The sequence below is a fragment of the Blennius ocellaris genome (genome assembly GCF_963422515.1).
Source record: "Blennius ocellaris genome assembly, chromosome: 15".
Lineage (NCBI taxonomy): Eukaryota > Metazoa > Chordata > Actinopteri > Blenniiformes > Blenniidae > Blennius > Blennius ocellaris.
In genome coordinates this window covers 22097880-22162234 of record NC_137664.1, presented here as the reverse complement: position 1 = coordinate 22162234, position 64355 = coordinate 22097880, and the positions used below count along the sequence as shown (strand labels likewise).

General features: G+C 43.0%; 1 protein-coding gene across 1 annotated transcript; it reads right to left on the bottom strand.

The window, feature by feature from the left end:
- Nucleotides 1–10259: 10259 nt before the first annotated feature.
- st8sia3 (ST8 alpha-N-acetyl-neuraminide alpha-2,8-sialyltransferase 3) lies at nt 10260–27323 on the bottom strand (the record flags this gene model as incomplete). Its single annotated transcript, XM_080510453.1, has 4 exons — nt 10260–10542; nt 13331–13888; nt 17526–17645; nt 27160–27323. 4 exons carry the CDS (start codon nt 27321–27323, stop codon nt 10260–10262), a joined length of 1125 nt encoding a protein of 374 aa, XP_080366579.1.
- Between the last annotated feature and the right edge of the window lie 37032 nt (nt 27324–64355).

The following is a 64355-nucleotide window of genomic DNA, read 5'->3' as shown; positions in this document are numbered from 1 at the left end:
CTTCATGATCACATGCAGAAACTTTAGCTACAAATTGAATATGTATTTTATTTTATTCTTTTTTTTTTTTTTTTTAGAAACTTTATGTGTAGCTATTGATCTGTACATGCTGTGTTCCTTCCTTTTTTAAAGAAAATATTTTGGTTAATTATAGGTTAACAACAATAACAACAATCATAATAATACCACCATATTTTGGACCTTCTTACCTCCTATTCTCTGCTCCCTCTATTCCTCCTCCTCCTCCTCCTCCTCCTCCTCCTCCTCCTCCTCCTCTTCTTTTTAAACTTTTTTGTTGAAACTGCTGCCTCCTTTGTTGCGGCTCTGTTGGCCATGAAATCAGTTCCTAATGGTTGACAATAGAAGCGTGCGGAGGTGACCCGCTGTATTCAAATATGGCCGCCCGCTGCCGTCTCTGCATTCGCTGCTCTAAACAAACACTCATTTAACTGCCTTTCATCTCAAACACACTATGAATTGTGTGAGTGTCGACCAAACCACTTGTTTAAAGCTCCTCACACTGTCACGAACACTGTATTTAACACATTCAGTACAATCTCATTTTATTTTATTAGCACAGCACTTTTTGCTGACGGAGGCTTCATGTTGCGTTCAAGAGACCTCAGTTTCTTTCTTTTTTAAAAATATTTATTTGGTGAAATACACACAAGCCTCATTATTTCCTTGTTCTTGTTACATATTATTGGGGTTTGTAGAGATGGTCGCCAAAGTCTTGTGACACTGCAGCCTTTCTTTCTTTCTTTCTTTCTTTCTTTCTTTCTTACTTGATCAAACATTTCTTACTGAAATTTAATCTGCTCATCTTATCATTTTAATCATAATGAGTTTCAGTTTCATTCTTTCATTCCTCTCTTTTGTTGCTGTCACAGACTTTTTTTTCTTCCACTTTGCCATTTCAGTTTGTCCGTTTTCACTCTTTACAGTTTATTGAATATAATTCTCTGTGTCTCTCAGTTATTTTGTATTATTGATTTTGAAATGTATTTCTTTTATATATATATATATATATATATATATATATATATATATATATATATATATATATATATATATATATATACACACATATATATAAATATAAATATAAATAATATATATATATATATAAATTAATATATATTTATATACTTCTTTTTTCAATGTTTCTGTGATTATCTTTTGTTGGTATTTTATCTGCTGAATTGATCTGCTGTTTGGCCTCAATAACATTCAATATATTTAAGAAAAACAAACAAACCAAAAAAAACCAGTGGGTTCAATTTCTCTTTATTCGTGTTTGTGACTGTTTTAAGTCCTTTGATTTTTATGTCCCACAGAGATCAATAATGTGCCACCTAGTATTTTTTTTAACGTAAATTACAGTTTTGATCACTTGTTTATTTTCATGCAGATGCAGCGTCACAACAAAATTAAAACGTTTTGACATTTCAATAGTGAAACCTGTAACTTTAGACATAATTTGAATCCCATGAGAGAAAACACTGACCTGCCTGTTCCAGTCCGCTTGTTTCTGTCGGTGGCAGCAGGACGACTGAGACGGTCAGAGGTCAAAGGTCAGCCACCCCTGGCGCACGTCATCTGACCCTGCTCATATACATACATGCTGAGTCATGACATTCAGACCGCGCTCACTCCTCTCGCCATGTTCTCTGTCACAGAAAACTAAATTAAACTGGAAAAAAAAATAATGTGTTGCTGAGGCTCATTAATACTGAATTATTTTCTAAAAAAATTAATCTGAGCTTCTGCTGGACATCATTCAGAGGCTCTCATCTATTAAGCTTTATTCAGGTTTATTCAGGTTAATTAACATTTATTAAATGTGTATTAAAGATTTATTAATATTGGTTAAGTTTTATTTATTAAGATTTATTAAAAGAAATGGTTCATTATGATTTATTCATTGTTATTCATATGTATAATGCTTTATTAATATCTATTCATATTTATAAAGATGTATTAATGTTCATTAATATTTATTTAAGTTTACAGAGTTTTATTAAGACATATTGGCCTTGATCATCAGACTGTACATCTCATAAGTGACCTATCTATTTATCTATCTATCTATCTATCTATCTATCTATCTATCTATCTATCTATCTATCTATCTATCTATCTATCTATCTATCTATCTATCTATCTATCTATCTATCTATCTATCACTTTATTTAAGATTTAATGAGGCTTATTTAAGGTTCATTAAGATTTATTGCAATTAATTTGATAAATTAAGATTAGTTAAAGTTCATTGCAATTTATTAAGCTCTGGTACACGATGTGCTACTTTGCATGTAAAGAGGCATCAAACACGGTAGATTGTTGAGCTTTACAACTTGTTTACAGGAGCATAAAGTGCTGACAACATTATCAGTTTTGACAGAAAAAGAATACAAATGTTTAATCTGGGAAGCCTTTTATTTTTATTGATAAAGTCTTCTAACAACAGGTGATGGGATTTGATTATTACAGTTCTGCTAGAAAATATACATTCATATTAGATTTAGTTTTTCATATAAATACATATATGCATGTACTGTATGTTCAGCTTCAGTCTTGTTTTCAGTAGGATGTCGGGCACTAAGTTTTAAAGTGAAATGTTGTTTTTACCATGGCACAACTTCCATAGTCTTCCGAGACTGACGGATTCCAACAATCCTGTAAAGGACACTGATGAATTTGCATAACCTCACACTTTTTAAAAAAATGTAACTTTAGACCAGAAGCTTCGGAGAAATTTCCGGGACTTCAGATAATTGTTTCATGAAGACGGCGGAAGGTGACTGTTAATAACACGCAGTGCAAGCACTTTTAATGGAGATGTAGTTGAATTTTCAATATGGATAGAAAGCATTTCTGTTGCTATTACAAAGAGAAATGGAGAAATAGAAATGCTTGATCCCCCGCTTTACTGTGAATTGTCTCTCGCGGTCCGGATATTGAACTGTTCGTGTGACAATACACAGACTCTATATTATTCGCAAATCTGCCCCCAAAAACAAAAGATTCCACGCATTGGAATCTGAAGGGCTGTTCAGTGGAGTCAAATGCTTTATGAAAGTTGAGAAATAGAATAAAACAAGCATGTTGTCGAGAGGAACAAGGATTTTATCCAGATATGTCCTGTGGAGATTTTCTTTCAGCCTCCTGATTGTGAGGTTCCATCTACGTTTGTAACATTCAAGTTGTGAGACTGTAGCTTCCTGCCCAGCGTTGTCCTCCTTCAATACAAACACGTCTTCAGTCACGTTCTGCAGCTGCTTGTTACACTATTTGATTCCTGCCATGGTGACGTTTTGTTGAATCTGTGAGCCGAGTGATTCCACCGTATCTGCTCACGTGCTTGTTGCTTCAAGGACAACTTGAATACCATCGTTACCTTCTTCATTATTCAGATCCTTCCTTTTCGTCTCTGGTAAGTTCTTAGATGGCGAGAAAGGGAGTTTTCTTTTGGCTCCTTTGGTGGAAATCTCTTTCTTTGAGGCTTGGTCATGGACCTTGTTAGCTGCGCTGTGGCGAGTTGAAACTGGTCTTTTTCAACAATATCGTGCAAATTCTGACACCATGTTTTGGCATTTGAAGGTTTAGAGTTGCACACAAAGGTTGAAAAGTGTTCCCGAGTAAGGGTTGGATGGGTAAACCAAGCACTTCAGACAAATAGAGCTGAGATTGAGAGATCTACCCAGAAGTCCCCTCGTACATAAAGGCAGCACTCAGCCAGCAGCACCATGGACAGCAGCTTCCCCCTCACTCACTTCACAGCATTGCTATGCTACATATGGCAGGTCGGGCTACTTGGAGCTACAGTGGCAAGTTCCGACATCAATAACACTTTAATGAAATGTCATCAACACACATGACGCCTCTTTCCCATCAGCTTGAGTTTGGGAACAAGCTGCAATCTTTGGAGCAGCAGAAACCACATTCTCCAGGACCCGTCTGCAGATTACACACCGTGATGAGTGAAAAACACGACTGGTATTTAGTGCAGTGTCACCATAATCACTGCAGCCTTCACCTGATCGAACTACGACAGTGAGACACAACCCTCACCCACAGGAGAGAAAACAACACTGGACACTATCTGGCAGGGCCTGCGACCATGTGATCAGCATCTGGGAAACTTAGCCTGCGCTAATGTAAACAATCCAGCATTGACACGTGAGACAGAAAGCCTGTTTAAAGTCCACAGCTGTCATGAGATCCTCCAACCTGTTTTAAAGTATAAGGAGAACAAACTGCTGGAGAACCAGAGAACGGATGTGAAGAAATGAAGATGGCCGAGGTGGGTTCTCCTCTTTGAGCTTCTCACACGATGTCTGATGGTCTGGGTTCAGGAGGTTCACCACTCAGCCCAGCAGCTGGCACCTGTACACCCAGCACACGGATTCTATTTCTCCCAGATGTGCCTTCTCGGTCTCCATGCCGACCATCCAGATGCTTCACTTTGCACAGTTAGCGTGACAATGCGCCATAGTGCCCTCTCACATATCTTTAGACATTAATCTTGATGTTTGGAGCAAACATTTATCTTATTAAAGGCACATGTTGAGGAAAGGGATGTCCATCAGATTAAAAAACATTCTCTGGTGAATCTCTTCATTCTTATCCAGTGTCGCTTAAAGTCAAGTCAAACTCTTCAGCAAAGATGCTGCCGATGTTACAGTGAAATGATTTTCCTCAGCTTGGCCCTTTACAACTTTGATCTGTGCACTTTATCATCAGATATGTTTAGTGTTGTTTACTTTCTCAGCTCTTAGGTCTGAGCTTTGATTTTGTGACATCATCCCACACTTTCTGCTTTATTCTCTAGTTTTCAGCCAAATTCTGAACAATTTGCTGCAACATTCCCACGTTTGATAGCTTCTAACAACCGATCCTAAAGCGTCTGTTATTCTTATGGTGGTCAAATATTGTTTTAAATCCATGTAATGACTGAATTCATACTTCATATTCCAAATATCCATTGTGGTGATGGTCACTTTATAGCAGCTGCAGTTTCACCAGCTTGTGACAGAAAAGGGTTAAAGCTCCTGTGCGGACTCACCTGCAGCCATAAATAAAAACACCAGCCGTTTGTCAAATTGATCATTTCATTTATTTAATGACTAAATCATGAAATAAATATGGAGTAAATATAGTTTTTTTTTCCAAGTACTGGTTGAAGAATATGTTGATGTAACTCTACAGCGGAGTGTGGATGTTCTGGAGATGTGGTGCGACTTTCTACTACGACTCGGGATTTTCTCTTATGGAGGTAACTTCAGGGCTGAGCCTGGGGGGTTTTTGTACCGCGATGCTGGTCCACGTCTTGCATCACCATGGCAACTTACTCTGAACCTATAACCTGCTCTGGATGTTGACTACCGGCTCACCCATCCACATTTTTCCACTTCTGATCTGATACCTGAATTTGGATATCGGCCGATACCGATACTACACCGATACCGGCATTAATACTGTTATTATCATTATTGTTGATTTTATATGTGGCTGTAATAAACTCCTCTCTACAGGCAAGTATGAAATGTAGGCATATATGCATGTATTCTCTCAAAAGACAACTTGAGGTAAGTGTATGGTAATGAAAGTGTTGCCTTTAGCCTGGTGGATGTGTTTGAATTCTTCATATTTTCCGAGAATAATTGCTCCTCCATTATGGAGGCTGCTCTGCAGGGCGTCTCCGTGTTAGCGATTGGTCAGATGCTGCAAACTCCGCCCCTTTCATGTGCATTTGCACTGACCTTGCTTGGAAAACCCTGGGTTGAATTAATGAGTTGATAAGCGGCTTCATTGTCAGCGCCATTCAGGAAAACCAATGTTTGGGTGAGTTAAGCAGGTTAAGAGTGACATCCTGGGTATGTTTATCCCGGGTCGTAGGAGAAAACTCTTGTAGATGATGGAGTTGACTGCTGTTTCATTCATGGCGCGAAAAATACATTCGGGATAAATTGTAACCTGATACGCATGAGATCCACTTTAAAATCACAAAAAGAAAAAAACATTAATGAAGGAACATAAAATAAATATAATTATATTCCCAGCCACATGTTGTGTGTGCTTGAGTTCTCCATAAGCCTTGACGTCCATCAAGTTTCTCCTCGAGCCGACAATCTTTTTGTCATAGTTCAGAAAATGTTTCATTTCCAGTCATTGATACTATAAACACTCCAATAAAAGGCCAAAACAAACACAAACAAGGCAAACAGCGCAGTTGAAACTGCTGCGGATTACAAAAATAGTCCCACTTCTCTTCTTTGCGTCGCCTCGCCAGCGTACCGCGGCAAATACAAACAAAAGCAAACAGTTGAAGTCAACATTTGAGATGCCTGAAAACGATTGTGTCTGCTCATGGGAGAGACTCAAACAGCGAACAAGCACCAAAGGAGCACATGGAAATGAGAAACACTAACATAGAAGGAAGCAGGAACAAAAGCAGTAATAACAATAACAGGACTCAGTCACAAGCAAATTTCCCTCCAAAGTCTTATTCGCCATAACAATCGCCAACGATGAAGCCAAGGTGGGTTTCATTGCCCCACTTTAACTCATTCATAGCTTCTTCACCAAAAACTTTTCAGATGATGAGTGAATATCAACCAGTTCATGAAAATCCCAAATAACACATTAGAAGCGAGCATGATGGTGATATGCTTCCGTTTGTGTTCGTGTTTCTGCGGCAGACGACGGCAGAAAACGCTCACAGTGTCGTGTGAACACTGTAAACTGGGAAATTCCCAGTTCCCAGTTGCATGAATGCACAATAATGGAAATAAACTGGATTTAATGTTCCTTTATTAAGATGCAAGGGCCTGATCTTATAAAGTTTAGTGCATATAATAAAAACCTGATGTATTAAATATTGTGCACGCACATACACACACACGCGCACGCACATACACACACACACACGCACACACACTGGGAGAAGTTCATGCTGTTTTTGAAAATGAGGCATGAGTTGGCTCTGCTCATGTCATTGTGCTGAACTTTACCTCCACCAGCGACTCATGTCCCATATCGTTCTTTTTTTCGTTTTCATATTGATATATTTAATATGTTTGATCTGATAACTTCCTCACCACACACGTCTCACTTCATGTTGTCGCCGTCCATTTTGTGCTCGTTTGTCTCAGCGCTCCATCTCGTCACTTCACGATGAATTCAAGCAAACAAACACAAAAACGAGACCAGTTGTAGCACATGATTCCTGTCTAAACAGTCTAAAGGACACAGAACTGTCATTTTAGTCCTCCTGTGTTCAACCAAACCAAAAGTTCAATCTATTCGTAAGTGTCCAATTCAGGACAGGAGCTGTATGAACAGATCTTTCCAGTCAGGTTTTAGAGCTCATCATAGCTGGTCAACGTTACGTTATGATCTTCTCATGGCCTTTGCTCTTGATACTATAGATCAGAACATCCTGTTACAGAGGCTAGAACATCATCGGCTTAAAGGTACGGCACTAAACTGGTTCTGACCGTATTCATCAGACAGGTTCCACTTCGTTCATGTTCACGATAACTCCTCAGTCCAGACTGAGGTTAAACATGGAGTTCCACAGGGTTCTGTCTTAGGTCCTATACTTTTTACTTTATACATGCTTCCTGTAGGGAGTATCATTAAAAAAACACTCCACCAACTTCCATTGTTATGCAGATGACACACAAATCTATTTATCTATGACACCTGACGATAATAACCAACTTTCTAAACTAGAAGCTCCTCTTGAAGATATAAAAGATTGGATGAGTCGTAATTTCCTGCTCCTGAACGCAGATAATACTGAAATTATTATGTTTGGGCCAAAATAGCTGAGAGACAACTTATCTAAAGATATAGTCACACTGGCTGGTACTACTTTGACCTCCAGTACCACTGTGAGGAACCTGGGAGTTATTTTTAACCAGGATTCATCCTTTAACTCACATTAAACAAATCTGCAGGGCTGCCTTTTTTTCACTTACGCAATATTTCTAAAATTAGAAACATGCTGACTCAGAGTGATGCTGAAAAACGAATCCACGCATTTATTACTTGGAGAGTAGACTATTGTTACTCCCCATTATCAGGGTGTCCAAATAACTGCTTAAAAAGTCTTCAATTAATTCAAAATGCTGCAGCGAGAGTCCTGACAAGCACCAGCCTCAGAGATCACATCACTCCAATACTAACCTCTCTTAATTGGCTCCCTGTTAAATCTAGAATAGAATTTAAAATCCTTCTTCTAACCTGTAAAGCTCTGAACAACCAGAAGAACACTTGGTTTTCAGAGTGCTGCTTACTGGAGGTTCCTAGGTTTTCTAAAAGTAGAACGGAGGCGGAGCTTTCATTTCTCAAGCTCCGGTTTTGTGGAACCAGATCCCAGTTTCAGTTCGGGAGGCTGAAACAGTCTCTACAGGCCAGACTCAAAACTTTTCTATTCACCAAAGCTTACAGTTAGTGCTGCTACTTTTCTCTCTTACAAGCACCTAGAAATGGCTGTGTTGTATTTGCTGCTATACAAATAAAGTTGAATTGAATTAAACCAGTTCAATGGTCTACATCCATCCATCCATTCATTCCATCCGTTTGAAGTTACTCCACCAGAACAAACCTGTGGGGATGGGTTTCTGGGAAATCAAAGATGGTGTTGCGGCCGCTCATGCAAAAATATCAACATTTGGCCGATTCAACTTGGGGGAAAGAAAGCCAGACTTTTTCAAAGAAAGTATTGAAACCACAAGAATAGTCTTAAATGTTGTGAAATAGATTAGAGATCATATTTCCAGCTGCAAACCGAGATCTCGAGAGATCGTCTACAAACGGGATCTTATGACACAAAGCCTCGGGAAACTTTGAGAGTTTACGTGGCGCCAAATTGTCAACAAACCCGGGGATGATTCGCAAAATGCAAATGCTGGAAATACATTTTTGGCTGTGTCATGATGAATTTGCTTCAGAACGGTATTGACAATGTGTTGAGATGTACATCAACAACTAAAACTGGGAGGTATATATTTTCATTTTTCCCCTGTGGATTCTGGGAGAGGAAGTTTAAACCTCTTAAATGACATTAAGAGCTCAAAAAAAAAAAAACCAAAAAAAAAAAAAAACTGTATAAGTTTGAAGTGGATTTTAAGTATTGTAGTTGTTTTGGTTCTTTGACTTTTTTAAATGATTAAAACTGTTTTGGCAAATCTTAGTCATTGTCACTGTTAGTTTATTAATTATTCTTAAAGAGACTGTTTTGCTGTACATACAAATGACGACCTTAATTTGCATTGCTATGCATGTTGAGACATTATTTTGCAGTTTTACCTTTATGTAGCCATTTTATCCATTTCAGCTATTTTAACCATTTTGGCTTTTACTACCTGTAAAACTGTTCTGGTTGTTTTAGCAGTTTGAGACATTTTTTTAGCCGTTGCAGCAATTTGTCTTTACCTGTTTTCCTCCTTTTAAGCAATGAGATGAGAGCTGATTCACTGAGGACGCCGCGACACCTTCATCCTACCAAAACCTGCTGGAGGCACTGGAGTTGAAGCTGAACTCAAAGACAGAGCACTCTTACCAACAGGATGGGGAAAATGTTGGAAGACATGAAGAGCAATGAGGCGTTAAAGTGAGATCTGGTGTGTCTTGCGGCTGAGTATTGGTACGATCGAACGACTCAAACAGAAACATTCACCCCATTACTTGTGTCGCCAAACACTGGACATATTTTGGCTCTACAATGAAGCGGAGAAGAAGCAGCGCAGTGTGTTGGATGTGTTGATCCAGGCACTGAAACACACTCAAGTCAACTAAAAAAACAACAACAAAAAATCCCTTAATTCTTGGCCTTTCAGCTTCAGTCCCCTCAGAAGCGCCTTCAGGAGCTGGAGGACTTTGCGTGGACACGGCGAGTGAAAGGAACAGGAAGGAGTGAGGGATCTATGGTGGTTTAATGGCAGCGCCGGACTCAGGACGGCTTTTAAAGAGTCAACTCTGCTGATTTGTGGAGAGATAAGCGATTAAGACACCATTAAAACAATTGCAGCCTGTGTAATTCTTGTCAGACGCTCCGTGGCGCTCGGCAGCGGCAGTCCGGTTCACCTTGTGCAACAGGAAGTGTTTCTCATGTTAGTCTCCTGCGTAGGTTTGTGGGCTTTGATGACGGAACTTAACACTTTATTGCAGCGACTGGGCCTTTTGCAGTCTTTTCTGGAGCTGTGGCCTGTGGAAGTACTGCAGAGGAGCTGGGGGTGGCTCCACGCCTACGCGCAGTGTGACAGCGACAGCTTCAGCAGCCCCTCCGTGTGCATCTTGTACAGCAGCTTGAACTCGGCGGGCAGCTGGTGCGACTCCTGCCACTTGGTGGTGAACTTTGTGCCCTTCTTGTCGTAGTAGTGGTACGGCAGCTCCTTGCCCGTGTTGGGGTCCCAGCCGAAGGGCCAGAAGCCGTACAGGTGGATCTGGTCGCACATGGAAGAGGCCAGCGTGTACATCAGGATGCCGGTGCTCAGGCGCTTCGGGGACAGCTGCTTGGTTTTCCAGTAGCTGTGAACGACAAGTCGGAAGATGAATAAATACAATCATGAAGGTTTTCCCCAGGAAAGGGCAGCGGGAGAGCCAGAGGTGCAATGTGGCGGCCTAGTGATGGGTCACTCAGTGAAGAAATGTCCCCAAGGGGGTTAATAAAGTACAATCCTTCTCCTGCTCTTACACGTTGGCGGTGAATTGCCAATGGAGGAAGACACACCATCGGACTGCCACACAAGGCAGTCCGTCCACTGAGAGACACGGCGGCATAAAGGGAAACGAACCTGCAACCTCCCGACCGAGGCGACCAGCTGAGCCACAGCTGCCCCATAAGAGAGCAGTGAGAGGCAATGTGCTCTGCTTCACCATGAGGTTTGGGTAAATTCCAGACCAGGAAGGAGCTCCACGGGGTTTCTTAAAGGTGATTTACAGGTCCAGGAACTCTGCTTCAGATTAGGACGTTAACCTTTTAAACCAGGGGTGTCAAACACAAGGCCCATGACGCAGAGCCGACTTGGAAGAGGCTCCAGTCTGGATAAAATGGTAAAAATTTAGAGGAAATTTCTTTTGACTTTTTTTTTTTTTTTTTACAACAATGAGACCTGATGACCCGATTTATTGCCAGGTAATAGTTTTCCCAATACAAGGAATTTGTTTTGGTGGGATTGAGAGAAAATGGTAAAACAGTAAATGAGTGGAAACAAGAAAGAGAGAAATTTGCCACAAGACATCGATGCTGCTGCCGTGAAAGCTCCTTACGACGTTTAAAAGCTTTTCTTGTGATGTAATCAATGGATCATTGCTATAGCACCATTCTCTATGGATTCACTGAAAAAGATACCAGATTGAAGAAAAATACTTTTTAAAATACTTTGAAGAAGACAAATAAAAAAGACAAAAAAAATAAATATAAAGAAAATTGAAAATTGAGGTGAAATAAATAAAATAAATAAAATATGTGATGTAAAAATGAAATTGGATGGAGTGACATATAATTGAATATAAATTAAAGTCACAATATGGAAAAACAACAACAAAACAAATGATGCTGAAACCCAATAATAACCATAAAATTGCATTACCATAAAATCTAAACAAAAAAAACAATCAAATTAAAACTATATTTATGTTTTGGGTTGAATTCACTTCACTTCACAATTTTTAGATATAAATGCTGATTTCACGGGAATAGAAGTCTTGTTTCTTCTTCTTTCTTTTTCAGAATAACATCAATGACGAAAAAAGAATGTCTGTAAAACTCTACATGATTGTGTATTACAGTAAATTGTCGGTGCTGGTTTGTGTCTGGCAGTTCAAATCTTTGAAAATAAAAAGAATTAAAAGGTGGAATTATGTAAAGACAGCAGCTTCGTCACTGAGGCCTCAACAAAAGCTTGTCAGCGTCCTTGAGGTGCTGAAAGCTGCTTAGAAGTGGTAATTCTTCCAGAGCAGGTAGATTTAATGGGATTGGTAAAGATTAGGCCCATTCTGCTGCTGCCACGCTAAGCTGAAATCCCTCTACACACACACACACACACACACACACACACACACACACACACACACACACACACACACACACACACACACACACACACACACACACACACACACACACACACACACACACACACACACACACACACACACACACACACACACACACACACACACACACACACACACACACACACACACACACACACACACACACACACACACACCTTTCACTAAAAGGCTGTTTTCTTTATAATCCGGCTTTGGTGTCTAAATGGCCGCGTCGAGCTCGGCTCCTTCGGTTCCATCAGGTCAGTCGGTCTCTGCGATTCGCCACAAACACAACAGGAAACATGGAGGGCGGAGAAAAGAGGCTGCAGCAGCAACAGGTGGTGTCTGCCGTTCTTCATACGTAAAGCGGTGTCCCGTAGCAGGAAGAATCTGGCTCTTTAGTGCAAATCAAAAAGCCGGAGGGCTGCAAGCAGCTGATCTACTACCGCCTTTAACTACTTTCATATGAGCTCAGCGTGTCGAACAAGAGGCAGAGACAGCATGCACCGTGTGTGTGTGTGTGTGTGTGTGTGTGTGTGTGTGTGTCCATTTGTAGGAGAATGAAGGAGCGACTGGTTCTGTTTAGTAATAAAGCAGCTTTACAGACATAGACCTGGTCCTGCAGGACCTACAATGCAATAGTAATGTGTTGCGACTTGGATAAATAACTTTAATCTGATGATTGGTGAGAAAACGATCGTGTTAGATTACCCGCTACTGGTCATATGAGAATAACGCGTTACTAATGAACGCGTTACCGACATCGCTGGTTATTGGATGAAACAAACTCTTACTGAAAGAAGACACTGTGGCTGAGAAGACCTCATCAGATTGAACAGCAGACAAAGCAGAAATGACAACCCGTTGAGGGAAAACTCAGTTTCTGTACATAGTTCATAGTATTTGGATGAGGAGATGTCATTAAAAATGACATATTGTTGATTTTAAACTTATTTGTCTTCAAAAAAGCCATCAACTTCAGGTTTTGTAAAAATATTTGCCTGTTGATGCTAATTTTTTCCAAAGCTTCCTGGCACTTCTGAGCACCAACGTAGGTCAAATCATTTGGCGTTATCTTCTTCACGGTTTGTACTTAATGGTGGGTTTTATCTGACCGTCCAATGTGTCAATAATCTGTCCTTGTCTTCACTTGTTTCCAGATCAAAACGAGAAAAGTTAGGATGGGGGGGGGGGGGGGGCATTGCTGTGCTGCAGGAAGGTGAAACGAAGCAGTTCTGTTGAGTGTGTTATACTTTACCTGTTGATGTACTGCATGATGTTTCCAGGCCAAGCCAGCTTGACCTTCAGCTGGCCGCGATGTTCCACAAAGAAGTCCACCAGTGTTCTCGTGACCGTCGCCGACGTGTGGAAGAAAAACGCCGGGATCCACAGGATGGCGCCGTCCAGCTTCTTCAAGCTCAGGAAGAAGTTGTTCCTGTCCTGCACGGTCAGCAGGTTGTTGTAGTATTTCTCCAGTATACTGGGGTTAAAGGTCGTCATGTTTGTCCGGCGGCCGACGTCCTTCTTAAAGATCTCGGTCGGGGCGAAGTTGCAGCGGAAAACAAAGTCGAACTTCTCGATCTGGCTGCCGCAGCGAGAGCCGGTCAGGATGCCGCTGTTGCCCACCACGGCGCAGACGTTATAGTGCTTGTTGAGTATCGGCGACACGTCCGGGAGCAGCGAGCGGAAGTTGTCACTGATGGAGAAGACGTACTTGTGGCTGGAGTAGTCGTAGTGCATCAGCTGTCCGATCTTGACCGCGTCTCGTGTCAGCGTGAAGTTGTGGGCCATGTCGATGTATCGGGAGATCTCCGTCCTGCAGGGCCGGGAGACATGAATTACCGACACAGCATGTCGGATACAGTAAAACCAATCACCATCAAAACGGAGTGATCGGGCAGATCACTGAGCCAAAACAAGCCAAAAGTGAAATGTCATTCTGTAGAGTTGGACGTGTGAGTGGAAGACGTGATCACAAATCCCGCTGTATAACAGTATTGCATCAAAAAGGAGCAGTTTGAGGTAGAACACAGTCTTATCCTAAAGTTTACATTTAAAAGTCGTGGTGGGCCAGCTGAGGACATGTCTGGTAATACAATCTCACCTCAGACGTGGTAAATCACCTTGTGCATCGATGCACTATAGACGAGGGCTGGGCGGTGTAAACGTCATACAGTATAAAGGATATGACTTTGGCCCCGCGGCAGAGATGTTGACCACACCGGCCTTCCGCCATATGTTTTGGTTTTGACGTGCGTTTTGGTTGAAAGCATGACAGCGTCTGTAAGCCCCTGAAACAGGAGGGGGGGGGAGGGGGGGGGGCTCGTAAAGAAGACCGGCCTTACGTTGAGCATATGGACCTGGTTTGGGTTTAAGGAGTCGCATGTTGAGCAGAAAAGCATGTAGAGTGTTTCCTCTACATTCATGTAGGAGTGGCGGGCTGCCACCAGTCCTAAATCCTAGCCACCGCTCCTTAAATTATTATTATTATTATATTTATTTTTAAATAATTGTTACTCCTCCACTTTCACAGCAGTGACCCAGTACCACTGGGTCAGGCACTGGTGAGTATTAAGGTAACCTTCTGACCAAACCAATGCTCAGACAGGTTTTAACTGTTTAACACACCTTAATGAGCAGACAACTGACAAATGTCAAGCTGAGCAGGACACTAAACAGGCCGCAATACACACACACACACACACACACACACACACACACACACACACACACACACACACACACACACACACACACACACACACACACACACACACACACACACACACACACACACACACACACACACACACACACACACACACACACACACACACACACACACACACACACACACACACACACACACACACACAGTCCTACTATAGATAATGGTATTTCTGGAGCTAATGACCTCCCCTCATGGAAAATGGCCTCCTGGCTACATTTTACACTGTATATGAGGTGATCGATTCACTAAGATCTAAGATCTACAAAACACTGAAATCTGCTGCTTTTGTTACAACTTTAAGTAAAGAATAAAAAAATAAAAAAAGAAGACATTTCTGCTAAAAACATCTGACATAAACACAGACGTCTTACTGAAAAGCAGCTCTCAGAACGACACATGGTCGATTATCAAAGGCTGACTAAGTATCAACAAACTGCATCTATAATCACAATACACATTGAACTATTGACAAAAGACAGTTGGAAGACGTGTTGAGGACATGTTGAGTTAGCAATTAGAAGAAAAACACACTTTGACAACTGAAAGCATGTGTCTGCATTATATATTCAACACAAATTTGACAATGGTCGCTTCCTTCGCCTCACAATGGTTGTGGCCATCCCACAGTCAAACTGACTCTGGATCAGTGGATGTGGTCAAACAGCTTCCGTCGGTCACTATTTCACAAATATTCAACTTCCAGCAAGAGAAACAAACACTGTCACCTATTTCTTTTTTTTGATATTTCAGGGGCAGTCCGGGCCGGTCCTGGACCGAAATGTAATAACGCCTGCTTACAGTGGTTGCGGAATACTCAAGACGGATTATTTGCTCAATGACCAACACAAGCAACGCACAAAGTCATGTGACTACAGATGATGCCTGAGGCTATGATGTAACAGCCGATTGGAGAAGTTGGTTTCATGCTCGTCATCATGGTGATAAAAGATTAAAGCGCTGTGCGTCCTGGACAGGACAGGACGGGATAGGACAGGATGGGACGGGACGGGACGGGACGGGACGGGACGGGATAGGACAGGATGGGATGGGACGGGATGGGACGGGACGGGACAGGATGGGATGGGATAGGACAGGCTGAGATAGGACGGGACGGACAGGATGGGATGGGACAGGACGGGATGGGATAGGGCAGGATGGGACGGGACGGGACAGGATGGGATAGGACGGGATGGGATAGGGCAGGATGGGACGGGACGGGACAGGATGGGATAGGACGGGACGGGACGGGACAGGATGGGATAGGACGGGACGGGATAGGACGAGACGGGACAGGACAGGATGGGATAGGACAGGATGGGATAGGACGAGACGGGACAGGACAGGATGGGATAGGACGGGACGGGACGGGACGGGACGGGACGGGACAGGATGGGATAGGACAGGATGGGATAGGACGAGACGGGACAGGACAGGATGAGATAGGACAGGATGGGATAGGACGAGACGGGACAGGACAGGATGGGATAGGACGGGACGGGACGGGACAGGATGGGATAGGACGGGACGGGACAGGACAGGATGGGATAGGACGGGATAGGACGGGACGGGACGGGACAGGATGGGATAGGACGGGACGGGACAGGATGGGATAGGACGAGACGGGACAGGACAGGATGGGATAGGACGGGACGGGACAGGATGGGATAGGACGGGACGGGACGGGACAGGACAGGATGGGATAGGACGGGATAGGACGGGACAGGATGGGATAGGACGGGACGGGACGGGACAGGATGGGATAGGAGGGGACGGGACAGGATGGGATGGGACAGGACAGGACAGGACGGGATAGGACAGGATAGGACGGGACGGGACAGGACAGGACGGGACAGGACGGGATAGGACAGGACGGGACAGGATGGGATAGGACAGGGTAGGACGGGATAGGACGGGACGGGATAGGATAGGATGGGACGGGACGGGGCAGGATGGGATAGGACGGGATAGGACGGGACGGGATAGGACAGGACGGGACGGGACGGGACGGGACGGGACGGGACGGGACGGGACGGGACGGGACAGGTCAGGACAGGTCAGGACAGGCGCTCATCCTTAGGGTTTTCTCTGCATTCATTTAGGAGTGACGGGCCTCCATTACGAAATCCTTGCCGTTGCAACTTCAAATTTGTTTATCTTTTTTTTTTTTTTCTTTAATTGATGAAAATACACCACCACAGCAAGTCCACCTTCACAAAGGTCCTGTACTGGGTCCGGTACTCGGAGCATGCCCAGCCATGGGGGGGGCGGGTGGTCTTGGTGGACGGAAGTGTTCTGGCTCCTAAAGCCAGTAAAGTAGCAGCAGCTCCATTTCAGTGCACATGTTTCTTCCATAACATATTTGGTGTTTGGTTCCTTCAATACCAACTGGTCCTACAATTTACCACGTCACAATGTAGTATTTAGTAGTCCAGAAAGCATTAGAATTATATATATAAGAATTTAAGGTCTGTTTTTTTCTAAATGTTTCCAGGGGACGACCCCCAGAAACCCCTCTTTGTTGTTCCATTTATTATTGATCTTATTTTATCAGTGTGTAGTAACAACAACAAAACAGTCAAGCAGGAGCAGGCTCTCGTGTGTGTGTGTGTGTGTGTGTGTGTGTGTGTGTGTGTGTGTGTGTGTGTGTGTGTGTGTGTGTGTGTGTGTGTGTGTGTGTGTGTGTGTGTGTGTGTGTGTGTGTGTGTGTGTGTGTGTGTCCCACCTCTGCTGTATGAAGGCGCTGCTGTTGTACCTCCACTTGGAGGAGTTCTGCAGATCGTCACTCAGACTGTTGGTCAGGGAGCTGAAAGCCGGATCCAGGTACTTGAGGGCCAGCTGGGAGCTGCACAGCCGGGGAGTGGGGGGGGTGGGGGTGGGGGTGGGGGGGGAGACAGAGGCTTACTCTCACTTCAGACTCTCCATCTCTAATCATCACTTCAGAACTTCAAACTGTTTTTCAGAAGCATTTCAGTTCATGTCATTCTTTCAGGAGGTGAAAGACCAGCAGGCAGTCAGACTGAATTCAAAAATGCATTTGACTTTAACATTAAAGCTGACTGACATATATATATATATATATATATACACACACACACACACACACGTACATATATACACACAATGGAGTCATTTTGAGTGTACTTGTGTCTCTGAAGCTAAAATGCCTCCCATAGTGAACATGTAAAACATGCAAGAGTTTCAGGATGTCAGTCTCGTTTAATTTCAGTTTGGATGTTTGTTGAGAACCAAGGCTTAAGATGGACAAACGAGGTGTTTGTCCATCTTAGCAAGTTTGGTGTTGAGTTAAATCTTGACTGAGCTTTGTTTCATGAAGCTCTCTCCAGGATTAAATCTGAATTTAAAGCAGACTAGTGAAGATGAACATTGTTTTGCAGTGCAAAACGGCTCAGTCTACTTCAAACAGAATCACCTTCAGTCCTGAAAGAAAACAAGTTCCACTTGACAGTTCAAACTTGACATTTTGAATGTATTTTTGCTTTTTGAGTGTTAATTCTGACAAAAGTTAATTCAACATCATTCAGACTGTTGCTAAAACTGAGGCTGGTCGTCAAAATGTCAAGTTTTCAGGTCAAGACTCTGTGGCAAACACAACCGGTCAAATAGTATTTAGAGAATATTCTGCATCAGAAACCAAAGCAGTCCAGTTTACAGCATCAGCACTCAGAGCTTCACCCCCGAGTCTGAAACTAAACGGCACAAATACTGTTTGACCTCCACCAGGTGCTTTGTGTTGCAGCATTCGCCATCTTTGTGCACCCGGCCCGGAGGTGTGGTGTTGAATCGAGACCAGCATGAAGCTCATTCAAAAACTTCAAAAGTGATATTTGAAATACCAAAAACTTACAAATGTTTCTTGAAAAAGATCTCACTTTACCTACAAGGGCTCAAGAGGTGGTTGTCCTGTTCATGTCAAACCAAACCACCTCAACTTGGAGGAGCAGCAGCTCAATTTAGTTTCAATGTGGGGGAGAAGTGGCATGACTATGAGTGGATGGCTGAGCTCCTCACCCTATCACGAAGAGTGACGCCTGCCACCCTGCGGAGAAAAATCATTTTGGCCGCTTGTATCAGCAATCTTATTCTTTCGGGAGTTGACGTAAAGTTCATGACCAGAGGTGAGGGTGTGGATGTAGACTGACCAGTAAACAGAGAGCTTTGCTTTACGACTCAGCTCCCTCTTCACCACAACGGCCCGGTACAGTGACTGCATTACTGTAGCCGCCTTTCCAAACCTGTGGCCAATCTCACAATCCTTCCTCCCATCACTCGTGAATAAGACCTCAAGATACTTAAACTCCTCCACCTGGGGAAGCTCCACCCCCTACCTGGAGAGGGCATGCCATCCTTTTCCATGAGAGGACCATGGACTCAGATTTGAAGGTGCTGATCCACAACCCAACCGCTTCACCCTCAACAGCAAACTGTTCCAGTGAACGCTGGAGGCCCTCGTGTGGCCAGGAGGCCGACATCATCCGCAAAGAGCAGAGACGTCACTGTGCGATACTGTAGAGGTGTGTCGACCAGGACAGCTCCTTCCTCCTCGTTTGAGTTCAGAAGATGTCCACTCATGCTGAGCCCAGTTGGGATAGACCCTACAGCCCTCCTGGCGCAGCAGGAAGGTGGCCCAGGACCTCTCTGAGGTGGTGTCAAGCAGCATCTCCTCGGGTTTCCACTATGACAGGCACCGTTGAGCTTCCTGCCACAGCCACGAATAGCCGCTTTCACAATAGAGGTCTTGAATTTAAATTACTTAAGGGAAAGTAAGACTAGTAATTCAAATAAATGGAAAAGCTAGAACATCTTTTTGTGAAAACGTTGGTAGAATTCAGGTGGATCAGCATTTTCAGCTGCAGTGGGGTAAAAAAATATAACCTTCAAAACATCTACACTACAATTCCTTTGCCTTTTTAATGACAGAGTCCTGATTTAATATGAAATATGTAAATGTGATATGTAAAATGAGACGAGTTTGGAAAAAGATCCTGGATTCCTAAAGTTTCATGCTGTTTCGAACTCAACACCACATCAGTAAAAGTGAGAAGCACGTCTTTGCTTCGTGTCTGCTGAGTGACACAAACAGTCCGACGCAGGTTTTCGAGCTCGGCAAACAAGAGCTGAAGCAGAAGCAGCAGCTGAGGAGGAGAGAAGGATACAGCTGCTAAACATGTCAGACTCTCGCGCTCCGCTCTGTATTCACCTCAAGTCGACTTTACGAGGCGGCCTCTCGCTGCAGGAGGAAACACGTGGAACAAACAGAAAGATCTCAGTCTTGTTTTCATCATCTAACAGACATTACCTTGCTTTTGCTTTTTAAACAGACAAACGGAAACATCACAGTTTGACATTCATGCACAATAACACACGGATACGTTCCTTCAATACAGTCACGACAAATGTGGAAGTAAATAAACATTCAAACCCCAATAGTAACCGTAACCCCCAGTCTGACACACGGTATAAAGGTATTAGGCCTGGTTTACCCAGATCCTCAGAAGCTGTGCTACATTCGTCAGTATGAACATAAATAGTTTGAGCTTTCAATTTCTCTTAACAACTTGAGTGACAATACATGCAAACAGGAGAATTGGAATTAAGGCCTTCGACCTCTGAGACCGGAATGATTGGATGGAGCAGTGAGCCAACACAAGCACCGTTGTTAAACACTCGTGAAGACAAACACACTAAATGGACGGTCGGCTGGGTCCTCAGCCTGTCCTGTTGCAGATCAGCTCCTCCACACCTGTATCTGTCTTTATGAATGCAAACTTCTCGTCAATCAGGTTTGGTAAATCAATCACTTAAAAGCATGTTTTGCAGGAAAAACAATAGCTGGAGTTTAAAAAAAAAAGTGCACTGCATCATCAGCTCACAGATGTTGAGGTCCTCTGTCTTTATGTCAGTGAAGAATAAATAATTATGTTACGAGGGTGCAGTTTTCCAGGAAGGATGACGGGACGAATGCATCAATGTCTCCTGTTGAAATAGAAGAAATATGGTACTTAGACAAACGTACTACTTCGGCTCCCTCCAGCGAATCACCCAAGCATGGTGGACTGAGGTCATTAAACAAACACCCTCCACCCAGTGTGTGCACCACCAAAAGATCAAACCGAAAAACTCCCCTGAATCCGACAAATAAATTGGATAAATGTAACAAAGCAGCGGCAAACTTCTGGGGTTTGGTCCACGGGTGGAGCGCCCTCTTCTGAAAAAGCCTCTCCTCCTCATCTAAGTCAGCGTAACCTTGGCCTGTGGTGACAGCCAACGAGGAGCAAAATGATTACAGGCAGGAGGAAAATGAATGTGGCTCTCATGTTGTAAATCACTGCAGCCAAGGACGGGTTGGTGGCCTCCAGAAGCCTCATCAGACCCACGCTGTTTCAGCGTCACGCTCCGGACCCTAACCCAACATGTCAGACAGCACAGATTTACCGTTTGCTCCTTTTTCTTTTTTTTTTTTTTTACACAGAGCTGTGCTGCATTGACTCCCCAAACACCTTTTCTCAAAGCAGAGATGCACTCTCTCATCAGAGCTGCTGCATTGCTTTGTCTTGGTGTTTGGGATGAACTCTCTTGTCTGCTACGGGAGAGGAAACTAGAAACATCTAACCAGTCTATATGTGTTTGAATAAACCTGAACTGGGACAGAAGTCTTCTTCTCGGGTAGCAACAGTATGTGCAATAACCCCTGCATCTATGCCACTATATCTACGTCACTAATTGACCACTTGTTAGGACTGAACCTGCACTGCCAACACTGGTATTAGTTTTTACTATAGTATGTTTATTGTACTTTATTCTACACTTTGCCCCCCCATTATAGTTTAATTTCCTTGTATTTCATCTTACTGTATACTTTGCTCCCCTTAGAACTTATTATACTTTATTATAGTTTGTGATTTTTATCTTATTTTTTAGTCCTATTTTTTTTAATCTACTTATTATTACTCTTTACTGTAAATGTTTTTGGTCCTTAGGGTTCTTGATAGTCATTGTATATAAAAATTGATACCTCTATTCTTACCTAACTGTTTGCACATTTCTTGTCTTTCCTACTCATGAGTTTCCTTAAGAGCAGAATGTAACAAGTAAATTTCTCCATTGTGAGATCAATAAAGGCTTATCTTATCTTATCTTATCAGCTACTGAAAATGGAGCTTGATCTACTGAAGGTTTACTGAACACCAACTTGACATCTGCAAGATGTGCAAAGTCACACACACTGTCTATTTGCTTTCATGAATGTGGAATATCCGGTGACTTCATGCATAATACTGCAAAGAGTTAAAGCTCTTTGTTTCATTTGCAACATGTCATGGTATTAATGTGCTAGTGGATGCAAATCAGCTCAGCCATTACCCCATTACTAAATCTTTGGCAGCATGCAGTTTAGCAGACTTTATAATACAGAATGTTGAGATATTAATCTGTGTATTTGATACTTCCATAGTGGACTATTGTAACTCACTTTTATCAAGGTGTCTTTAAGCTTTAGAAGTCTTTAACTGATTCAAAATGCTGCAGTGAGAGTCCTGACAGGAACTAGCAGAAGAGATCACATCACTCCAACATGAGCTCCTCTTCATTAGCTTTCTGTTCAATCTTTAGCCCATAAGACTCTTAACAACCAGACTCAGTCATATCTTGAACAGCAGTTAGCCCCATACTACCAGCAGAACACTTGGTTCTCAGAGTGCTGCCCCCTGGAGGTTCCTAGCTTTTCTAAACCTAGGATGTGAGGCAGAGCTTTCAGCTCTCAGGCTCCTCTCATGTGGAACCAGCTCATAGTTTCAGTTTGTGTCCTGGTGAGACACAGTCTGTCCCTTTTCTATTCACTAAAGCTTACAGTTAGGGCTGATTCAGGAGCCCCTGGACCATTTCCTAGTCCAGCTGCTATATGTTAAGACTGCTGGGAGACATTTACTGCACTGAGCTTCAAACCTTTCTCACTTTCAATGTTTCACCATAACATGTAACTCTCTCTCTCTCTCGCATGTCTGTTTGTGTGTTGTTCTGTTTCTTTCCTCTCTCCTTTTTATTCTTTCTATCTCCCCACATCGCCGGACGCCAACCGGGGTCCGGCATGTTTTAGGTTTCTCCCAGTTGCAAAACACCTGAGTGGCATAAGGGCCTCGTTACTGGGCTTTTTTACAAGCTTGATGATGACATGAACGTCAGATTGAGGTGTGCTGAATTCACCAAGCGTTGGATTGTTCACCCACGAATAAGGAACGTGAGCTGGGATTAGACCGTCGTGAGACAGATTACTTTTACCCTACTGATGGTGTGTTGGTACCATAGTAATCCCACAGCACAAATGATTGGGACTATTTTCAGTTTTGTGGCAGTGCTGTTCTCCTCGCTGTACAATGGATTTCCACGTTGCTGTGCTGCTTTGCTGTGTTTTGAGTGTAAAATACTTCCAAACAGCAGCATGTTGTCATGAAAAGTTAGCTAGCACAGTGCTGCTACATTAGCCTGCTAGCTGACTGCAAACTGTGGAATGGATTTCCTGACTCATTGCCCCGCGTCTCATTGAGACCCGCCTCCGTTCAGGAAATCCATTCCACAGTTTGGAGGCAGCGAGCAGAGCAGCGGCAGGGAAACACTTGTGGAAGGTTTGTGAAGAAAAATTAAAAAGTCAACTAAATAGAATGCAACTGCTAAAGAGTAGGAACGAACTAAGAGAATGACATCAAAACTATTCAGATATCTTAACACATAAGGAATTTATTGGCAAAAGAAGTTTACGAATTAGTGCAATTTTCTTAAAGGAAATTAGTACACAAATCTGTGACCAAAATCATCACTTTTTTCACAAAAACACTTGTAGTTTCTTTAAAAATCAAGATATCTCAATGAAAATTTCACCATATTTATTGTATTAGTCACTTTTTATCCATATGCATGTTTTTTTTTTAATAACATGGTAGATTTGTGTCATGTATTTTTATTATATTGGTCAATAACAAATCAAATCCTGTTCCTGTTCCTCTTCCTGCTCAGTCAACTTTTTTTCTGAACCATAAAAAGTTATGAAGCTTCTGGATTAGAAAGTCAAAATAATCAAATATATGTTGTTTTACCTTTCAACGGTGTCACTTAATCCGTTGAAGTTGTATTTATGTGTTGAAGCCAAGTGAGTTTTTAATACGTTCCGGTGACGATCTGAATGTTGACGGAAGTGAAGAATTCAAAATGGCGGACGAAGAGGGGTTTCCCCAACTCTGTAATTCAAGGGAATGCCGGGGAATTATGTGACGCTATCCAATCAAAATGCATATTTTCCAGGTAAGATGCAGCGTCACTGTCAAAAATGCAGATCACGAATTGGGAAGAAAATAACAGCCACAATCGGCCGCGGTATTCACATACCTACTTGTGGAGTCATTTCAGCAACAGAAAAGCAGACGAGGCTTCAGGGATCGGAAATTTCAGATCGGTGAATTATGTTGTTATCGGACTCCGATACCGACACCGAATCGGATCTGCCCCATACCTAATTTAATAATCCCTTTGGGAAAATTCATTTTTTCCCCTACATTGACCCATCCTATTTGAAGGATGTGGAGATGCAGCCACCTTACGGTACTCCAGGGAGCTAATGGGGTCAAGGGTCATGCTCAGGGAGCCACAGTCATGACATGTTAGCTGTAGGTTTCAAACGTACGAGCTCCCGATCCCAAGTCCGCTTCTCCAACCGCTAAACCAGGGGTTCGGCAACCCGCGGCTCTTTCGTCCCTCCACTGCGGCTCCTTCAGCCTCTGTCCCACTGCAGTCCATCCCGGAGCAGGGTGGTATGGGAGGTAAGGCAAAGCGTGGTATGGGAGGTAAGGCAAAGGGTGGTATGGGAGGTAAGGCAAAGCGCACCCAGAGCCAATTGCGTTTGTGCAGTCCCGCTACAAAGAGTGGTAAAATGTAGGCGGGTCGTGAACGACGCAGCGATGGAACGTCATTATGCAACAATAATGGCCCGGATCTGCAGCTCCGGGCTCCACGGCTCAACTGGTATCTGCAGCTTCCTGTATCTTTGACAGGAAAACTGCTGCGCTGCAGAGCGCCGACAATTCCAGGAGGTTCATTACAGACTTGTTGAGAGTGACGGAACATTCTAGTGAATTACACAACAACTACAGGACATTAAAGACACACCATCACACTCATGGTTCTAACAATCCACATCTCCCACATTTATCTTCCATTTTAATAATGTGTAGCAATAAAGGAGCTGAGAGCTGCAATGCATTATGGGAGTTTCTGTTTGTGGTGTTTTAAATGTAATTATTGGGGGTTATGTTAGGTTTGTAGTGTCGGTAATAATTGTGTTGTGTTGTGTTTTTGTTGCTTAGTTCATGTAGTTTAGTTTATTAGTTGTAAGTTGTCAACCAGCAGTGAAGAAGGTTTTGTGTGTCGTGTCCTCCTGGTCTGTCTGGGGGACTGTCAAAATAAAAGACTGATGTGCGTGTCTGTTGTAAAGTATAAGCTTTTTCTCTAGCGTGCTTGTTTGACTTTACTCACCATAATATCACAGTGATATTGTGAGTGACAATGTAGGCATGTGTGTGTGTGTGTGTGGCACCAACTGGCTGTTTGAGCATTAAAGGTTGCTGACCCCTGCGCTAGGCAAACACAGTCTGTACTTTGACTTAAGGCCACCCTGGACCATGTTCTAGCTATATTGGTTCAATCTGATGAAGCAGCTCGTTTCTTCTGTTTGAATTGTGTCACATGAAGTTCTGGTGCATAAAAAAGGTGATTCACAATATAGCTATCACACTTCTTATTGCACCAAAACAAATATTCTGGCCTGTTTTAATACTGTTGAAGTCCATCTTTTTAAATAATAATGAAGTATAATATCAAGAAATGCTGATGTATATTTTAAATAATCTGTAGTGTGATGTGTATCACATTTGAAGATTCTCGCCTTAAGTGATTCAAGAAGAGTCTGATTCATCAGATAGATCAGTTATTGAAGCAGATCATGATAAAAGACAACAGTTTCATCCACCACTGGTTATAAAATGAGAAGCCGTCTGCCTGACTGGAATTATTCTACATTTAATAGAAACAAACAGATGACCTGGAGGTTTTTTGGAAAGTCATCTGAAAAGGCCTTTCCCCAAGGACTGGTACTTGCAGCTGTGGCCACATGTGGCTCTTTAGCCCTGCTAGCTTTCCCAAAATTAGACAGAAAGATGTAACAGTGAGCACGAGGTGGCACAGAGAGACAGCAGCTCCAAAACTCACTGCAAAAGTAACTGTGATTTCTTAACATAATCCCTCTTTTCAAGAATTAAACGATGTGATCGACAAGATTTGTTTGCTCATATTAGTTTAGTCTGACTGAACATGGTTTGGGTTAGCTTAATGTGACGTCTGCTGAGCTCTGAAGGAAAGCTTCATTGGTTTGTGAAACCAAACTTATAAGATTAATTGGCGGTTTCAATGTACATTCATTCAGCTTTCTCAATAAGATTTTTTTCTGGTTGCTATGGACACGATCAACAACAAACTGGAATAAAGTTGATGTTGAGTCAAGTCTCTGAAAACTCCAGTAGTGCAGTTGACCAAAAATGATTTTGCTTGATTTTCAAAACAAAACTAAATGTTTTAGAATTAATGAAACCGCTCAAAGCATTTGAACCAAATTACAAACTATAGAACTTAACAATATTTCTATGACTTACTCAATACTGTCAATACAACACGTGATTTATGTAATTAGTTTAATAAGCTAAATCTGACAAATTAATACTATCTTTTAAAACAGGTTTGATTCGACCTCAAACTATGATTCCATACGACAAATGAATCTGTCAATTTGTCTTTCTGCATGTCTGTATTGCATTATTATTATTATTCCTTCTGTAACTGTTTGATCCTGATGTCCTTGCTAGAAAAAGTGAAGCTCAACATGTCTCAGATGAATGGCAGTCAGTGGAAGTTCATGTATGTTGTAAGGAATCAGACCAAATGTGCTGCTGACAGGGAGCCTCTGCCGACGTGCTCCTGCCCATTTAGTGGAGAAATGGTGGTGGATGTGCTTCAGACTGGGAACGGAAAGCCTGATCTCACTCTGATTAACCAGCCGGCAGAAAGTGAAGACATGTCCAGGCCTCACAGAACACAGACGCCTTCACACAGTCGTCTCAGGACAGGACCGCATCTTCACCATCAAACACAACAGCTCGTTATTGTGCCACGGCGATGGGACACCTCGCATCCGAGAGGCGTAAAAATAACATCCGAGCACTCAAGCTGATGAAACCCAAACGAGCCGTCAGCATAATTGGAGCCCACATCAGCAGGTCTGCGGACTGGCCTGGACTCACCGGAACCCTGCGTGGAACATGTACATCCTGGATCCTCCGTTGGGGCCGTATCTGGGGGTGCTGAGCAGGAAGTCCTTCTTGATGGACACGTAGCTGATGAGCGACAGGATGAGGAGCGCCACGCTGAACATGACGAGCCCCAGCGCGCTGGCGATCCGCACCATCCTGCCCCGCTGCGGGCTGCCGGGCCCCGAATGACGAGCTCAGAGATCGGCCAGGACGAGACGCGGGCGGCGAGCAGCCGGGCGCACCGCATCAGTGGTGGAGCGCGGGCGGAGGCGGAGGCGCGGCGAGGACGCGCATCACCGGAGCCCGGTGGAAGGAGAGGAGGGAGCGTGGGAAGGATGCGGGCCGATGCGGGGCTTAGTGGCGTTATCACACGTTGTCAGGCTCTCGCCGACTGACAGGGAGCGGCTGGGCGCGCAGCGCGGAGACGCGACAGGCCGCACCGGGGCGCGCGCAAGACGCGGACTTACCGATGCTCCGATCCGAGGCCGCGGAGGCTGTGCGCTCCGTGCGTGACGCGGGGGATCGCGCTTTTACTGCGGCTTTCATCACCTCTCGTGTGAGGAGAGCAGAGACGCGACCGTGCAGGGAAAGACGCAAGAAAAGGCGTCGTGACGCACGGTGCGTCCATGCATCATAGGATGGAGAGAGGAGGAGGAGGAGGAGGGGTAGAGGAAAGGGGGGAGGAGGCAGGTGGACGAGGAGGAGGAGGAATGGGAGGAGAGGAGAAGGGGTAGAGGAAAGGGGGAGGAGGCAGGTGGAGGAGGAGGAGGAGGAGGGCGAGGAGAAGGAGGAGGATAAAGGGGGAGGAGCAGGTGGAAGAGAGGAAAAGGAGCAGGTGGGGGTTTTGCGGGCATATCTGCAGGCATGCATGGTCAGATGATGGCCTCGGGGAAGTGGAGCAGAATCAGGATGCTGCTCCCTCGCTCCCTCCTCTCCCCTTCTATTCCCTCTTTCTCTGACAGTCTGCTAACCACTGGCTGGGTGTTGCTTTTTGCTCTGCTATAATCCGATAACCAGCAGCCTAATAAGAGGCGGACCTCTTCTACCGGATGGAGGCCCAGAGGTGCAGAGGTGCAGAGGATATAGGCGACTGCTTGCAGGCTGCGGAGCTGCAAGTGTCCCTCTGGAACAAACATGGCAGCTCATGTCAAAACCTGTAAACACAAAGTACATGTCACTCTGTCTCACTACACAGAAAATGATGAAAATGGTCGATGTGACACTTGTTGCAAACATCCGTCTTGCATGTACTTTCATCTTTTGTTCAGTTTGCTGCCTTCTCATGGTTTGCACACACCAGTTTCAATATGTATGTTCAAAATGTGCCTTTAAGGCTAACTGGTTTCTCGGGGGATGATCTTTGGTGTTTGTTTTGCTCTTTCAAGGCCATCATGTGAACAGATTTGACCAGCGTATGTATGTTTGTATGACACTGCTTTGTTTAACCAGTTCTAACTTCCATTCTATTTACATGAATCTGAAAAGCTTTAATTATGAATAAAGTTTTTGATCTCTGTCACTGTTCTCCCAGTGTTCATTTATTTGTGCTCGACTACTGGTACTGGTACTGGTACTGGTACTTATATTGCAGCCTGATACTCTTGGATATAGCTGGAACTACCAGTGAAAGGTCACAAAGTTAATATCGTTTCAGAAAAAAGCCGAGGTGAATATCTCTCTGTGGTTCAATTATGACAATATCTGCATATTGTTGTGGATCCCAGCTGACTATTAACATGGTTTTAGTAGCTCATATTTACTTCCTGACAACATTTTAGCAGTTATCCACCTATTGCTTGACCTTGTAGTGTTGCGTGACACATCAGCTGAACTGTGGCTCAGTCTTATGACTGATTCACTCATTCAGTCAGCGAGACAACGGGGCTCTACACTGGTTAGTGCTCCTTAGCCACTTCCTCACCACCGAAAACAGTGAAAGTGTAACAGAGAGGCTCTTTATTGCAGACTGCCACTTTGGATTAAAATAATGTTTTGACAAACAGTGGATCTATTGATCTCACTGCTGCGGTCCAATTATTTATAATGAAACTATTAAAAGATACGTAGCTGCAACCGCCTGATCAAACCAAATGACTCCAACATTGATTTAATTAAATGTGTGTATGGTTTTACCTGAGCCTGGAAGAATAAAAGTGAGACTGAGGCCCTGTTTATGCCACAGTGCTTCAAGAGAAACGCACGTTTTTGTGTTTTCATTTAAGGAACGTTTCAGGATTTGAAAATTACAAACCATTCAGAAGCCGCCTTTCACACATGGTATCAATTGACCAATCACCTTGCTTGTTACTGGAAACAGCTAATACAAAACCAGAAGTCAGTTGTTTGTTGTGTACATGAGCCAATAATTCACTATACTTTGGCTGAAAAAGATGAATTCAGATGGCGACAAATAGTGATGGCCATTATACACGTGTGTACAACGAGCAACGTCATTGGTCAATTGATACCATTGATTGATAATGATTGATACAATTGATACCACTAAACCTTTTGAAAGCTTCTGATTGGTTTGTAATTTTAAAATCGTGAAAGTTTTCTGAAATGAAAACAATAAAAACAATACATTTCTCTTGAGACACTGTGGCATAAACAGGGCCTCAGTCTCACACTCCGGTGAAACCAAACACACATTACAGGCTTTGAGCAACACGTCCACTATTTTGTCAGGCGTCTTTTCCCTAAAATGGAAAGTCCAAATGACGGTTTGACGGCTCGCTGCCTAAAACCTTACCCTGGACTGTCCGTGCAGAGTAGCACCGTGTCTGCAGTCTACACTGAGATGGGAGCATTTCCAGGAGGTCACGTTTTCCCTCGTTTACATGACGACGGAGTCACCGTGTTTTGGAAAAGTTCCCCCTTGTGAGCTGTTTCCAGAAAGTTGCATTTTAATTGGCTCCGAACATCCAAAATACTACTAAAGTTTTGCGGTATCACTTAAAATTGTTAAAAAGCTGCGAGGGGCCTCCACCCCTGTTGTTCTCCTGACCAGTGGTTCCCAACCTTTTTTGACCAGTGTACCCCTTGAGCTGGTTTCCATGTGAAAAGTACCCCCTCTCTCGTGTGTGATTATTCGCCTTAATGTGTACTTATATTTAACCCTTTGTCTTTCTATCTATCCAACTGCTCATTTAAATAAAACAATTATTGTGAGTGTAAAAACATACCTTTTAATGAGACACTTGCGCTTGCTTGTCTTTCATAAGTCTTTCATAATTCCTTTTTTCACTGGGCTCCCCTGTGCCTGCGTCCGAGGCGACGGTAGCAGTAGCGGTAGCTGGACGTTTACTCCTGCCTAGCCATGCATCCATGTTTACAGTCGGTATGCAGCTAGAGTTAGCTAGCTTCGCGAATCGTGCGCGCCCGCAGCAAGAACGTGAACCTTTTTTTTTTTTTTTTTTTAAAGCGCGCCACTTTATAGTCTTTTCATATTATGTGCATTGTAGTGTTACAATCACTGTGGACGAACTGCTACTCATGGAAAATAAACCTATGGCCTTACTAAAATTCATGATATAATACAATATAATATAGTATAATTTTTTTTTTTTGTGTGTGGATACTGTAGGCTAATTTATAATCTTTCTGCATACCCCCTGCAATACCCTCGCGTACCCCTAGGGGTCCGTGTACCCCCGGTTGGGAATCACTGCTCCTGACGACCACAAGGGGTTTCTTTTGGGGTTTTGTCATGAATCTCAGTGATCATTATCTTCAGGAGGAGCTCTCCATGCAGGCTGGGAGTCCCCTCGCCTTGCGCCCATCCTTCCCGCTGCTGCAGGGCGCCCCAACGTCAGGATCAGCATACAGTATGGCAGATCTTTTCTCCTCACTTGGTTCCTATCAGACCCAAAGACCAGCAGAAAGGTCACCGCTGAAATGCCAGCGGCTGAGTCAGCTGCCTCGCAGTCTGTTTGATGTCCGGCTTGTGAAGCAGCATTGCTAAAGGACAGAGAGGTTGATCTGCAGCTGCTTCACTGGACCTCCAATTGTCTTACCTGTACAGGTGAGTCTCTTCGTAGGGGAGTTCAGAGCCTCAGAGTAAGAGCTTTAACTGGACAAGGCTTCTTCTCACCCCGTTCTGATCATCATGCTGAAAAGACTAAAAAACTAGCTTGGCACATCCATCATTGAGGTTTTCAGTTTCACTGGAAAACCCTCTGCAACACATCCTCTTTATTACATTTAGATCTGCCCTTGCCTTTGATCTGCCAAAGGCATTTTGAAAACTGCAAGAAATACAAACTTTGAACAAAATGTAGAGATCCAAACTACAAGTTTTACAGTTAAAAGTGAGAGTTTTGCTTTAGAACAGCTGCTTTAAAACAAACAAGAAGTGATGCTCCACAGACCAGAGAGGTGATATCCCTGATCCCTCGCACCAAACTTCATGAAGTCCAGCCTTCAGACTGTATGCAGAGAGGGTTCAGGAACGAGTTAATTTAAGGAGAAAAGATACAGAGGTGATTGTGGAAGGAGACAGATGAGAGGTAAAAGGAGATGAAGAGAGATCTGGGATGGTGATATTGACGTATCAGCTTCCGCCTGATAAAATAGGTCACCTGGATTTTGCTTGTCGACAGGGAGCTCCTCATTCTGTGTTAATGCTTCTTTCTGTTTCCTAAATAGTCCAGGATTATAACAGTTTTGTAAATGATTTAACCTTGTAGAGCCTTCGTACGAGTTGAACTTGGTCACTGCGATGCCTGAGTGTTGTTAGAAACACAGACTGATGTGGCCTGAGCTTCTGGACGGGCTCTCACACACGTTGAAGCTGATCTAACAGCGTCCACTGAGGAGTTAGTCAAATAGAAAACTACTGATGATGAATACTGTTGATTTAGAAATGCGCAGTGGTGTGCAGTCAGGGGCAGCAAGGCTAGCCCTGTCAAAAATGATTTTTCTTTTTTTAGAATTCAAAAGTGATTCTAAAATCTGTGTCTAGAATCAGTTAGGCTGCTTGTTCAGTATACAACTTTATCCAGAAAACAAATGGTTGTATTTTGTGGAGCTCAAATCTCCTACGTCCTCCAAACGCATCACAGCTCCTTTCCTCTGCTGGACCAGCAGTAGCTTCATTGCTAACCTCTGATGGAAGCTGGGCGCTGCTATTGGGTTAAAATGTAGAGTGACAGGATCATCAGCCAATCAGATTCTGATGTGTTATTGACAGACCTCCTCAGGACCAGCAGAGTTTCTAGTGCTGGTCTTGGTGTCGTCATTGAAATGAGCTTGACTGATTGGCTCATGGGCAGATGGTGATGCTCTGGAGTGATGGAGGCTAATTTAACATCAACAGCCATGATATGATAGCCAACCTGCTTCAGCACCTTTTTCAATTGTGAGTAGAAGAAGAAAAAGACCGACACCAGAAATGGAGGAGCTAAACTCAGACCAACAAAGACTTTGTGCAGCATTTTACAGCAGGAAACTAGCCACACTAGGACTGGGTGACAGCTAGCTAGGAGCACAACGAGCTGTTCTGCTGACCATGTTCACTCTTCAGTACAACTCCACAACATGGAATAGCAGTGGTTTTAGCAGCCTTATAGAGCCATTCATCAGAAAGGATCACATACAATACAAGGTCCTTCATTACACGGGACAAAGGATGTTCAGGATGGGTCTCGCTTCCACTAACATATGTTCAAACTGCACATCTGATCTCCCTGATCCCTGTCTACACACTGTGATCTCCCTGATATCTATGTACATGCACTCTGGCTGTGTACACCAGTCCAAACATTCTGGCAAAGGTGAAGATTTATCACTAAGCCTGGACCTCCCCATTACAGTCTCACCTGCACTTTGCCTGTTAGGTGATCTCACAGAAATTAAAAGAGAGAAAAATGAGTCCTTCACACTCCTGGTCTCCCGAGGCGTCGCAAAAAAGGTGATCCTCATGAACTGGAAATCGGAGCCTGGGGCTCTGCGCCCTTTATCCTTCTCTTGTGGGCCCGTCTTGCCTGGGGTGCGCACACGCACACACACGCATGCACACACACTTTTACTCCTCATCGATGAGATTTGCTGCAGATTTTTCTTGTTTTTTGCTATTATTCTTTCAATTATCAAAATCATGTTTTTGCTTTCTTTTGTTTTGTTTTTGCTTTGTTATTGTTGTTGTTAATTTGTAGTCCTGCTTGAAAATCATGTTACCGTCTAGATAGAGCTGCTCAGGTTGGTTTAATGTAGGAAATCATGTTACTATCCAGATAGAGCTGCTCAGGCTGGTTTAATGTAGGAAATCATGTTACTATCTAGATAGAGCTGCTCAAGTTGGTTTAATGTAGGAAATCATGTTACTATCTAGATAGAGCTGCTCAGGCTGGTTTAATGTAGGAAATCATGTTACTATCTAGATAGAACTGCTCAGGCTGGTTTAATGTAGGAAATCATGTTACTATCTAGATAGAGCTGCTCAGGCTGGTTTAATGTAGGAAATCATGTTACTATCTAGATAGAGCTGCTCAGGCTGGTTTAATGTAGGAAATCATGTTACTATCTAGATAGAGCTGCTCAGGCTGGTTTAATGTAGGAAATCATGTTACTATCTAGATAGAGCTGCTCAGGCTGGTTTAATGTAGGAAATCATGTTACTATCTAGATAGAGCTGCTCAGGCTGGTTTAATGTAGGAAATCATGTTACTATCCAGATAGAGCTGCTCAGGCTGGTTTAATGTAGGAAATCATGTTACTATCTAGATAGAGCTGCTCAGGCTGGTTTAATCTCATAACAGTTGGAAAATATTTGGATTAGTATGATAACTGAAAATAATATATGTAGTACTAACAAAGGTATTGTATGTTGTCCCCCACCCATCCCCCTACTCCCACGTTCTCTCTCTCTCCTCTCAATCTTCTCTCTCTTTGAGCGTTCCCCTCCCGGTCGTGTACAGCAGCCACGCCAACTTCTAATAAAGACAGCAACATGGGGAGACTCTTAGTCTCTTTCTGTTGCAAGAGCAAAAACTGTTCTGACATCAGAAGGCTTTCAATCACATCATATTGTCTGCCCATGCTGCTAAACAGGACAAGGGGAAAAAACAAAACCGCCCTGTGCGCTAGGCTCCAACCCTCTGCGGTTAACAGTGCGATCTGTGCACACCGGCTGCTCATGCCCCAGAGCTACTGGACGCTAGTGTGAGGAGATCCTCCGTCTCCCCGTCTGAACAACCACAATTTAAAAGCGAATTAAGAGCCAGAGGCTCAGAACTCCTGAAGTGAAACATAAACTACTTGAGGAAAGGTGGAGAACACCGGGCAGCAGAAGTGGAGAGAGCTTCAAGATCGTTAAGTTACGTTATGGAATGCGCAATGGATGCAATCATGTATCACCCGCGGCCTGAATATTCTAATAATCCGGTCCAGCGCAAGTATTTTGGCCGTTTTAGTGTCGCTCAGCTTGAAATTTGCCAGAGAATCCTGTCCGTTGTCCTTGCTTGGCAGGTTGTCCGCTCATTAAGGTGTGTTAATAGTAAATATGTATCCGTGCACAGTGACATGTCCGCCCAATGTCCCCTCTTATCGGGTCCTCTCCTCACAGCTTCTACTGTATTGTTATATTTTGTAAAGAAATATCGATTAACTGAAGCAAATTATTTTCAAACAAGACTGATAGTTAGGCAATTAGTTTATTTCTCAATTCTCCAGTGGTGCCCCTTGATTATTGATGAATAAATAACCAATTTATTCAAATTAACAATTCTTAATTAAGAGATCATTTTTAATAATACATCAACTAATCAAGTTGAGTAAATGACAGTTTGCTTCAATAAATAATTCAAAACTTGTCATAAATTACTTCCAATGATATTTAATACTTTATGTATAATTTTTTTTTCACAAATGGGCAAAAAGAAGCAAAAAAACAAAGCAAAAAATAAAACAAAACAACAACAACAACAAATATGCAGATATATCTGGTTAAGCAACTGGAAATTAGATGATATATGCAATAGTACAAGTACAAGTGATCAAGGGTCCGAATGTCAAATCATTTTCAATCATCTTCCACTTCATCTAGAAAGGTGAGAAATGTCTCCCAGATTGCAAGAAAGTTTATTATAGAACCAGTCTTTTGAAATCGAAGTCTTTCCATCCTGATGGATAAAAGCATTTTGGCAATCCAGTGATTTATTACTTTCAATAATCTATTACTTGTCTGTCTATTATTTTGTATGATATTTAAATTTACTTGGTGAACTTGTTTCGTAACGTACGCGGTGCATTTGACACGACAGAGCTGAAAACGGCTCGTGTCACGTCGGACACTGCCTCCACTCTGGTCGGGTTTTTTTTTTTTTTTTCTTACTTTGGCTGGTGGTGTAAATTCATTTGGAAAACTTTTGAGAAGAATACAATGAATAGTTTGCCACCACTGGATGTTTACATGAATCACCAGGTTCACACAGATCATTAAAAAATAAACAGTCTTACACACCAATTGCACACATACACACATATAGCTGAACACACAACGTAGACTATATTAATATGTTTATTGTATATGGTTGTTCATGAAAATAAATATATTATAAATATTACAAGTTAAGCTTTTTAATACTGTTATATAGTGTATAGTGTTTTTATATATAAAACATTGAATCTCAATTCTGAGGCTGTTTTGTAAATAGATTTAAAATAAACAATAAATAAAGCAACTTCTGATCAATCCATATCAATTTCAGACTTAAAGTAATGTACTGATTTAAGCCCCACCCAGTTTCAATTGAATAACGCCCACTTCCGGTTTGGGCCCCACCCACTCCGAGTATGGATACGGATACAGATCAGGGTAGAGGATACGCATCATTTAGATGGTTGAACAGATACAGATAGTGGTGTACTCGCTCATCCCTACTACGCATTAATAGGTGCATATACATCATCTACATGCTGTATGAACACACACTGCACTCCCCTCAGTGTCTCTCTGTTGAAATGAATGAAGAAATCTCGGTGTACTCTTTGTTCTCTCCGAGCTGTAACAGTACGGGTAGTACTTCAATAAATACAGAATGAACTCATGATTTAGGCCAATCAGATTTTCACGAGAACTATGTGATATGAAAGCAATCATAGGAGCTCCCGTTTGGTGAAGGAGTCAATTAATAATCAATAGTCATTAGGGAAGAGGAGGGGGGAAATCAGGTGCTGCAGCACCGCCTGAGCCTGAGGAGCGTGAAATTACTGCCTACTGTACACACACACACACACACACACACACACACACACACACACACACAAACAAACACACACACACACACACACACACACACACACACACACACACACACACACACACACACACACACACACACACACCAGGTGCCATTGTACTGGCAAAGTTATTTTTTGGATACTTGTTCAAACTGTAGTTATACAGAGGAATTGCACAACAATCTGCAATAAGGTCAAGTTCCATCTGAAGCTATGCATTTACATCATTACAGAGTATTTCTGTGTATTTTCACCACATTAGATGCACTTACACACATATTCAGCTGTATGGTAAGGTTCTCTGAGCAGCTGTCACTTCTACCTTTTCTATCTTTGGTTGTACATGAGCAAAACAAAGCTAAATACATCAGAGTTCCACTATTAGAAATACCACATAAATACAATACAATACTTTATTAAATCTCGAGGGAACATCCTCAGACACATGACAATACATCGGGGGGGGAAAAGTGCATTTTACAGCAGTTTCACCATCTATTACTGTTGTAATTTTTGAAAACAAGTGTGAAAGACTTTACGCGTAAATGTATGGACTGTATGCGTGATTACAAACTGAAATGGTATGTTCAGTTGAACCTGTGAGTGTCAGGTGAGGAGGAGTTCTGCAGGTGAAGAACAGACTGAGGGTGTAAATGAAGCCTCAGCCCAACATTCAAGGTCACATTGAAGAATCCAGTTTCCACATTTCATAATTCATCATCCTATTCTCGAAATTGAACCTGTTCCTGTCTGAAGATGAGCTCTGTGTGCGTGTGTGTGTGTGTGTGTGTGTGTGTGTGTGTGTGTGTGTGTGTGTGTGTGTGTGTGTGTGTGTGTGTGTGTGTGTGTGTGTGTGTGTGTGTGTGTGTGTAAATGGAGTCAGATGCAGTGCTTTGTTATGTCCACTGTATCGATGCGAACAGCAGATAGACTCTACATCACTCATAGTTCAGACAGCGATGGACTGAGTCTGCTTCATCTCTGTGTGTGTGTGTGTGTGTGTGTGTGTGTGTGTGTGTGTGTGTGTGTGTGTGTGTGTGTGTGTGTGTGTGTGTGTGTGTGTGTGTGTGTGTGTGTGTGTGTGTGTGTGTGTGTTGTACAGTCACCTCAGTCATGCATTGCCCTGTCTGTTATTCTCTCATATTGTGAGTTCAAGAAGAAAACATTATTGATCCTCTTAGTGAAATTATTTGTCTGCATGTAACACATCCTATTCATGCTTTACTTTCACGACACATGCTGCTGCGGTGCTGCACCTGTGGACCCACGAGTCTGTGGGATTCAAACTTATGAACGCAAGCTCTCTTTGATGCGGAGTGTCGAGACAAATATGGGAGAAACTCCGTTACCTCAGCTATACTTTTAAATTTAATTTTCCTACATAGGTGAACACATAGGTGAAGATATCTGATGGATTCAAGATGTCTTTCAATGCCAATGCAAAGATTTAACATGAGCACTTCCCCAACAAAGAGTACATTTACTAACATTTACTACACTGTCATCTGCATGGAGAGAGACACTGTTCTTACATACATGATACCCAGCAAGCATTTATAAGGAAAGGAACGACGAGAAGCGGGCTGAAATAATTGGTTTAATGTTAAGACATTTTCAATCCTTTACTAAATTACTTTTTTGAAAGGAATTTTACGGATCACATTCTACCTTTTTAAATGTCACAAAAGTACCTACTTAACATTGTTATAGTTACATGAAAATGGTGCCCACAGCTCCTGGAAACACAACTTTTTGAAAATGCCTCCCAAAGTGGAACTCGTTGTCTCCAGAGTGTCATGACTCCCAGTCAATATTTTATTGGGTTTTATTGTTGACTTCCACCATAATAACAATCCAACTTGGTTGTCTGTCCATACCAATGTTCGTGTCCTCACATTGTTTTTGTTTACAGCGGTGCAAAGCTCATTGGGGACTGCTCAAGCAATGGGAAAGTGCTACAAGTGAAATCTATTTACCATTTAGAGTGCATCGCTTTCGGCGTGCTTGTGTGTGTGTGTGTGTGTGTATGTGTGTGTGTGTGTGTGGTTTCACTACAAAATCATGGCTGGACATGTTAACTCCATCATTTTCTGCGTTTCTGCGTTGCCATGTAGACCAAAATCAATTTCATTACGTTGCCATGTAAAGATTTTGTGAAACGAAAATGTAATGAGGATGTGGTTTCACTTGTGGTGAACCGTGATGAAACGTAGAAACTAGAATATCAAAATGATCGTCCAACTGGAAGCTGTGTTTATCAAGGCTCTTTGTTTGAATCTGTTGGCGAAACTTAGTGTGTCCAGGGCTCTGGCCCGTCCAGCCACATGTCCAGGGGCTGAAAGGTCAATTTCTTTCTCTTTCAGAGCGAGCAGAGAAGATAAATGAGAGAATTAGGAGAGCGGAGATGATCCCAGTGCTGCACAAGAAAGATGCACTCCGTTATTTCTACTCATCTATCCAACCTCCAATAGCCTTTTCATATTTTACCTCCTTTTTTTCTGTCTTCTTTAGCCTCCCTCCATTCTGTACGCTCCCTCTCTCCATCCTCATCCCATCACTGTTTTCATCCCTCTCCTCCCATAATCCAATATTTCATACCTCCACTCTTGTCTCTACCTCCTCCTCACCCTTTATCATTCATCTTTTCCTCCCCTTCTTTCTCCCCTTGTCCCAACAGAGAGAGGGAGGGAGTGAGAGAGAGAGAGAGAGCTGTTGCCAGGCAACCAGCTTGACCAACGAGGTGTGGAGAGGAGAAGGCGGAGGAGGCGAAAGAGGAGAAGGCGGAGGAGGCGAAAGGGGAGAAGGAGGGTGATAGGTGGAGGAGATAAAAGGGCTGGAGAGGAGGGAGAGAAAGGAGGAAGGAAGGAGAGTGTAAGAGGACGGATGATGAGGGGAGGAGAAGAGGAAAGAAATGAGGGAGAAACCAGGGGTAGGATGAGGTAGTGGTCACCACTCACTGATTGCACCGGGTCGGTCCAGCCAATCAATTGCAGCAGGTGCGTGACCAGAGCTGACCAGCATCAATCACTCACACATACACGGAGGAAAAGTCATTCGTTACAGAGCAATATGGCAAAGTAACAAGATCGGAAACAAAAACAGTGTTGAAGAGAGAAATAGAAAGAAAAAGGGTTTAAATTAAAGCCTCAGATCAATCTGCATGTCTGCAACTTTTAGAGCCACAAACTAATCCAATTCATGTTCGATCACTTAAAAACCAAATGGAGTAATTTGCAAGAAGGTAACATGTACGGTAATAAAAAGAATAGCATTGTTAGCATGTTAGCTGCTGTAGTTTATGTGGTTTTAGTTTATATACAGTAGTTTCTGGCAGTGAACCAACCAGTTGTGATAGCCTAAATAGTTCAATCAATTTCAGTCATGACAATATAATTGTAAGGATTTCTTACCTGTAGTTCACCAGTGTAGTTGTGTTTTGGCAGTTTGCCTATCGATAATAAATAATGATCAAAGATATTTAAAATTAGTTTTATTAGTAATTGAATCTGATAGGCATCAGATATCTTGGGAGCACCACCTGTTTAATAGGAAAAGACAGCTAATTAAGTGATGTGAGTCTTCCTTTAATCAGATTAAGTCACTTGATAATGTTAGCATTGTTAGCATGTTAGCTACTGCAGGGCATATGGTTTTATACAACAATACCCAGACGAATTGAAGAAGTAGCAGTGACACAAAGACTAACACCATAAATTTAGTTTATGGTCTTTCAATTGCAGTCCTCACAGCAATTTGCACCATGAGGTGGACAAAAGGCAACAAAGAGAAATCAAAGGTGGTTAGCATGTTAGCTGCCGTGTCAGGTATGTTAGTGTTGACAACCTCCACAGGAAATTCATCAAAACCAAAGGTTAGTGTCAGATTAACTAGTTTATGGTCAATCAATAGTGGTCGTATGAAAAATATGCATTAATAACGAGGAAGAGGTAAAAACTGAAGATAAAAAACAAGCGTTTACGTTGTTGGTGCGTTAGCGGCTGCAGTCGATGTGGTTTTAGATACAGTTCCCTGAGGTGTTGTAGAAACTGTGACAGTGACATAAAGACTACTGAGCAGTGAAAGCGACGGGCAATTGGAAGCTAATGTGAACTAAACACTAAAAGGACCATAAAAGAAAAATGTTTTTGAAACCAGTTTCAAAATGAAACCTAATGTTCTTGTCTCATAAAATAGTCGTTGTGTCAGATGAGTGGATAATAGAGTCATAAATTCCTGCTGAGTCTTGGCTGAGAGACACAACAGACTACACCTTCGTCCCTGACCATTTGTGATGCGCTGTCTTTCACGATCGGTGTCAGGTTGGGGGGGGGCAGCCAACAAATTCAGGCACCGACCCTGCATTGCTCAAGAATTCATTCACATACTGTGGCATAGATAAGGCTATAAACAGACTGACACAAGTGGACAAAACACATGGACTCTTTCATGGATTTATTAAAAAGAATTAAATCTGTGTAAAATGAATTAAAGGCCAACAAAAGGCATTTGCAGAATAGATAATTAGCCTTATTCTAATAGTGGCAACATATATAATTAATTTACTGAGAAGGGATGGGATTTAATAAGTTATACTTCTTCCCAGTCCAGGTTGGAAATGCAAAATTATTCTATTTTACTACTGTTGTTATTATGTTGTTATTTAGTCACTGTTTTATTAGTTAAATATCTTTGGTTTATTGATGTGCACTATTGAGTTTGATATTTTAGTTTGAGCATGTTCAAAATAAAAAATTTTTTTATTTATGAATGAAATAATAGGGATGAGCAAGTACAGCACTATCTGTATCTGTATCTGTTCAACCATCTAAAATTATCTGTATCCGTATCTGTACTCGGAGCGGGTGGGACATAAACCGGAAGTGGGCGTGGCTAAAGTGAAACTGGGTGGGGCTTAAATCAGTACATTATTTTAAGTCTGAAATTGATATGGATTGATCAGAAGTTGCTTTATTTATTGTTTATATAGAACAGCCTCAGAATTGAGATTCAATGTTTTATATATAAAAACACTATATACTAGTCTATATACAGTGTATAAAGCTTAATTTGGAACATTTATAATATATTTATTTTTATGAACAGCCATATACAAGAAACACATTAATATAGTCTACTTTGTGTGTTCAGCTATATGTGTGTATGTGGTCTGTAAGACTTTATTTTTTAATGATCTGTGTAAACCTGGTGATTCATGTAAACATCCAGTGGTGGCAAACAGGGAAATAATATGTCAGCCTTGTTCACTGTGTTCTTCTCAAAAGCACCGCGTTCAGTACGAGCAAAGTTTTCCAGCTGACTTGGCGGTGCTCTTCTATTGAGAACTATACGGTATATACAATAGGGGGTTCTAGCTGTGGTCTTTGGCCTTTGTAATAACTTGTTATGTTTTGCAACAGTTACAACATGCGGGCGTTCCCATCTTTTTTTAAGATAATGTAATAATTCAGTGCATTATGTAATAAAGTTTATCTGTATACGTGGTCCTATGTTTAATAATGAGAAATAAATAAAAATTCAGTTGAACTAGAACTATATGTAACTCTTTGTTTTTGCTCATAACCAAAGGTAGAATGTCGGGCTCTAAATCAGGTTTAACTTTTAAGATCAAATGCAATTGTGGCCGGTAGAGTTTAAAAGTTACAAGCCAATCAATATTTCCATTTCCACCAGGAATTGAAGGAATGAAACCAGATGGCAAGTGAAAATAGATTGTTAGTGCCACTGACTGCGTTTATTCATTTAATCCACATTGTGTAATAACTGAAAATTGATTACATCATTACATATTGCAGCATTATTACTCGGGATGCACCGATACCAGAGTACTTGTACACACTCTGGTAAGGTGAGTAAGTGACTGAGACTGTGCCAGTCAAAAGCAGCGATTTATTGGATCTGTTTTAGTGTGATTGAAAAATCATTTATATTTACTCGCTCAGTCAACCAGTGGCGGCCTCGCGTGGTTCCTTCTCAGTGAGGTGAGGGTCTCCTCTGGTCTGACTGCAGCTGGGACTGCTGCAGGAGGGAGGGAGGCTCCTGTCAGACTGACCTCAGGTCTGTGAATGGTTCAGGACGGAGGAGGGGCTCGCTGCAGGACCCGCTGCCCGTTGATGACAGCGACTGCAGAACCAGACGTGCTTTCACGTCAGAGTCGCCAAACACACGAGAAAATTGCCAATAGCACCAAAAAAAGTCGCCAGATTTCTCGCTAGTCGCTTTTCACAAAAAAGTCTCCAGATTTAGCGAGAAAGTTGGCAACAGTGTTTCCCACTGGGTGTACCTATCTGTCATTATGAGTTCCACCTGTAACCTCCCTTTCCCTGTATATTAAGGCCACGTTTACACATATCTGGCTTTTTACAAAAATGGACATTTCCCCTTCTACCTTTGAAAAAAAAATAAAAAATCTTCATTGACACAGACCCGCATATACACCTGATTCAGAGCATGCCAAACCTGGAGGGGGCAGTATATCGAGAAGCATGAAGTCATAATAGCCAATCAGAATCCTGTCATGTCACGAATTGAGACGTAAATATCCACCTACCCCACTTTAGATACACCCGGAGAGGGATTTTATCCAGATCTCCTCTGTGGCCAGTTTTCAGGAATCATCGTTTGTTGTGAATCGTCACTGCGTTTATGTGAAAATGCGCCACCCAAAGGCAGAGAAATATCACAGTTTTTCCAAGTACCCGGGCTACGTGTTAATGTGGCCTAAAATTCTGTCTGTGTCGGCTCGTCTTGTCGTTCCCCCATTCATGTTCCCTGGACTCTGATTCTCATTTTTCTGATGGTTTGGATTTTTCCCCTCCCTGGACTTTTCTTCAATAAACTCTGCTTTTTAATGGAAGTGTGTGAGTCTGTGTTTGGATCTTTGTCTATTCCTCCTCTTTTATACTACTTTTCGATGACACTGTTGTGTACAGTTCAATCCAAAATAATGCAGAAAGTAGCAGAAGTAGCAGAAAATACATACCAAAATGAATGAAACACAGTGGTTAGTCCTTGTGGCCAATGTGCAGATGATTCACCTCCCTTCCTTCCTTCCTTCCTTCACCACCTCTTCCTCCATCTGTTTCTGTCTCCTTCATTAAATTTCAGGCTCCCAGACATCACAACTCCCCACTTTTACTGATCAGTCTGTCTCGAAGCAGCATTGATCTGTCCCTGTTTGAGCTGCCATTGATCTGATCTGTTAGGATAATTTTACCCCACGAGATGAACACTGTAAAATATGTCGGCGCTCACAATTCATTTCACTCCAGTTCACCCTGCAGTCAGTCCGCGGATGAGAGTCGGTGATGTGCAGCGCCTCTCTCGTCTTCACCAGTCTGACTTACAGTTCATAACAACATCCAGAGGTATTGAGAGTAAGTTTTCACAACGTAGAAGTCTTGTTGCTGTCTGAAGGTCTTTCACTTCAAGGCCTGTGTGAGCACAAGAATCTCCCTTTATAAGCAAAAATAAAAAAAGGTGAAACATTTTTTTACAAGTTCTCCCTGACGATTTATTAATAATATAGCGACAATGGGGTGAGGGAAGAAAGAAAGAAGAAAAGAAGAGCTAAAGTAAAGCTAAACCAGCCATGACCCACTTTGGCCAGCTAATAAAGCGACTCTGTACCAGATTATTGAACCACACAATCAAACGAGCCTCAGACCAGCCTTGTCCAGCTACTGGCAATGAGATTCATAGTGATGTTATGTACGATGTGACTCTATATCCGTTACCACCGTTTCTGTGAGGTTAAGCTTGTTTCCTCATTACTGATGACATGCTGGAGATATCGCACTGTCTGCTACTGAGGTTGACAACCTCTATCACTAATCGAGAGACTTTCTTCTGATTTTGTACCAAATACATTTTCCATTAAACATCTGATTTGTGTTAAAGCTCGTTTGGTAAACTTGTGAGAATGAAAGTAACCTGTTGCGAAATCCAAAACGAAGCTGAAGTTTGGATTTTTCTTGTTTTAAATTGAAGTTCAGCCTGCTTCTGAAGACATTTATTTTAACTACATGTGATAGATTCTTAAAATATATTCATGAAATGTTTCACCCTATTGGATGTTAACATCTAAAAGATTCACTGAGAAACTTGAAATAAAAAGGAAAACAAACTGTAGAAGCTCCACATTGCACCAAATCAGATCTCTAAAATGTTAATTCACCCTTGTTACAGCACAAGTTATCAACATTTGAGCGTTATGGGTCATAAAAGATCAAAAGGAATCGTGCATATTTCTGAGAATATCACATTCCTTTCAAGTTTCTTGCTTGATTAGTAAAAACATCACATATGGATTAAGAACCTCGAAACAAAGTTCATCTTATCGTCACGTATTTATTTGAAGTTCAGGCAGTTCATCATATTTAATAACTTTTGCATCTCTTTATATTTTTCTAATCTAACAATGCTAAATTAAAAAATACTAAAACACAGATATAATAGTACTTAGTATTGAGCGCTATGTTATTTTATGTTGTATGTGTTATGTTGTTGAAGGCACCTGTTGGTGCTGGGGAAGTATTTGGCAGCAAAACCACATTTTTCAAGTTAAAATCGAAACAGAAAAATGTGAAAACATGTAGATTGAAGCAAATTGTGCCTATAATGGCGAGATGACTGAGTCAAAGCATCCAATCATGATCAACTGAAATTGGTTCAAGGAAAGAAAAGCTTTGATTTAACAACAAGGCCAAAGACGGCCAAGCCTCATTGATATTGGCATTCCTGTTAATGTCCCATCTCATAACTGCCTGTTGCTCAGTGGGCAGCCTGGGTCATCTTTCAATCACAAGGTTGCAGGTTTGATCCCCGCCTCCCTCTGTCCATGTGGACAAGTGTTCCAATAGCTCCCAATGGACGGACTCACAGCATGTGAGCCTATACACAATATCATCATGATATGGCTTTTTTTCTTTTTTAATAATGATATGGCTGATTAGTGTCCCTTCTATTTATTTATTTATTTATGTATTTATATATTTAGTTAGTTAGTTATGTATGTATGTATGTATGTATGTATGTATGTATGTATGTATGTATGTATGTATGTATGTATGTATGTATGTATGTATGTATGTATGTATGTATGTATGTATGTATGTATGTATGTATGTATGTATGTATGTATGTATGTATGTATGTATTTATTTATTTATTTATTTATTTATTTATTTATTTATTTGTTTGTTTGTTTAGTTTATTTATTTGGTTATTTAGTTAGTTATGTAATTATTTGTTTGTTTGTTTATTTAGTTAGTTAGTTAGTTAATTATGTGGTTATTTATTTATTTATTTATTTATTCATTCATTCATTCTCGTCAGCCAACAGCATCAAGAGCATGAATATATATTTCTTGTGGGACTTTGTAATGTTCGCCTCAATTCACTGAAACATCAAACTGACACCAAGCAGCCTATGGAAACAGTCTGAAACACAAATATAGTTTCTCACACTGAGGTTTGATAATATCTATAATGAAAAGATGCCATTGTTTTTTTCTGTTGGTGCCATTTTAGAGGGTACTGATTTCACTGCACATCATGTGAAATTGACAGAGACAGCTCAGCAAATGAGGCAGTGACATCGACTCATTTCAGGGAAGGTAATGTGATATGTGATTATGAATTGCGTAATGTGATAATGGAAGCTCATATAGAGGGCCTGGAAATAGACCGTGGCAGAAAGTAAACAGAGAGACGGAGAAATGTGTCGGTAATTCAGCAATTCACATTTGCTTCATTTCCATTGGATGATACCCAAAAGTATGGAGTCAAATCCAGGTTCTACTGGTTTTCACAGAATATTTGTGGATCATATTATAGACGTGTCGAAGTGAGGTCCAGATAGCACTGTTGCCAACTTGACGACTTTCTCACTAACTCTGGCGACTTTTCAGGTCCTGATGGTTTTTTTGTGAAAAGCGACAAATCTGGTGTTATTGGCGACTTTCTATTGTGTTTGGCGACTCTGACATGAACGCACACATCGTTCTGCAGTCGCTGTCGTCAACGGGCAGCGGGTCCTGCAGCGAGCCCCTCCTCCATCCTGAACCATTCACAGACCTGAGGTCAGTCTGACAGGAGCCTCCCTCCCTCCTGCAGCAGTCCCAGCTGCAGTCAGACCAGAGGAGACCCTCACCTCACTGAGAAGGAACCACGCGAGGCCGCCACTGGTTGACTGAGCGAGTAAATATAAATGATTTTTCAATCACACTAAAACAGATCCAATAAATCACTGCTTTTGACTGGCACAGTCTCAGTCACTTACTCACCTTACCAGAGTGTGTAGACTTAACAGTCTTTTCACTAAATTTAATTTTCTAACATTTCACAGTACAGGACACGATTCATTTATGTAATGTCAGTCTTATTAGTATTCTATTCTACTCTATTATAACAGGGCTCCAAACAAACTTCTTCAATTTTCTTAGTTGGTTGCCCCACCTCCTTATTTTGGCTCTGCATTTTATAATCCTGCTATGGTGCAGTGACTTTCAGATATCAAGACTTGATATCTGTAAAATATTTAAATCTGAAAAAAAAAATTTTTTTCACCATCCTCTTCTGGTATCAGTCATGAATAGGACACAGGCTGAACATGTCCTTATTGATAAATACCACATTTTACTGCTGGTCCCTAAACGCCTCACATGCTGGCTCTGGTGGCAAGCAGCTGCAGCGTAGCGCCAGTTGTGCTTCACTTACAAGTGAAATTTCAACTTAGACCAGTGGTTCTCAATTATTTTCTGTCACGCCCCCCCTAGAGGACAGAATTTTTTTCAGCGCCCCCCCCCCACATTGTACTACCATTGAGAACTTGATAATATTTATTTATTTATCTGTGTAAACCACTGTATGAGTTGCTGGCACCAGCATTCTGCATACAATCGCCTGATTATCAAAATAAATCTGCTATGGTGTGAGGGTTTTATGCACCTTGCGATGTGGTGGGCAACTTTGTAAGAGGCTAACAGGCTTTTTTGTTTACTGATGACAAAATGACCGGCTTGTTGGCCATACTCATGGAGTTTACGATGAAAAAACTCCAGTGGCTTACTGACATAACGGGTGTATGGTCTCCAGGTGTATGGTGTATGGTCTCCAGGTGTATGGTGTATGGTCTCCAGGTGTATGGTCTCCAGGTGTATGGTGTATGGTCTCCAGGTATATGGTGTATGGTCTCCAGGTGTATGGCCTCCAGGTGTATGGTGTATGGTCTCCAGGTGTATGGTGTATGGTCTCCAGGTGTATGGTGTATGGTCTCCAGGTGTATGGTGTATGGTCTCCAGGTGAATGGTGTATGGTCTCCAGGTGTATGGTGTATGGTCTCCAGGTGTATGGTGTATGGTCTCCAGGTGTATGGTGTATGGTCTCCAGGTGCCGTCTTAATTTATTTGGTTTCATGCTCCGCTGCTGTAAACCCAAGGGCGACGTAGCATCGTCATATCTCCTGCTCTTACTAGCTTTATGTTTACTGTCACCTGTTTTCTTTTCCTCTGACGCCTCATCCTTTTTTCTTTTCACTCCTGTCAGAAACTTCTCCACCTCTCCTCCTCCTCCACCAGCTCTGTACACCGGTGTTCATGTGTAGTACTTCTTCTACTCTACTGGGTTGAACAGGCAGCCTGTTGATTAGTTTGAGCACTGCTGCCACCTAGTGGCTGGAGGCCCTTTTTTTATTGTTCAAGCATGAATAAAGACACTAATACTGAAAGTCCTCGCGCCCTCCCGCCCCTGACACCCCACCACGCCCCCCCAGGGGGGCGCGCCCCACCATTTGAGAAGCACTGACTTAGACACTGAAAAAAAGGTTGTGCCTGCAGCCATATGGTTTGCAGTCTGGAGCCTTGTTATATTGGTATAAATGTCATTAATTTAACGGATTAACAAATACACATTCTCGACTCAAGGCCCACGGGTCACATTCAGACCACATGTGGTCTCAACAAAACAATTGTTTTAAAGTTATTTTGAGGAGTGATTTCAATGGCAAAAATAAAAACAAAAACAGTAGAATCAGCAGCTCATTTGTAGTTCTAAACATATTTAGGGCGTTTTTTTCTGTTTTGTTTGTCTCTTTCATTCATCACTCCTCTTTCCTACAGCGTGCTTTACAATTACACGTCCAGGTCAAATTATACAAATTAGGCGATGACATCATTTCGCCACTTGACCTTGTGAACAGCCAATAGCTACTTTCCTTACTGAGGAGTTGGCAACACTGCCAGATAGTTTCTATGACAGCAAACCCTCTGCAGAATGGCGCAGAGACACCTGTTGGAGAGGTGCAGTACTTAAAGTTCCCATGATGCTTTGTGAAATGCCTACATTGTATGGGACTATTGAATCTTTGTTTAATCTCTATCAGCCCTATACGTTTCTTGAATTTCACACCACACTTCCTAGAACTCCATGCAAGCATGTGTGTAGAAGGATAATTATTGGAGTGGACTGAACGTACTTTGACATTTTTATGCAACTTACAATACATAGTTTTTCAGTATTGATTCCAATAGAGGTTTCTATCGTATTGTTTTAGAGGAAAAGAATATCTTAATAAGGGTGAGACAAGTGAGCCAGAAGAATGGAGAAGAGCTCATCAAAAGGTAAATAGAGTGTTGTTCAAATACGTGAAGTCGTCTTTGTGAATTTGTTTTCAACATTAGTAGTTTACATCTGTTGGTTATACGTTTTGCTTCACAGTGTTGATGATGTCTTGGAAACCAGTTGCCAAAGAGTTGACAATGGTAACAATGGAAACAGCCTCCGTATCTCTCGAACAAACATCCTTGAGAGAGGCCTTCTGCAGTGGCAACGCCAAAAGAAAAATCCTCCCGCTTCTATTCTGAAAGTGACTTTCTTTGGAGAAGCAGGATTCGACAGCGGTGCCCTCTTCTCTCTGGTAAATCACCATCGACACACTTTCATTCTTATGTAAACTCTGAAACAGTGAATAATTTAAGCACATGAATAAGGGGTTCATACATAAAAAAAAGGGGGAACTCGTAAAAAACATCAGTACTGAAATTGTTCCACTTTCATCTGTAATGTACTGTAGTTTGTCATTCAACTGCCCCTGTCGTCAAGAACAATGGAAATATATGACTGATACCCTTAAAGCGCCAGTCATTGCTGTTTGTATTTCTGCTTGTAGACATGGTGGCTAGAACTGAGGGGGGACTTTTTTAAGGGACCACATGATGAGAAGAGCCCACGATACTTGTTGACTGACTGTGACAGGGGCCTCTACAGGTCATTAATGCTGGGGGGGTCTAATTGTTTTTGTTACATCTATACAAGCAATGCACCTCTACCATTTTTTGTCAGTTGGACTGTAGCAGAGGTTTTGGCCGTTGATTTGACACAAGGCGGCCCAGCCCCGGACTTGTTCAGTCGCTGGACTTCCAGCTAACTCAGCGCTGGGAAAATAAACCCGACAATTGTCAACAGTGATGCAGTGGCACATGTCCAGTTGCGAGGATCAATTGAGCAGGTATGACCTCTATGTGCTGGAAATGCTGGGTTAAATGGGTAGAAAACATTCATGTCAGATAACAGTCACTTTTTGTCATGGTAATTATATTTTCAGGTCGAGCAGTCCATGGAACAGTCCCTGCTGGAAAGATTCAACTGTGGATATACCGGAGTTGTCTCCATTCAAAACGACGAGTCCATTGCTCGGCATGCTGGTACATGTATTTCTATTTGTCTGAAAAACATATAATCACTGAATACGGTTGTGTAGTATATTTTTCATCCAGTCGTTTTCGTGCCATGCTGGTTCAGCCTGCAGCTGAAGGACCTGGATGACCAAGATGTGTGCCAGGCCTTGTTTGTTCCTGGAGAAGATGTGAAAGTGAGCAAATCAGGACGCCAATTCATTATTTAAAAAAACAAAACAAACTTGCTATATTGATTTAAGATCAAACGTAGCTTGATGTCATTTCACCACCTGCCTTCAGAGAAGAAGGATTGCTAAATGTCCCGTTTAACCATGGAGGCAGTTTTGACTTTGGCCAGCACAACATCTGTTAGCCGGTTGTTTCAGCAGGTCCTATGACAACTTCAAAAAGGTTTTAACTGAAGCTTTTAAACCAGGACAAGAATTTAACGTTGTGTAAACAGTCATTAACGATTTTCAAGGTGGAACTACAGAAAATATCCCCTTGATGATTGTTGAGCACCAGCTGCTCCTGTTATTATTGTTTGTCCAGGGTTAAAAAATGTACAAAAAAAAAGATAATAATTTTTAAAAAAGCATCACATTTCTTAGTGAACATGTGTTCAAAGACCTTGTACAATTCCAAGGAGGAAGTAGGCAGGTAAATATCTTAACCTTTATTGTTCAGTGGCCTGACTGTTGAGTCAGAGTAAGAAGGAAATGTCCATGTGCTGCATTCACAGTCTTATGTGGAAACATCATTTCTTTAAGTATGGGTGTATAATTTAACAATCTGGAATATTTTACAGTTTTTATATATTAATAATTGCTAAGAATTGTCCAAACCAGCCTGTAAAAGTGATCTGTGTCCTCAGCATAACTTTATTTACAGCTATCAGGTGAATACAGTGTATTGAAAGTGTTGAGTTATACCCACTGTTCCTGAAATCAACATAATTAGGGAATGAGCTGTCTTTGAGAGGCTGTCACTCACAATCCCATACCTTTCTCAGTGGAAGCCACGCCCCCACGCCAGAACATGGCCGAACGTTTGAACCTTAAAAAAATCCGATCTGAAGGTGAAAAAAATAATTGAAATCTTAAAATGGGATTTGAATGTAAAAAAATAAAGATCCCAATCTGAAAACATTAAGCCTGCAACTGAAAAATTAACACCTAAAATTAAGTAAATGTTCAAATCTTGAACATTTAGTTTCTTATTTAATTTTTCAATCACATTTTTTTTTTTCAAAATGAGTAAACCTGGATTTGACTCCATGATTTTGGAGATCCAATGGAAATGAAGCAAAACACACACACACACACACACACACACACACACACACACACACACACACACACACACACACACACACACACACACACACACACACACACACACACACACACACACACACACACACACACACACTCACACACACACACACACACACACACTTCCACTCCTCATTGACGAGATTGTTCTGTTAATGATCAAAATCAAGTTGTTGTTTGCTTTTGTTGTTGTTGTGTTTGTTTTTTTTTTTTTAATGTATTTATTTATTTATATATTTTGTTTTATGTCCTTTTGTTTTTGCTTTTGTTATAATTGTTGTGATTATTTAGGTATTTTGCTCTGTTGTTGCTCAGGCTGGTCTTAATCTCATGACAGTTGGAAAATATTTAGATCACTGTGGTTAATGTATTATCAAAAAGAAAAAAAAAATTATGTAGCACTAACAAGGGTATTGTATGTATTTTTTTTCCCCACCAAGTCTTTCTCTGTCTTTCCTCTCCTCTCCTCTCCTCTCCTCTCCTCTCCTGTCCTGTCCTCTCCTCTCCTCTCCTCTCCTCTCCTCTCCTCCATCCTTTCACCCCAACCGGTCAGCAGAATGCCGCCACCTCTGAGTCTGGTTTCTGCAAAGGTTTCTTCCTGTTAGAGGGAGTTTTTCCTTTCCACAGTTGCAAACACACCTGCTTGCTCATGTGGATTTGTTGGGCTTTTCTATTTTCTCTATAAAAGCAAATTGGAATGAGTGTAATGTATTTAAAAATGTCTTTTTTTAATAAAAAAAAAAAAATGGAAATGAAGCAAATGTGAATTGCTGAATTACCGACACATTTCTCCGTCTCTCTGTTTACTTTCTGCCACGGTCTATTTCCAGGCCCTCTATATGAGCTTCCATTATCACATTACACAATTCATAATCACATATCACATTACCTTCCCTGAAATGAGTCGATGTCACTGCCTCATTTGCTGAGCTGTCTCTGTCAATTTCACATGATGTGCAGTGAAATCAGTGCCCTCTAAAATGGCACCAACAGAAAAAAACAATGGCATCTTTTCATTATAGATATTATCAAACCTCAGTGTGAGAAACTATATTTGTGTTTCAGACTGTTTCCATAGGCTGCTTGGTGTCAGTTTGATGTTTCAGTGAATTGAGGCGAACATTACAAAATCCCACAAGAAATATATATTCATACTCTTGATGCTGTTGGCTGACGAGAATGAATAGATCAGAAAAATAATAATTTATATAATTTGTTATTATTATTATTATTATTGTTGTTGTTGTTGTTGTTGTTGTTGTTGTTGTTGTTGTTGTTGTTGTTGTTATTATTTAAAACCATTCTATATTACACAAGTATATACATGTTTCATCTTCCAGAGAGTTCCTTTGGTTTAATAGTCATGACCTGGGGGGGGGTCTATTTTTTAATAAGTTTAATAGGTTCATGGAATTAGTCCCATCTGCAGATATAACTCCTCAGTGGTTTAGAAAGAAAATTCATCCAAATTCTTCCCCTCTGCTTTAACATTTGAATGCATCTGGATGAGTCAGAGAGTTACGAACCAATCAGAGGCCGCCTGTCAGAAGATTTGTATCACATCACACTGGTAAGATCACGTTGCTCAATTGTGAAGTCAGTTGTGAACTCAACGTGATAATTTGCTATATTTTGGCAAAAGAAAACGTGAATTTATTTCAAATCAGGTGGTGACAAGTCGTGATGGCCTTGAGCAACACGACCGCTAGATTTTTTGACCGTCTGCTTCTAAAAATTGACCGTCCAGATCAGGGGTGGGCAATCCTGGTCCTGGAGGGCCGCAGTCCTGCACGTTTTAGACGTTTCCCTGCTCAAACACACCTGTTATCATGATGAGGCTCTGCAGAAAGCTTGACAAGGAGCCACTAATTGCTGTCAGCTGTATTGATGTGAGGAAACATCTAAAACGTGCAGGGCTGCGGCCCTCCAGGACCAGGGTTGGCCACCCCTGGTCCAGATGATGGCAGGACGACTCACTGCCTACAACCATGTATCCAATGCAACTGAAGCAAAAATAAAAATGTGAATTAAACATCACTCTAACACACTTAATGGAGAGGATCTTGGAAGAAGCAGAAAAGATTCTAGCGGAAAAGCTCCCCAAGCAAAGAGCCGACTTCTAGAACTGCTTTTCTACACTTGTACGACCAGCTGAATTCTTGGGTCTCTGCTCACTGGTCTTAAAGGCCAGTCCCGCCTGGAGGTTGAACATTCAATACAGTGGGATGTGAGATAATTGAGAAAACAGACATATTAATCATCTTCAGAGGAAATGACCTGTAAAAATGACAATCAATATCCACAGCTGCTCTGACTTTCCAACTGAAGTGTTTAATCATTGACTCTGACTCAGTGGCACACTTTAAGTGGATTTCAGTTCAGAGTGTCTTTCTGTTGACACACACGTCTTCCTGGAGCTACTCAGTTTCGCCGTTTAACCATTGACGCCCCAACTGTTTACAGACTGATTGTCGCTATCAGTGTCTCTTTGAACAATAACTAATGATCGGTGTATCCTGGGTTGTGATGTCAGGACACGGCGCTTCCTTTTGTTAAAACACTGCAGGTCTTTAGCTTCACAAACATTAAGTCTGATTTGAAGATATTCACCAATGTGGGAACTCTTCTATTTCTATAACTGACTGAATTAAGGATTTCAGCACAAATGTGTTTGCAGAGACTTTCCATAGGCGACTTGCAGACAAAAGTGTGTCTGGTCTGCTTTTAGATTTGGACTGATAGTTTTAATTAGGGATTTCTATTCATTCCTGAGAACAGTATTGGACCTTCCAGGGTTTATTCTGCAAATCACCATTTGTCAGCTGGGATCAATTACTGCGATCCAAATTTGGATAAGCTGGTACAGAGCAAAATATATTAATGAGAGGACTCAAAGAGATGCTGCACTTTTCAATGAGCCAGGCTTTGCAGAGCGTTGAAGGAGGAGACCCTTTTACGGATCATGAACCACACTGCCCAGTCCACTTCCCCTAACTATTACCAACTGTTGCGATGTAAAAGATTGTGCATCTATCTTCTCATTCTAACTATATTGGCTGTTGGTATCAGTACTGCCCGTTTATAAGCCACATCCACACGAGCCAAATCGATCTTTTTTCTCCCCGGGGTTCTGAAAAATATTTCCGTCCACACGTCACTATGAACTGGGCTCAACACGAGGCTTCAGGGCATGTAGTACACATGTCAGGCCTTTAGGGGCGCTGTGACTCACCAAACACAACAAAAACTGCATAAGAAGACACGGAGAACATAGACATTTAGAAGTAGATTCCTGCTCATAAACTTTATATAACTGAGTTCTATAGTCCCTGTGTCTCTGTGCCAGATCGTCTTTTTACCTCATGTTAGATGTCCAGCATTCTTTATCCTTTCCTCATGGCTCCAGTCAGTGCTTTTTGAACTTTTGCTCATCTTTTCCCCTCCACCTGGACTTTCAACAAGGATCTTTTTTGAATCTCATCACTGTGTATGAGTCAGCTCTAGGGTTCCGCCCTGGTTTGTGATAGTTGGTTCTCTTGTGGTTTTATAGTGGAACTTACATTCTTATTTTCATTCAATAATTCTAATGTATGACTCAGTGAAATTATTATCAGTTTTACCCTCAAATCATTTCCTCCCATTTGCACTATGATGGACTGGTAACCTCCCCAGCCTGAAACCTGCACATTCAGACTTGACCTTCAACGGGATAAAGAAATATAGAAGATGGATGGAAGGATCTCCTTTCAAAAATGACAACAGGTTGAAGGCTTCTTTATCGCTCTCAGATTTGTCCTGTTGTTTAAAGGCTTTGTATGATCTCATTTCAAACATTGTCAGTTCAACTGAAAATACATTGGTCATACCATAGATAGATGGTTTTGTTTATATGGTCGAACTGAACCAAATAACTTAAACACAGATTTATTACAAGATGATTAAAAAAGCTTCAGATTTGACAACATTGACAGTTTACTTAATGAGAAAATAAAGGAGATGTAAAGAGAAAAAGGCACAGAGGAAAGGAGAATACGTTTTAATTGACTGGCGTACTGCCATACTGACATCATGGCTTCATGGGACGACTGTGGCTCAGTGGGTCATCTTATAACCAAAAGGATGGTGGTTTGAATCCCGCTTTATCCAAGTCATTGTTGTTGTGTTCTTGGGCAAGGCACTTTACCCACCCAAGTCAATCATCTGTGGAAAAAAGATGACAAAAATCACCTCCCAAGTGGTCCGTGATGTCATCAAATAGCCACAACAATCAGGGACTACAAGATCCTGTCGAGCTACATAAAGCTACATGATGCTAACAGCAGGAAGAGCATTATATATATATATAGAATTATATATAGAGGATTATGAGCAGGATTCTACTTCTAAAGTTCTATGTGCTCCGTGTATTATTCTGTGTTTTTGGTGTGTTTGGTGAGTCACAGCGCCCCTAAAGGCCTGGCATGCGTACTACATGCCCTGAAGCCTCGTGTTGAGTCCAGTTCATAGTGAGGTTTTTTGGAGAAGGCTGGGGAGAAAGAAGATTGTTTTTTTCATCGTGTGGATGTACCGTGAGTCACCTACAAAAAAGCGCTATATAAATCCAAGCCATTATTCTTTATCACACATGTTTTCTACAGACAGGAAAATCAGTCTTAGAATTGATATATAGACTTGACAAACTCACACTAATTTCATAAATATGGGTAAAAGAACATGGATGTGCATTATGGCCGTACTAAATAGTTCCTTTGCACATGACAGTGTAATGACAATCCAACATCGTCGTCTGTCCACTGGAATGTCTGTGTTCTCCCATTGTTAATGATTAGAGTGGATTGATCTCTGCTGTGTGTGTGTGTGTGTGTGTGTGTGTGTGTGTGTGTGTGTGTGTGTGTGTGTGTGTGTGTGTGTGTGTGTGTGTGTGTGTGTGTGTGTGTGTGTGTGTGTGTGCGTGCATGTGTGTGTGCACGCTTGTGTTTGGTTTCATTAAAAAAACAAATGACAGCACCCACCAGTGGCCCAACGTGAGAACGACATTGTTTCAGTGTTTTTGCAGTGTTTGTGTCAAACAATAGTTGAAGCATTGTGTAAATGGGGCCCTGGACACAGTTTGCAATTAGACATATACACATCATTATTATCAAATACACACAACTTTTGCTCCTTGGTTTCTTGCAGAGTACTGACAACATGTCTGGTTGCACGAACCAAATTGACTCATATAATCACAATTGCCTATCTTTAATCTGATACAATTCAAATCATGAGTTAAAATACGTGGGAGAATCTCAGTGATTTTGGATTCTGAATGGTTTGTGTGGCACCTAAACCTCTATGTTTGATCTTTTTGGATGAAAGGGCCTTAATAATTTATAAAATGGTGTCGATATATGATACTTCATCTTCATCCATTTATGTTACTTATTTATATCGTCAAGTTTGTTTGAATAATCCATCCATCCATCCATCCATTGGCTACCGCTTTATCCGGGGCCGGGTCGCGGAGGCAGCAGTCTGAGCAGAGTAGCCCAGACTTCCCTCGCCCCAGACACTTCCTCCAGCTCCTCCGGTGGCACCCCAAGGCGTTCCCAGGCCAGCCGAGAGACATAGTCCCTCCAGCGTGTCCTGGGTCTGCCCCGAGGCCTCCTACCGGAGGGACATGCCCGAAACACCTCCCTCGGGAGGCGTCCGGGGGGCATCCGAAATAGATGCCCGAGCCACCTCAGCTGGCTCCTCTCGATGTGGAGGAGCAGCGGCTCTACTCCGAGCTCCTCCCTGGTGACTGAGCTCCTCACCCTATCTCTAAGGGTACGCCCAGCCACCCTACGGAGGAAGCTCATTTCAGCCGCTTGTATCCGGGATCTCGTTCTTTCGGCCATGACCCATAGTTCATGACCATAGGTGAGGGTAGGAACGAAGATCGACCGGTAAATCGAGAGCTTCGCTTTTTGGCTCAGCTCCTTCTTCACCACGACGGACCGATACAACGTCCGCATAACTGCAGACGCTGCACCGATCCGCCTGTCGATCTCACGCTCCATCTTTCCCCCACTCGTGAACAAGACCCCAAGATACTTAAACTCCTCCACTTGGGACAAGGGCACTCCACCGACCTGGAGGGGGCAAGCCACCTTTTTCCGGTCGAGAACCATGGCCTCGGATTTAGAGGTGCTGATCCTCATCCCAGCTGCTTCACACTCGGCTGCGAACCGTGTCAGTGCACGCTGGAGATCCAGGCTTGATGGGGCCAACAGAACCACATCATCCGCAAATAGCAGAGATGAGATTCTGTGGTCCCCAAGCCGGACCCCCTCCGGCCCCCGGCTGTGCCTAGAAATTCTGTCCATATATATGATGAACAGAACCGGTGACAAAGGACACCCCTGCCGGAGGCCAACGTGCACAGGGAACAGGTCCGACTTACTGCCGGCAATGCGAACCAGACTCCTGCTCCGGGAATACAAGGACCGAACAGCCCTCAACAAGGGACCCCGGACTCCGTACTCCCGGAGCACCCCCCACAGGACATCTCGGGGGACGCGGTCGAACGCCTTCTCCAGATCCACAAAACACATGTGGACTGGTTGGGCGAACTCCCACGAACCCTCAAGCACCTGGCGGAGGGTATAGAGCTGGTCCAGTGTTCCACGACCAGGACGAAAACCGCATTGTTCCTCTTGGATCCGAGGTTCGACTAACGGCCGGACCCTCCTCTCCAGTACCCTGGAATAGACTTTCCCGGGGAGGCTGAGGAGTGTGATCCCTCTGTAGTTGGAACACACCCTCCGATCCCCCTTCTTAAAGAGAGGGACCACCACCCCGGTCTGCCAGTCCAGAGGTACTGTCCCCGCCCGCCACGCGATGTTGCAGAGACGAGTCAGCCACGACAGTCCCTGCACATCCAGAGATTTAAGGAACTCTGGGCGAATCTCATCCACTCCCGGTGCCTTGCCACCGAGGAGCTTCACAACAACCTCGGTGACTTCAGCTTGGGAGATGGACGAGTCCACCTCTGAGAACCCAGTCTCTGCTTCCTCAATGGAAGACGTGGTGGTGGGATTGAGGAGGTCCTCGAAGTATTCCTTCCACCGCCCAACAATGTCCCCAGTTGAGGTCAACAGCTCCCCACTTCCACTGTAAACAGTGTTGGTGGAGAACTGCTTCCCCCGCCTGAGGCGCCGGACGGTTTGCCAGAATTTCCTCGAGGCCGACCGAAAGTCCTCCTCCATGGCCTCTCCGAACTCCTCCCAGACCCGAGTTTTTGCCTCCACCACAGCCCGGGCTGCGGCTCGCTTGGCCTGCCGGTACCTGTCGATTGCCTCGGGAGTCCTATGAGCTAACAGTGCCCGGTAGGACTCCTTCTTCAGCTTGACGGCATCCCTTACTTCCGGTGTCCACCACCGGGTTCGGGGATTGCCGCCACGACAGGCGCCAGAGACCCTGCAGCCACAGCTCCGAGCAGCAGCTTCGACAATGGAAGTGGAGAACATGGTCCACTCGGACTCAATGTCTCCAACCTCCCTCGGAATCTGTGAGAAGCTCTCCCGGAGGTGGGAGTTGAAGGCTGCGCGGACGGAGGGCTCGGCCAGATGTTCCCAGCAGACCCTCACAACACGTTTGGGCCTGCCGAGTCTATCCGGCCTCCTCCCAGTCCAGCGCATCCAACTCACCACCAGGTGGTGATCAGTTGACAGCTCTGCCCCTCTCTTTACCCGAGTGTCCAAGACACGCGGCCAGAGATCAGATGACACGACCACAAAGTCTATCATTGACCTCCGGCCTAGGGTGTCCTGGTGCCATGTGCACTTATGGACACCCCTGTGCTCGAACATGGTGTTCGTTATGGACAAGCTGTGACTGGCACAGAAGTCCAATAACAGAACACCGCTCGGGTTCAGATCGGGGAGGCCGTTCCTCCCAATCACCCCCTTCCAAGTCTCGCTGTCATTACCCACGTGGGCGTTGAAGTCCCCCAGGAGAACAATGGAGTCCCCAGTTGGGGCACTATCCAGCACCCCTCCCAGGGACTCCAAGAAGGTTGGGTACTCTGAGCTGCTGTTCGGTGCATAGGCCGAGACAACAGTCAGAGACCTGTCCCCTACTTGTAGGCGTAGGGACGCAACCCTCTCGTTCACCGGGGTGAACTCCAACACGTGGCGGCTGAGCTGTGGGGCAATAAGCAAGCCCACTCCAGCCCGCCGCCTTACACCGCGGGCAACTCCAGAGAAGTGGAGTATCCAGCCCCTGTCGAGGAGCTGGGTTCCAGAGTCCAAGCTGTGAGTGGAGGTGAGCCCGACTATATCTAGCCGGTATCTCTCAACCTCCCTCACAAGCTCGGGCTCTTTCCCCCCCAGCGAGGTCACATTCCATGTCCCAAAAGCCAGAGTCCGTGTCCGGGGATCGGGTCGTCGAGGCACCTGCCGTCGACTGCCACCCAATCCACACTGCACCCGACCCCTACGGCAGCCTCTGTGGGTGGTGGGTCCACAGGAGGATGAGGAAGAGGGGCCCGCGTCGTCCCTTCGGGCTGAGCCCGGCCGAGTCCCGCGGGCAAGAACGCGGCCACCAGGCGCTCGCGTGCGAGCCTCCACCCCGGGCCTGGCTCCAGGGTGTGGCCCCGGCTGCGCCAAACCGGGCGACGTCACCTTGCTCCTCTTGCGTGTATCCATGGGGGTTTTGTGAACTGCTTTTAGTCTGACCCGTGTTTGAATAAGCAATTCCATAATTATATCTGTGAAAACTCCTAAGGTTTATAGTGCCCTCTAGTGGACATATTAAATATGTCAGAAGCAATGTAGCTTTTATTTTCTTCCATACCACTGCTTTTGTCTGCCTTTTGACTGACACTGTGTTGTTAACACTCTGCTGTCATTCATTTAAAACGAACACGAAACAGTACAATGTTGTTATTATACCCAGAAAGCAAACCAAGAGGGACATTTCACTTCATTTTTCCTTCATCTCTACTCTTCTTTTCTTGAATTCTTGTCCACACCTCCTCCTGCTCCTCTCGTCTCCTCCTAATATGCAGTAATATGTAGAGATGATGACCTATTGATTTCTGCTGGAGGGATGCTTGACAAGCCGGTGGCAGCTGGAACACACTCAGGTTGTAATCTCACTTGTTCAGTAATTAGCTGTTGACTTATTACACGGGGGCTGAGGCTGTGACACCACACAGCTACGAGCTGGGGCTGACTGATGGACCGTCTTTGGTTTTATTTCAGTTTTAGATACATTAAGATGTTATGGCATTAATTTGAGGCCCTTGCATGTGGTAATAAAAGCCAATATACTCCAGACATCAGGAGAAAAATGTCTGCCCAAGAAAAGCCAGAGTACAACACTACTCTGATTACCACACCAATACTGCTATATGTCCTTCTGATGTAGGTGTCGCTAGTAAAATGCTACCGTGTACTGGCTGATTTACTGATTTATCTATTGATTTTCATGTATTTCAAATGATAAAAGTCATGTCTGATGAAGGTCTTTTCGTAAAGATGGCTGGACCTAAAATCCACATTTATTTATGTCAGATTTACATTCAGAATGAGGCAAAGAAAAGCATAAGGCAATTCATACTCCATGAGAACAAGATCAAAGTTTGATACTCCAGAGTTTTTCTGAACAAAATTATGTGGAGCCAAGTGGAAAATGTTTTTTTTTTTCATGTATTTAATTTGAGTTAAAATGTTTTGTGTTTATTTCAAGCAATGCAGTTCTGCTTCATTTGATTTTGATTTGTTCTGTGAACTTTCCCCCGTGATGGGGAAGTGACGTCAGACAGGTGCACCGACATCAAAGTTTTGTAGACATCTTTCTTGGACGTTGTATTCACGTCTTGTCTGGACGTCGTAGCCTCCTGACTACCAGGAGAAAAGAAATGATCCAATCACAATGTATTTCTAAATTCCCGAATATTTCCAAGGTTATTAGAATACTGAAAACATTTTTGGTATCATTGAAAAGCCTTGAATATGCTCTGCAGGTACAAATATGAGTCATTTTAGTAAGATGCAGTGGGTGAGAGATAGCCAGGTTTAAAAATGTCCACCACAGAGGACAAATTTGAACTACCGGTAGTCAAGAGGATATGGATGCCAATGAAAATGCGTTTGAAAAGTAAAAGGACAGGTCATTAGTCTTACACAGGACACACACAGACAGTCAATTTAGCATTACCAAATACATGCATTTTTTTGGAATGTGGGAGAAAATTCCCACATTCCCACAATCAGTCAGTCCCCCTGACTGAAAGGCAGTATTATCTTTCCTGCAAAACCCACATAGCAGCAGCTCCGTGTCACTGGACAGTGTAAGGCAGCCAGACGTCATTCGGACAGTCAATCTCTGAAAAAAAGATGGCCGACAAAAACAGCGCACACCTTGTTGAAAGCCGTCTAACTTATGTGTCCAGCAGAATCTCTTACTAGGAACACAGTAAGAGCAGATACATATATGATCACAAAGAGGTTTTAACTGTTAATGTACCTTAATGAGGGACGGCCTCTTGAAGCTCGGAGCTGCTGTGAAGTTTACTTTAGTCAAACATGAGGCCCGTGAACCAGAACCGGCCGCTAAAAGCTCCAATCAGCCCCAACTCTTTGGCGGTGCTCATTTAAGAACTGGGCCTGAACTAGAACCTGGTTCTTTCTGGTGGAAAATCCCCAAAAGAAGAGTTAAGTATAATGAAATTTCTCTAATTTTGTGGAAGTGAAAATATTTTTTTTTCTGTCATAAGGTTTACGTTATGACAGAACCTTATGTTTAAGGTTTACTCTTGATCTCATCTGGACTTGGGACTCGGACTTTGTAAACTTGGACTTGACTTGGACTTGGACCTTTGTGACTCGAACTGGACGTGGACTCAACAAACCCCAACTTGGACTGGTCTTGGACTCGATAAAAGTGGACTTGACTGGAGCCCTGGTTAGAAAGCACCAATGTCTAATGTGGTCCGTGGAAACACCATGGTGAAGATAACAAAATAATAGTGCAGTTTAAGTTAACCGTCGGTTAAATGTATTTAACGACTGGTTAAATGATAACCGAGTTTTGCCTCTGGGCCCAGATGGACAAACAAAAGTGCACTGAAGATGACTTAAACATAAAACTGATTGCTGTCTTAAAGGAAACTATGGATGATCTACAAGCGCTACTTCCTGGGCTGCAGCCAGCTCTTTCTCCCACAGAAACCATCCTTCATGCTGTTGGAGAGCTGTTGGACAAAAGTAACAAACCATCTCCGGGAAGTGGAGGATACCACCGCTCAGACATTGTGCCCACACCTGCAGAAGAAGAACAATTTGATCATTGGGTTGGGCAAGCCTATCTGATGGAGGAAAAGAGTGATAGATCTGCAAATGATAAACAGTGAATTTATCTGACCCAGACGTCACACCAGATAGATGCTTGGAAGCTCTTGAAAGTGCATTGGAACTGGCAGAGTCAGGTGATATCTTGTACTTGACATTTAGACTTCATCAGCAACACCCATTAGAAAAGTTGTCTGAGATCCTGAGGAGACTGGAGCACTGTCTGTCTAAAGTTATCCAAAGAGGAGGCCTCCCAGCCACTAATATGGATAGAGCACGACTCGAACGACTGCTCAAAGGTGCAGTAGATTCTGATCTTGTGTTAATTCTGCTGCAGTTGCAAGAGAGAGAGAAGCCAACCCTCCAACATTCCTCAAACCACTGCGTGAAATATGCAGAGAAGTATCCAGGTTCGTGGACAACCCAAAAACAGACATGCACATTGAACTGGCGTTTGCAAGTTTATTTAAACAATCAAGGTAGACAAGATTACGTTCGACGTTCAAAGAGGCAGTCCAAGTCCAGGCAGTCATAAAACCACTCTCCTCCCTGCTTGTGCTGCAGGCAGTCGATCCGGGAAGCCAGGGGGATTACCTCCTCCTCCAGACTGTTCAGAATGTCTAACGGCACCACCTGGTTGAGGACAGCGTTGAAGAGACCATTAATAAACATGTCCATGCCGGTGTCTTGGTTCCAGTTTGACTGGGCCGCTAGCGTGTGGCACTCCACCGCGTAGCTCTGAGCGCGTTGAGATCCCTGGTGAAGACACGCCATTCTTTGTGTTGCCTCCCGACCGGGAGGCACAGCCTAGAACACCTGATGGAGGACCTCAGAGAACTCCAGGAAGGAGTTGTAGAGCAGCGACTGGCGTTCCCACTTGGCGGTCCACACCTCAGCACGGCCGGCCAGGTGGGAGATGACGAACGCTACCTATGTACGGTCTGAGGGATAGCGGGAGGCCAGGAGGATAAGAAAGGTTCCCCGAGTCCCTCAAGAACCAGGTTCGTGCCGCCAGCATTGGGACTGGAGCGCCCGGGGCACCAGTGGAGACAAGCATCAATGGAGCCAAGTTCCCTTCACAGCCATGTAGGACCTTGTCTTGCTCACCCACTGCAGTGATGGCTTTGCCGTGTTGTATTCCGAGTCAGCTTGGAGCTCCCGGATCCAGGTGTCCATGCGAGTGCCCCGCACACCAGTTCAGAGTCCGCTGGGTTAATTTCTGTCTTGATCCTGCTGTTAGGGTTCGAGGACAACCCAAAAGCAGACAATGAATGTACATTTGCAGGTATATTTAAACAATTAAGGCAGACAAGATTACATTCAGCATTCAAAGAGGCAGTCCAAGTCCAGGCAGGCGACGGTACACGGCAAAAACACAAAGAAACACAAAAAAGGAAAGGGCCGAGGGCATGAAGCTGAAACAACAACACTGACGATTGAGCACAGAGACATGAAGGAGTGGGGTTTAAATACATGAGGAGAGGGAAGTCACTGGTGAGACAAATCAGGCTGATTACACACACACACACACACACACACACACACACACACACACACACACACAGAGAGGAGGTGAACACAGGAATGGCAAGTGACAGAGA